The following is a 72,089-nucleotide window of genomic DNA, read 5'->3' on the forward strand; positions in this document are numbered from 1 at the left end:
TGAAAGTAACAGAGTTTGCGGCTTCCAGGGTGTTTTCAGTTTGGAGCCATGATTTCTGTTTGTTCATCTAAAATGTTCATTCACCACAGGCTTATTGCCAGGTTTCCCTTTGCACGTTATCAGGCTGTGCCTGTGAATGGCTGAGGGAAGCCAGAAACAGGAAAACTCAGGAAAAGACTGGACTAAGGCAGGGGCTGGTGTGGTCTGGGAGGGTCATAAGGGCAAGGTCGAGAGGCCTGTGGTTAAGGGTGACCCTCTGAGCACCCTCCTCACGGAGCCTCACTTGGATAGGTGTCTGTGCAGGGCTGGAGGGCTCAGGCCCTCTGTGGTGAGCTGCCCCCTAGGAAGATGGCACCTGGGCTGGTCAGGGCAGGCTCTGAGATGCACAGGCCCCGGGCACCAGAAGCTTAGGGAAGAGCGGCCCCTGGATGGGGGCAGCCAGCATATTAGAAAAAGAGCAAAGAGAGAGAGAAAGCAAGTGGCACTGAGTGAGGTGGGGCCTGAACTGAATTATAAATTTTGGGAGGGGCCCAGGAGGCCGCCAACTTCGATCTCATTTTCTGGAGAGGCCTTTGGGTTACTTCTTACACCCACCACCCAATCACCAGAGAGTTAGCGCCTTCTGATAGAAGAGGCTCTTGGCAGACGCGGGAGACATATGCAGCTGGAATTGGGGGCAACACATGCTGGGTGTGGGCTGGGGAGGGGACGTACATATGCTGGTGGAGGAGAGGAAGCTCTTCCTGGGAGGCAGAGTGGGAGAGCAGAGAGGCAGGGCTCAGGGCAGCCGTGGTGTCTGTCTTGTTCCCACTGTACCCCCGGTGCCCAGCTCAGGGCCAGGAGCACAGAAGGCATGCACTGAATAACTGAAAGGATGAACTCACCGACTGCTATTCTCTTGAACCCTCAAGTCACCTTATATTTTTCTTCTTCGGGATTTAAAGACTAAGGGAGAATATTGGCCTAACTTGTGCCTTCCCTTTCAGGAAGGATCTTCTTAGGGCTGGTGTGAGAGGGCATTGAGGCACTGTTCTGGAAACGGTCTCAGCATAAAGACTCTCCACTTCGGCAGGATGGTGGGGTGGGGGTGGGGGGACTGGAGGAAGGCCAGGATGATCTCTCAGGGCCCACCTGGCTCTGGGATGCAGAGGGTGGATGAAATTCTCCAAGCTCTGCTGGCCATGGCCGAGGTCACAGCAAGATGATGCATTAGCAACCCCCTTATCTCTGACAAGGATTAATCCCTGGAATTGGTTATTCCGAGAGGCCTATAGGCTGCCTTCCTCGGACGATTTCAGAGCCCATCCTCCTGGTTCTGGCACTGAGAGAGATCTTACCTCTCCTCCCAGTTGTCTCCCTCCAAAAGCCCCCCCAGCTTCTCTTGGGCTTGTTTTTGGAAGTGATAGTGAACCCCCTCCCACTGTAAGCACTTCCTGGAAGGGCTTGGTGCCATCTTCCAGAGACAGGGGGATGGCTGAGATGACCTCTTCAAGACTTGCCCACCCAACCGTTTCTGCATCCTCAGGAGGATCTAAACGTTTCCTTTCGTTCAGAAACTGTCAGAGTTAACTCGGCGTGGGCGTGGGCTCCTTGTAGCGACACCACCCTCCCTCTAATATTTAAAAGATCTGTGCTGGTTCTTCGGGGCTCCAAATCTAGTATTAATTTTCCTTGGCTCCGTCTGAAATGGCCACATCGGGTTTCCAACCCCCCCCCCCCCCCCGCCCCCGCAAGCCAGGTCCTCTGGGCTAAACGCAACCGCCTCTCAGTTCCAGAAATGGCTGATTTTCATCCTGCCCTCCCTAACCAGATTATTTCTTAAATGGCTCTCCCCCCTGCTGGGTGTTCCGGGGGGGGGGGGGGGGGCGCACAGGAGAGCGTCTATGGGGGCCCCGGCTTTTCTCCCTCCGCGAGAAGTTGGGGGAGAAGCCTCAGTTTCTCCAGGCACACTCTGGCCCGCGGGCGGCAGGCCGAGGCGGCCCGGGGGAGGGGACGCTCGGGCGGCGGCGGGGGGCCGGGCCGGGGCGCCTCCCGCCCGCCCTGCTGAACGTGACCGGCCGCGCCAGGCCGAACGCCGCCCGGCCCGGGCGTCTGGGGCCCCCGCGCAGCGCCGCGGGAAGGGAAGGGGGCGCCGGGGAGGGAGGCCTCGGGTGCCGGGGCCCGCTCCCTCCCGCCGAGCCCCGCGCCGGGCCCCTCTGGGATGGGCTGGAGGCGACGCGGGGAGGGGGCCGGGGGAGGAGGGAGCGTTCCCGCAAATCACATGATTTTCCCGCTTATATAAATCACAGCTTGTTTTTCTCCGCCGGCTGCAGACTTAAAGGTGCAGTGTCTTCTTTCTCTCCCCGGGGCCGGTGCCCCGGGGGGCTTCTGCCGGCCTCCGAGCTGCCGCTGGAGGTGGTTTCACCCACGAGGGTGCCAGGGCTCAGGGTTTAGGGCCCCCCTCCCCCATCACCACCCGGGGATGTGTCCTTTTAGCTGGAAACCAAGGAAGGACCTGGAAATTCGATCACCGAAGGAGCAGGCAGAGCCGGGTTGGCGATGTCGGTCAGGCACCTCTCTGGAGCCCAGAGGGTCCTGAGAGTGGCTGATGCCCTGGATGCCTGTGAGGGATCCCGAGCCAAGGGGTTAAGGTGAAATTGGCTTGTGGGAGATCTGTGGTGGCCAAAATCAGGCTTCCAAGGCTGACGCTTATTCTCACCAGCCCTGGCTATGTGTTTGAGGCCAGCATATGTGGGAAGAAAAAACACAGGTATTCGGCACCTACTGTCTAAGTACTAGGCATGTAGGGAGAAACCAAGACCTATTAGTCTTCACCTTCAAGTGGCTTGTACAGTTTGGGTGATGAGATACAGACTTGGGGGAGATTAAATAGCACTGGACCATTTCAATGCCTGTTCCAGGCTAAATAGAAGAGTTCCAGGCGGTACATAATTACTACCCTTGCACAGTACAGATAATGAGTCCTGCAGGCTTCCAGGGAGGGCGGGAGAGGGCAGGAGGGAGAAGGGGGGCAGCCTTTGGGGGACCTGGAGGCCTCAGGTGGGGCAGGAAGGAAAGGAGCATGGTGTTGGGGGGGGGGCTGTTGTGCAGTGAGCAATCCTTTTGCTAAACCGAGGAAATGGGGAGTGGGGGAGCGGGGCATGAGGCCGGAAAGCCCCAGGGGCCAGATGCAGGCAGTCTGGAGTGCAGGGCTGTGTAGATTTGATTTGACGAAGGCAGTGTGGGATCTGGCGACAGTGCAGGGCAGGTAGGTGGTTCGATGCTTCTGGCAGCAGTGCACAGCATAAACTGGGAGCATTGACGGCACCGGCTGGAGGCTTCTGTAGAAAGGAGGCAGACACAAGGTTCACAGTGCTAGGATGTTAAGGGGAAAAGTAGAAATGAAAAGTGAGAGGTAGGAGATGTTTGGAAGGAGGAATGGAGGTAATTGAGTGATTGTGTATTTGGGGAGGAGAGAAGTGATCAAAGGTGATGGCGATTTTGAGCTGGGGAGGCAGGGAGAAGAAGGTGGAGAGGGTGTGTAAGCGGGAGGTGAGGAGCTCCTTTCAGAGTTTGTAAGGACAGTGGGATCTTAACTGGGAACTGTCCAGGGGGCTGGAAATCAGGACAGAGGATCAGCACAGAGGAAATAACCCAAAAGATGAAAGAGATACTACAGATCTGAAAGGGAGCTAACAGAAAGGGAGAAAGAGAAACAGGGCCAGGGAACACCCACGTTTGGAAGGAGGAGCCAGTGGTAAGGCTGTGGAGGGAACGTGCGCTGTGGAAGCAGGCTAACCTGCCTGAGTAGTCGTTCTGCTCTGCGAGGACTTGGTTAAGTTGGTTTTTATGCTCTCTGAACCTTAGTTTTCTGATCTGTAAAATGGGGATAACAACACTTGCATCATATTTTGTTTGGATTAAACGAAATACAGGAAGCATCTCACACACTGCACAGTACTGGGCACATTCAATGCAAGTGCCCTTTCTCTCCACACTTGCTTCCCTCCTCACCCCCTCCCTCATTTCCTTGAAGTGGCAGGCACTTTGAACATAGTATAATTCTCCCTTTAAAAATTGTATCTGAGCTGTTGTTGCTGCTGTTGTTTTTCTTCTTTTAACTCCCCTTCAGCTCCTCCTCCTTTCCCACCTTGTCCTTCTCCTTCTACTGCTGCTGCTTCTCCTTTTCCTTCTAGAAGAAACACAGCCTTGCTTGCGTGACTAATTATTTGAACCGGATATACGCTCCATGAATAAAGGAAGGAAATAATAAATTTGTTTCCTAAGGGCCTTTTAGCTGAAGATGGCTATTACCTCATTTGATCTTTCCAGAGACCCTGCAAGGTTCTGGAGGACAGGTATTCTCAGCCCCTCCCCCCACCTACAGAAGAAGAATGGTTGTAGCAAGTTTTGTTATGTTGGAGAACCACCTGTGTATCAGTCTATGTCAAAGACTTCCAAACTTTTATTTTTAGCACTCTTCTTTTTGGAAGTAAATTTTACCTGGTGGTCAAATAGATGCACAAAACAGAGTTCTGCATTCAGTGGAGCAGGGAGGTTCTGAGTCTCAGGTGCTTGGCTCTGCTCCCACTCCTGGCCCCTAGGCCAGCCTAGGAAATAGGACTTTGCTTCTTGGGGAACCCAGAAGCACCCAGAACCGCTGTCTCCACACTCAGCTTCTTTCTCTTCCTTTTTAGCGTCCTGACTTCAGAGGCCAGGCCCGAGCCCTAGAAGGCTTCTCGGACCCTTGGGCGTGCTGGTGGTGAGGCCAGCAGCCCGCTCTGCCCGTGTTTCGGCCTAGGGAGGGGGGTGTGAACAGCTAGGCAGGACCGGTGCCGCTGCTCCAAGGCAGAGGGCCAGGTGTGCCGTCTCTGGTCTGACACCAACAGGAGCACCCGATGTCACCAGGGCTCTGAACCACCTCGGCTGGGGTATGCTGGCCTGCTCTGCTAATGTGCTTTGGGTTCTATTTTCTCTTTTTGGATGTGTTTCTTGGAAAGCAAACTGTTTGAGGTAAAACAAAAGCCAGTTTATGCTTTTTAGAATGTTGATTCGAAATAAAGCAAATATTGGCAACATGCTCTGCAGTCAGTTATGTAGAACTGTGAAAGGGCCGCGGAGTTTACTCTACGTGCATTGGTGATTTTGAGCCGGGAAGGCAGGGAGAAGAAGGTGGAGAGGGTGTGTAAGGGGGAGGTGAGTAGGACAGCACTGGTTATTGTCCTGTGCAAAACAGCCGTCTTTAGGACTCATTTCTTTGCATGATATCAAGTCCCCAAGAGAAAAAGCATTAAAAAAAAATGATTAAAAGAATTTCATTGGATTTTTGCCTTTACAATCTTGGTAAACCAGCATCGTAATCTTATGCTGTTATTTATTTTTTCCGCTGATTTACTTATTTATTCACGTTATAAAGATAATACACACTAATGGTGAGAACAGAAATGCAAATCACCCTGAAGGGTATAAAATGAAAAGTAGAAGTCTCTTCTCATTACCCGTTCTTATTCCCCTTAGATGATTGAAGTTAATGGTTTCTCGTGACCCCCAAATTTTTTGTTATACATATACGTACGTGTGTGTGCATCTAATCTAATATTTTTCCACAAATGGTCTAGTCCTACATTTTTTTCCCACTTAAACATGTATCTTGACATATAGGCCTGTCTCATTCTTTTTAATGATTGTCTAGCTCTGGTTTTTCCTTGAATATTGTATATAATATTCCCATATTATATTGCTTCTGTTTTTTCCCCTTATAAGCTGCCCCAAAAGCATCTTTGTATATATTGTTGCACACTTGTGCATATGCTAATATACATGTAAGGTAAACTCCTAGCAGTGGAATTAGGTGAAAGTATATAGACGTTAACTTAAAAAAAAAAAATCGGGGCGCCTGGGTGGCGCAGTCGGTTAAGCGTCCGACTTCAGCCAGGTCCCGATCTCGCGGTCCGTGAGTTGGAGCCCCGCGTCAGGCTCTGGGCTGATGGCTCGGAGCCTGGAGCCTGTTTCCGATTCTGTGTCTCCCTCTCTCTCTGCCCCTCCCCCATTCATGCTCTGTCTCTCTCTGTCCCAAAAATAAATAAACATTGAAAAAAAATTTTAAAAAAAATTAAGTTTATTTATTTATTTTGGGAGAGACAGAGACAGAGACAGAGGCAGAGAACCAGTGGGGGAGGGGCGGAGGGGGCAGAGGATCTGAAGCAGGCTCTGTGCTGACAGCTGAGAGCCCGATGTGGGGCTCAAACTCACGAACCTTGAGATCATGACCTGAGCTGAAGTCAGATGCTTAACAGACTGAGCCACCCAGGCTCCCTAGACATTATATTTTTAAAATTTTTATTCTGCACTACTTAAAGCACACACAAAGAAAAAGACATAAGGAATAAAAACAGCTTTAAAAACAGTATTATCAACACAGGTAAATACTCCTTTGTCCAACACTGGCCCCCCATTCCACCTGAAGGATGCCAGGATCCTGAATTTGATATTTATCATTCTCATGTGATGATTAGAATGTTTTTGCATTTTACATAAATGGTACTTTGCTGAATGTATTCTTCTGAGACTTGCATTTTCTTCTCAGTATTATATTTCTGACATTCTTTCATGTAGATACCATTTCTGAGTTAATTTCTTTTCAGTACTGAATAACTTCAAATTATATGAATTTAACACAATTTAGGTATCCGTTTTAGGGCTAATGGACATTAAGGTTGTATGAGTTTTTTTTTTTTTTTTCTATTACAATGTTACTATGAATTTTTTTTGAAAGAGTTTATTTTCAAGTAATCTCTACACCCAACAGGGGGCTCGAACTCACAACCCGGAGATCAAGGGTTGCATGCTCTTCTGCCTGAGCCAGCCAGGTGCCCTTGCTATGAACATTCTTGTGTATATCTCTCTGTTGTAAGCATGTGGGGATTTCTCTAGGGTATTTATTTGCCTAAGAGGGAATGACTGATTCTTGGGATAGGAATAGGGGCAGAGAGAGTATCTTCGATGATTTTAAAAGAAGTTGTTCTTCAAAGTGTTTTTACACTCTTAACCTGCCTTAAGTTACTCCACATGCCCACCAACGCTTGGTATTGTCCTGATTGTCTTTTCACCTTTTAAATGGGTGCCTTTTGATTAACAGAAGTTGACTTAATGTGAGTGAATTTTGCATTTAAATTTTCAATAGTTTTTTTTTAATGTTTATTTATTTATTTTGAGAAAGAGAGAGCGTGTGAGCTGCGAGGGGCAGAGAGAGAGGGAGAGAATCCCAAGCAGGCTCAGCACTGTCAGTGCATGGAGCCTGATGTGGGGCTTGAGCTCAGGAACCGTGAGATCATGGTGTGATCTCACACCTCAGTCGGATGCTTAACCGACTGAGCCACCCAGGTGCCCCTAAATTTTCAATATTGTTAATTGCCCAATTTCTACTTCTGTCAATAGTGCATATGACCATGCTTCTGCCGACACTGGATATTACCAGTTTAACTTTTTGTTAATCTGATAGGTGAAAATGGTGTATCTTTTTTGTTTGTTTTGGTTCATTCTCTCTCTCTCCCTTTTTCATTTTTCTTTGGTGCCTCACTGTTTTGATGTCTTAATTACGGGTAAGTCTATTGTTACAGGGTTACTGGCCTTTTGCATTCTTTTTCTGGTTTTATTCTTCATTTTCCTATTGGGTAGTTTGCTTTTTCTTCATTGACTTTCCAAATCAATTTCTAGGAGTTTCTGAATGTTAAAGAAATTTGCCTCTGTTCTGCCAAGTGTGTGACTATATGCCATATGTTTATCCCTTAACTGCAGCCCATTGAAGACAGGATTAGGGAAACCTTGGGCCTGCATAACACATTTATCCTCTTTGGCCCTTGAACCCTTGGCCATATTGAGCAATGAAGTAAAAAGCTGTTATTGGAGACTTTGTGGGGGTTGAGGGGAGTCAGCGCAGTTCTGTTAGGTAGGGAGTACTGGGGTAGAGAGTGTGTTTGTGCACTGTGGGCGTCCATCTGATGTTGAAGTATAATAAAAATGGAGACTGGAGGGGCGCCCAGGTGGCTCAGTCGGTTGGGTGACTGACTTCAGCTCAGGTCATGACCTCACGGTTCGTGGGTTCGAGTCCTGCGTCGGGCTCTGTGCTGACAGCTGAGAGCCTGAATCCTGCTTCGGATTCTGTGTCTTCCCCTCTCTCTGCCCCTCCCGTGCTCGCGCTCTGTCTCTCTCTGTCTCAAAAATAAATAAACATTAAAAACAAAATAAAAGAAAAAAGGAGACTGCAGAGGAAGTCAGGGCAATTGTGGTGTGGCCTGTAGTCTTGTTCCTTTCTTTCCGTTTCTTTCTTTCTTTCTTTCTTTCTTTCTTGTGTGCGAGAGAACGAGTAAGCACAAGTGGGGGAGGGGCAGAGAGAGAGGGAGAGAGAATCCCAAGCAGGGTCCTAGCCCGATGCAGAGCCCAACTCGGGCTCAATCCTGGGCCTGTGAGATCAGGACCTGAGCTGAAGTCAAGAGTCGGATGCTTAACCGACTGAGCCACCCAGGATCCCCTGTAGTCTCATTTCTTAAGCTGAATGTTAGTAATGCCTGGCTGAGTAAGTCTGAGGTGTCTTGGGTAGTGTGGCTCCTCTTGGCTCCTCCTACTTGGGGAAAGTAGGGAAATTGCATAGTTCTGAGGGTCCAGCATATGCCAGGCACAGTCCCGGGGGAAACATTATTAGGTGGGGAAGAGGAAGCTCCAGAAGGCTACCTTGCTCCAGGTCACAAGGCTGTAAGTGGCCAAGTTGGAACTCAGTTCGGCACTGGCTCAGCTCTGCAGATATGAATGGTTTTTCCATGATTAGGCTCAATTAGGGGAGGACTTGGTTTTTTATCAAGACATTTGTCAGAACCTTCTAACAAGAGAGTAAAATTGGGACATATTTTAAATAGATTGCCATCTCAACAGTGAAATGTCACATTTCTATGTTTTAACGTTAGTAATTGGCTTAAGTAGTCTTTCCAGGAGAACACAGGTAAATGAACAGTAATTATAATTGGATTCTGTTGAAAAAGAGCAATAGTCTTAATAGTCCTGTTCACTCCTAAAAGATGTTCAACATAGAAACCAGCCAGGATTCTGTTACCCACACCCCCCCACCTTGTATTTGGTGCAATTTAAATGATGCTAAACTTTCTCTTCACTCATTCGTTCATTCAACAACTATTTACTAAATGCCTACTTTGTGCCATTTTGCTATGAGCTGAGAGAGTGAACAGGATAGACCCAGGTCCTGCCCTCATGGAGCCTAAGGTCTAGTAAAAAACCAAATGACATACTAACTGTCCCAAGTGTTGTGAAGGACACTGTGACCAAGTAATATGGGGGCTGACTTAAGACAGGGGGAGTCGGGGAATGTCACATACATTTTGTGGATGATTGGGCTCTAACATTTATTTTTTGGTTAAAAACACCTTCTATAATCAGCCTCCCTATAAACAGTTTTCTTTTAGCACAGGAGAAACAGCAACAGTCGGTGAAGAAGAAAAGCAGGGCATGGAATCGTTCCTTCCGGGGGCTACAAAATTAAAATAAAGGTGAAGCTCCCTGGACAGTCTCTGGCTCAGCTCTCCTGAGTGAAAGCACCACGTACCCCTAATGCAGTCTTTTCGTACCGTCTAGGTGTGAATCAGGATTTTTACTGGAAATTTCTTACCTGCAGTAAATAACTACCACCCGTCTTTCACGGGAGGGCCTGAAAGCATTTGTGGAGAACATAAATCCCAGAGGTCTGTCCAAAACCAACACGAAGAATCCCTCTCCTCAGTTTGCTGCCCTTCAAGATAAAGCAGCTTCCCCTGAGCAGGTTTGAGGCATTTGCTTTCTGCATGCTGGTCTGCCAGGGGCCAGGTAGCAGGACCTGGGTTCAGTGTTTTTTAGGCCCGGCAAAACTGTCTCCTGCAAGGACTGTCTTCATCCACAGACACTCTTGTTTTGGTTGTTTGCACCATGATGACGATACCAGGCTTTCAAGAATATGATCCGATGATCATGGTTAGGATCCACCCAACTAACCCAACTTAGTTTTCTTTTCTTTTCTTTTCTTTTCTTTTCTTTTCTATTTTCTTTTCTTCTTTTCTTTTCTTTCTTCTTCTTCTTCTTTTGCTTTCAATTATATTTTTTATTTTCTTAACCAAAACCCCATTAACACACCTAAAAAAATTAATGATAATTCTTTGGATCCACCTAAATCCTCAATCCACAGCTAAATCACTGGGCTTGAACCAAATCACTGGTTCTTTTCTTGGGCTTGAAGTGGACCTCTCTTTCTAACCGTTAAAAAAAAATTCTTAGCGGTGCTCCTCTTTTTTCTGTATTACCTCCTTCGAAGCAAAGTTACAAATAGCTCTATACAATTTCCAGGGTTTTGGCTAGTCACCTGTGGGTGTGATTTTACTTTTCAAGAAGAGGGAATAAAAGAAAACTGATCTAAATCAAAGTGCACCTGATCTAAATGAAATCTTTGCTTCCATTAAACTGGTGTTTGGGGTCCCTCTGGTGGCCAAAAGGTTTTAACACAAACTGGGTCTTCTGTTGCCCTCTCGTGGCCAGAGGTGGTGTGACACCCTAGGAATCCTTTCCCTGCCTTGTTTAGGATTACAGAAATAAAGATACAGATCAGGAAGGAAGGAAGTTAACAGTTTACTTAACACCCAGGAGGCAGATGGGGCTCAGAGGTGAACTAGTAGTAGTACCAGCACTGGCATGGGATCTGTGGTTACCGCTTGTTGCCAGCAGAAAATCCAAATTTACAATTCTGTGTGAAATGGGGTGTGAATATATGACATCTTCTCAGTTATTAAATTTTTGATCTTTAGCCTGTGCCTGAATCGCAGAATTTTAAAGCTGGAAAATATTTTATACATCAGCCAACAAATTTTTATTTAATTTTTACCATCAGCCTCTATACTGGTGGTGTTAGGGACTGAAGATGAATAAGCCTTGTCCTTAAGGGTTACAAGTGTAATGGTAAAGGCAGTAAATAAACAAGCAAATGCCATCCAGTGTGCAATAACAGTGGAAGAGCATGCGTGCTCTGAGGACAGAGATGCAAAACGGTCACCTCTACTTGGAGGTCAGTGAGGGCTTGAAAGACAGGAAGTAGCAGCTGATCTTGCAGAATAGGGAGTTTTTCGGGTAGGCTGGGTGACGGTGGAGATAGAAAAGGGAGGCCCAGGCAGTTGGAAAGCCCATGCAGGAAGGTGGGATTGTACTGGGTGTCCAGCTACTGCAAATATGCTTGTAGCATATGGTGTGAGGGGCACCGTAGTTGCTCCATAAATCCTTGAATGAATGAATGAATGAATGAATGAATGATGGTGGTGGGGAGTGGTGAGAGATGAAGGTGAAGAGGTTATGTGGTGGGCAGATATTAACACTAAGGAATGTGAATGTTATGCTGTAAGAGATGAAGGAGGGTAAGGTGGAGGGCCACTGGAAGCAGCAGGGTTATAGGATCAGATTTATGTTTTTAAAATAACTTGAGCAGCAGTGAGAAGGAGGCAGAGAACTAATTAGCAGGCTACTAGAGTAATTCAGTGAACAATGATGAATGCCTAAGACCGTGGAGATGGGAACAGCAAGAAAGGAATGGACTTGAGCACTAGTTATTATTTATATTTTTATTTATTCCAGTTTTATTGCAATATAATTGACACAAACCTTTGTATGAAAGTGTACAACACGATGATTTGGTATATGTATATGCTGTGAAATCGTTACCACAAGAAGTCTAGTTAACATCCATCACCTCCCGTAGTTTCAAAATTTTTTTCTTGTGATGATAACTTTTAAGATCTACCCTTTTAGCCACTTTCAAATATACAATACAGTATTGTTAACTACAATCATGCTGTACATTATACCCCCAGAACTCACTTATCTTATGACTGGAAATTTGTACCTTTTGATCACTTTTACCTAATCCCCCACCCCTCATCTTTCCACCTCTGGCAACCACCAATCTAATCTTTGTTTTTAGGAGTTTGGTTTTCTTTAGATTCCACATATAAGTGCGATTACATGATATTTGTCTTTGTCTTAGTATATAATGCCCTCAAGGTCCATCCGTGTGGTTGCAAATAACAGGATTTTCTTCTTTTTATGGCTACATGATATTCCACAATGTGTGTGTGTGTGTGTGTGTGTGTGTGTGTGTGTGACAATGTCTTTATCCATTCACCCATTCACTTAGGCTGTTTCCATGCCTTGGCTATTGTGAATCATGTTGCAATGATCATGGGGGTGCAGAGATTTCTTTGAGATCATGATTTCGTTTCCTTCAGATATATACCCAGAAGTGCAATTGCTGGATCACATGGTAGTTCTATTTTTAATTTTTTGAGGAACCTCCACCCTGTTTTCCATAGTGGCTGCACCACTTTGTGTTCTCACCAGCAGTGCACATGTGTTCCCTTTACTCCACGTCCACACCAGCACTTGTTAGCGCTTGTCTTTTTGATGATAGCCATTCTAACAAGTGTGAGGTGATACCTCATTGTGGTTTTGATTGGCATTTTCCTGATTAGTGATGTTGAGCATCTTTTCCTGTACCTGTTGGCCATGCATATATCTTCCCTGGAAAAATGTCTATTCAGTTTCTCTGACCTTTAATACAAAAAAAATTTCTTTTTGTTACTCAGTTATATGAACTGTTTATATATTTTGGATATCAATCCCTTATTAGATATATGGTTTGCAGATATTTTCTCTCATTCCATAGGATGCTTTTTTTTTTTATGTCATTGATGGTTTTCTTTGTAGAAGTTTTTTAGTTTGATGTAGTCCCATTTGGATTATTTTTGCTTTTTATGTCGTTGCTTTTGTTGTCGAATCCAAAGAAATCATTGCCAAAACTAATGTCAAGAAGTTTACCCTCTATGCTTTCTTTTAGGATTTTTGTAGTTTCGGGTTTTACATACAAGTTTTTAATCCATTTTGAATTGATTTTTTGTGTATGGTATAAAATAGGGGTCCAGTTTCATTCTTTGGCATGGGGCTGTCTGGTTTTCTCAACACCATTAATTTTTTAAAGTTTATTTATCTGAAAGAGAGAGAGAGAGAGAGAGAGAGAGAGAGAGAGGCAGAGAGAAAGGGAGAGAGAATCCCAAGCTGGCTCTGCGCTGTCAGCACAGAGCCCATCACGGGGCTTGAATTCACAAAGCGTGACATGATGACCTGAGCAGAAATCAAGAGTGGGATGCTTAACGGACTGAGCTGTCCAGGTGCCCCTCAACACCATTTATTAAAGAGACTGTCCTTTCCCCATTGTATAGTCTTGGTTCTTTTATCATAAATTACTTGACCATGTATGCATGAGTTTATTTCTGGATTCTCTATTCTGTTGCATTGATCTATGTGTCTGATCTTATGCCAATACTATACTGTTTTGATCACTATGTACTTTATACTATGTCTTGAAACCAGGAAGCATGGTGCTTCAGCTTTGTTCTTCCTTTTCAGGATTGCTTTGGCTATTCAGGGTCTTTTGTGGGTCCATACAAATTTTAGGATTTTTTTTCTATTTGTGAAAAATGCCGTTGGAATTTTGATAGGGGTTGCATTGAATCTGTAGATCGCTTTGGGTAGTATGGACATTTTAATGATATTCTTCCATTCCATAACACAGAATACCTTTCCATTTATTTGTGTCTTCTTCAATTTCTTTCACTGGTGTCTTATATCTTTCAACATACAGATCTTTTTCTTTTTGATTAAATTTATGTATAGGTATTTTGTTCTTTTTGATGCAATTGCAAATGGGATTTTTTCTTAATTTTCTTTTCTTATGGTTTGTTATTAGTGTATAGAAACACAACTGATTTTTGTATATTGATTTTGTATTCTGCCACTTTACTGAATTTATTAGTTCTAAGAATTTTGTTTTGGGGGCGCCTGGGTGGCGCAGTCGGTTGAGCGTCCGACTTCAGCCAGGTCATGATCTCGCGGTCCGTGAGTTCGAGCCCCGCGTCAGGCTCTGGGCTGATGGCTCGGAGCCTGGAGCCTGTTTCCGATTCTGTGTGTCCCTCTCTCTCTGCCCCTCCCCAGTTCATGCTCTGTCTCTCTCTGTCCCAAAAATAAATAAATGTTGAAAAAAAAATTAAAAAAAAAAAAGAATTTTGTTTTGTTTTTTGTTTTGTTTTTGTTTTTTTTTGGTGGAGTCTTTAGGGCTTTTTATATAGAATATCATGCCAACTTCAAATACAGTTTTACTTCTTCCTTTCTGATTTGAAGGCCTTTTATTTTTATTTTTTTTATTTTTTATTTTTTTAAATTTTTTTTTTCAACGTTTATTTATTTTTGGGACAGAGAGAGACAGAGCATGAACAGGGGAGGGGCAGAGAGAGAGGGAGACACAGAATCGGAAACAGGCTCCAGGCTCCGAGCCATCAGCCCAGAGCCTGACGCGGGGCTCGAACTCACGGACCGCGAGATCGTGACCTGGCTGAAGTCGGACGCCTAACCGACTGCGCCACCCAGGCGCCCCTCTTTTTCTTGCTTAATTGCTCTGGCTAGGACTTCCAGTACTATGCTGAATAAAAGTGGCAAGAGGGACATCTTTGTCTTGTTCCTGATCTTAGAGGAAAAGGTTTCAGCTTTTCACCATTGAGCATAATGTTAGCTGTGGGCTTGTCATAGATAGTCTTTATTATGTTGAAGTTTATTATCTCTATACCCACTTGGTTATGAGTTTTTATCATGAATAAAACTTTTATTTGAATTTTGTCAAATGCCTTTTCTGGATCTATTGAGATGATCGTATGATTTTTATCCTTCATTTTGTTAATGTGGTATATCACATCAATTAATTAACAGATGTTGAACCATTCTTGCCTCCCACTTGATCATGATTATGTGATCCTTTTAATGTGTGAATTTGGTTTGCTAATATTTTGTTGAGGATATTCGTATCTATATTCATAAGGAATATTGACCTATAATTTTCTTTTCTTGTAGTGCCTTTATTGTTTTTGGTATCAAGGTAATGCTGGCCTCATAAAATGAGTTTAGAAGTGTTCCCTTGTCTTCTATTTTTTGGAAGAGTTTGAGAAAGATTGGTGTGAATTCTTTGGTAGAATTCACCAGTGAACTTATCCGGTCTTGGACTTTTTTTTAAAAACTTTTATTTTTGTTTATTTATTTTGAGAGAGAGCGAGAGCACAAGCAGGGGAGGGGCGGGGGGGGTGGGTGGGAGAGAATCCCAAACAGGCTCTGTGCTGTCAGTGCAGGGCCTGATATCATGAACCGTGAGATCATGACCTGAGCCAAACCAAGAGTTAGACGCTTAACCGACCCAGGGCCACCCAGGTGACCCTGGCCTTTGATTTTTGTTTGTTGTAAGGTTTTTTTTCCCCCCTTAATGTTTATTTATTTTTGAGACAGAGACAGACAGAGCATGGATGGGGGAGGGGCAGAGAGAGAGAGGGAGACACAGAATCTGAAACAGGCTCCAGGCTCTGAGCTGTCAGCACAGAGCCTGACATGGGGCTCGAACTCATGGACCGCGAGATGGTGACCTGAGCCGAAGTCGGAGCTTAACTGATTGAGCCACCAGGTGCCCCTGTTTGTTGCAAGGTTTTTGATTACTGATTCAATCTTCCTACTAGCAATTGGTCTGTTTAGGTTTTCTGTTTATGATTTAGTCTTGGAAATTTGTATTTTTTTTTTTTTTTTTTTTTAGTAATCCATCCATTTCTTATAGGTTGTCCAATTTGTTAGCATATAATTGTTCATAGTAGTCTCTTACGAGCGTTTGTTATTTAGGATATAGAATCGGTAGAGGAAGTGACAGAAAGGGAAGAATCTAGGATGGCAACCCAGGGTTTTGGCTTGGAGTCTGGGTGAAGCAGATTGTGAGGGAAGGGTAAAGGACGTAGTGGAGTCTGTGGGACTTCCAGGTGGATGTCAAGCAGGCATGTGGATACATGAGTTTGGGTTTAGGATCACAAGACTGAATGAAAGTAACCCAGAGAGTACTTGGAAGAGTGTGTGATTGAGAGAGCGAAGGACTCTGGTGAGCAGTGGGGTGCTGGGAAGGGGGAGAAGAGAAGCTAGGCAAGAGGTGGGAGGGAAACTAGCAGGGGGACAAGGCATAGAGGACAGGGAAGGGGACAGCAAAGTATGGGCTAGAGTCTCCTCTAACAGCATCAGAAACCTAGGCTGCCTGGATTTTTTTTTTTTTTTTAACGACTCTTGTGTTTTCTTGCTGAGTGTTTATTTATTCAATGCTCTTCTTAGTGTTTAGTGAAGTTTTTTCTTGCAAGAGCTAAATCCCTAGAGTCTCGTTCCGTAAACAGAGGCTGGCTGCGGTTGTAGTGGAAATGGGCCCCCGCTGCCAGGCTCTCGCTTCCAACCTGGCTCACGACTGTGATCTCACTGCCTTGGTTAATGCACCGCTCTGATGGCTTTTTCTCATCACAATCGTTTGTTGTCCCTTTCTTCATCCCCTCCTCCTCGGGCTCCCCACTGCCTACATAATAATTTGCTAGCCTGGTATTCAGGGCCCTAAAATCTGATCCCAACTCCTCTTTCAGCTTTATTTGTCAGAACTTGCCTACATTTCCACTAAGCCAGACTCAGATACATTGAAACACATTCCTGTCCCTCCGTATTGCCACCAGAATTCTTTCTGTCCTTTAGGGTCAAGACTGAACTGTCCTTCATTCAACTTTCCCTAATTCTTCAAGGCCAGACAAATTGCCTTACTTTTCTGAACTTCTATAGCTGCTAATATATTCTCTGTTCTTTTGCAGTGATTTTGAATCAGTTTTATTTCTCTAGGCCTGTTAAGGTAGAAAGGTCTTATTTTCCTTGTTTTCTCCCAAGAGCGCCATAAAATGTCCTGTATATATACAGATGATGCATGAATATTGAGGAATAGTTGCGTATACAAAAACCCTTAGGAAGTGGCTTAAGTGGGGGTATTATGGTCTGAATATGTGTACCTCGAAGTTCGTATGTCAAAATCTTAATGCTTGATGTAATAGTAAGTTGAGTCTTTGGAAGGTGCTTAAGCCATGAGAATGGAGCCCTCATGAACCAGATTAGTACCTTATGAAAGGGGCTCCAGAAAGATCCCTAGCCCCTTCCACTATGTGGGGGCACCATGGAAAGTGCTGGCTGTGAATCAGGAAGAGGGCCCTTGCCCTACCATGCTGGTGCCTTGTTCTTATACTTCCCAGCTTCCAGAACGGTGAGCAATAAGTTTCTATTGTTGATGAGCTTCTCAGTCTATGGTATTTTGTTATAGCAGCCCAACATACTAAGACATGGGGCAGCAGCAAAATGAGTATGTTTTTTCCAAGCTAGACGTAAAGGATTGGAGAGATGCTGGGAGGAGCAGTCCTCTGATGCAGTTTGGGTGCCTGCAGAAAAGAACAAAGAGGTATATCTGGGGACTATCAGAGGATGAGAACCAGGATTGGACCAGCCTGGGGGTCAAACCTAAAGCAACATTGTGCTAAGAGCTTGATGATGTATACGTCATGCCAAGTATGTGTAAGGACTAGTCTTCATGGAATTTGCCTGACTCGAGTACAGTTTGTGTTCCTCATCTTCATAAGCTACAGCAGTTGAAAGTCGTAGGTGCTGTAAATTCAGGGTCCACTGTGGAGCAAGACGATAGGCACTTTTCACTCATTATTGCTGATCCTCAAAAATAACCCTTCAAGATAGGTATTATTATTATCCACCTTTTACAGGTGAGGAATATGAAGTTCATTGAGCTTAAATGTCTCACTCAGGGCCACAAAGGTACTAAGTGGTAGAAATAGTATTTAAATTGGCTTCTCACCCTTGCAGGTCCCTCGGTTGAGGGAGGGTTGGTGGGGGTTGGGAATGAAGAGTGGGTTGAGACCTGGGATGCCATGAGGAGCTGTGATGAGGTGAACAGACACAGAACCAGGTTTTGTGGGGCTGAAGTGTTTACAATTTGGGGGGGCCCTTTAAGAGAAAAGCATGCACAATTATGTACAAAGTTGCCCGTTTAGATACTTATTTAGGGTGACAAAACGAATTGCAATGAACTATCGATGCTTTGGAGATTCAGATACTTTCTTCTGATATATTTTTAGGCAATTTTCCAGAATGTCACACAGAAATCCTTCCCGATTGCCACCTGGCTTCACCTCCCACCAAGATCCCTCTACAACTCCCAGTAACTCCCAGAGCCCTGAAAGTGATGGGTCCTGCAGCTGCAGCTTTGTTAGTCTCCCCGTGAATCACCTTTGGAGGTGACTACAGCGTGGGTTGAGGGATGGGGTGGAGATCAGAGTTGAGATAGAAGGATCAAAAGAAGGATATGGATTCTACACACTACCTGATGAAAAAAAAATGAAGGGAGTAGAGACAGAGTGTGGGGAGACATGATGTTTTATTTTTCAGGTCTTATTGAAAAAAATGCCCCACATCAAAACCACCATGTTAAAATGTGGTGTCCCCCTTTCCACCATGGTGGACTGTAGCTGATGAGTAGGTGTTGTGCTTGAAAAGCCCTCGACATCTTGTCTCCAGAGTCAAGGACATGGTTTAAGGAAAGAGATACCTGGCAACTCTGAGTTTTGAAAATGAAACAGTCTATCAGCAACAGTTTTACTCTTTGAATTTTCTTTTTTTTTTTTTTTCTCAACGTTTATTTATTTTTGGGACAGAGAGAGACAGAGCATGAACGGGGGAGGGGCAGAGAGAAAGGGAGACACAGAATCGGAAACAGGCTCCAGGCTCTGAGCCATCAGCCCAGAGCCTGACGCGGGGCTCGAACTCACGGACCGCGAGATCGAGATCGTGACCTGGCTGAAGTCGGACGCTTAACCGACTGCGCCACCCAGGCGCCCCTCTTTGAATTTTCTTTATTGCAACCACCCATCGAAGAAATGGTTGTGTGCTCGTGAGAAAGAGAGGCAGGGGAGAGGGAGAGAGAGGGAGAAAGAAGGAGCTTGGAATGGAAGAAACCCATGCTTCACTATCTGAATAATTTTTATTTTTCTATGACTTTTTAGATTGGCTGCTAAATCTTGTCTTAAATATGAAAAAATCATTGATATTGATGAGGGCAATTATTCCTAATACCGTTTTACATTTGGTTATTTCTCTAAAGGCCAAGGATGCTATGAGGAAATATCTAGGGCAGATTTCCTTAACAAAGGAGACAGTTGAAGGTGATCTAGGCCAAGAAAGCCGGACCTTTCCCTGTTTAGTGCACCCTCCCTCTGTGGTTGTAAGTTTAATGATAGGCAGACTGATATTCTCTCGAAGACCTGTGAGCTAGCTGGTGTTGAAAGTCTGGAACAAAGGATGAATCTCTTAGAAGGGAGAGGGGTGGATGATAGTCCCCACGATACAACCTAGTGAATGGAGTTGATTGATGACAATAGGAAAACAGAAGATGTGTGTGAGTGGATATAATAAGCCTTGGGTATAGCTGATTTGCAATTCCCAGAAATTTAGTAACAAATTTTCCATAAATTTTAATAAATTTTTCAAATATATATATTTATATATAAATGTTTTATTCTAATATTATTAGAGAAGGGTTATTACTTATCAGTCTTTAACAGTTTTTTTTTTAAATTTTTTTTCAATGTTTATTTATTTTTGGGACAGAGAGAGACAGAGCATGAACGGGGGAGGGGCAGAGAGAGAGGGAGACACAGAATCGGAAACAGGCTCCAGGCTCCGAGCCATCAGCCCAGAGCCATCAGCCCAGAGCCATCAGCCCAGAGCCATCAGCCCAGAGCCCAACGCGGGGCTCAAACTCACGGACCGCGAGATCGTGACCTGGCTGAAGTCGGACGCTTAACCGACTGCGCCACCCAGGCGCCCCAGCAGTTTAGAGTGACTTATTTTATTAGATCCCTTCCAGATGGTAACTGTGGAACTTAATTTTTTTAAAAAAGGAGTAAAGGTAGAGAAATGGAGGTAGAGTCTGGCCTGAGGAGCAGGAGAAGTGGGGTGCTGTTGGGGCCCAAGTATGTTGAGTCTTTAAGTGGGGGTACTGGGTGGCACTTTACTAATGAGTAACTGAAGGAAGACCGAGGAAGCTGTTGAGGACAAATACAGCCTCACACACTTTTTGCGGAGGGACACCTTGCATAGGGGCTGTGATCAGAATGGAGCAAGTAGCAGAAATGCAGGTGGAAAGGTGTGGTGGGTAGAATAGTGGCCCCCTGATCCCTGGCATCTGTGAATATGTTAAAGTATATAGTAAAAAAGACTTTGCAGAGGGAATTAAGATTATGAACTTTAAAATAGGGAGATTGTCCTGGATTATCCAGATGGGCCTAATGTGATCACATCATAATCACATGAGCCTTTAAAAGTGGAAGAGAAAGGCAGGAAAATGAGTCAGAGAGATGTGGCTGAAGAAGAGACAGGGGAGACTTGAAGCTTGAGAAGGCCTCAAACTTGGCTTTGAAGACAGAAGAAGGAGGCCATGAGCCAAGGAAAGTGGGAAGCCTCTAGAGTGAGGAACAGCACTCAGATGACAGCCAGCAAGGAAATGAGGACCTTACTGCTACAACTGCAAGAAACTGAATTCTTCCAACAGCCTGAATGAACAAGGAAACGAGTTGCCCCTAGAGCCTCCAGAAAGGAATGAAGCCCTGTCTTGATTTTAGCCTGGTGAGACCGTGTCAGACTTCTGATCCACAGAGCTAGAAGATCATAGATTCGTTTTAAGTCACTAAGTTGATGGTAATTTGTTACTGCAGCATTGGGAAACGAATACAACAGGTAGGGCGCTACTTAATTTCTTATGTCAGTGGTCCTTCATTTTTTGAACAGTCATACAACTCGCCCTTTGAGAACCTGATGAAGGCTTCAGATCTATCTAAAAGAATTCAAATACACATGCAACTGAATACAATTTCGAGCAGTTCATGAAGGCACCAAAGCACATCTTGTGGGCCCAGGTTCAGAACCTTTGCAGGTGGTAATGTTCAGAGGAGATGAGCAGGGTAAAAGGAGGCTTCCTAGTGATAGCCTGGTCATCTCCCACCAAGGCTGTCACGGTAGCCAGAAAAGCACTCGGCTGGGTTGCACTGAACTAATTCAGTTGTAATGATACGAATTTCCTAGAGCGCGAAGCTGATCTAGCTGTGATCACCCCAGCCCGATCTTTTACTGACTCCTTGGGATGAGGCCACACTGTTGAGTATGACAGTCAGTGTTTACCAGACAGCGGCTGATATCTAGTGATCTCAGGATCACTCCAAAAATTAAAATGCACAAGTCACTAAGAGTGGGTATTGATTTTACTCCCCAGAGACTATGCACAGGAAAAAGCTCCCATATTCCTTAGTAAATTAAATTTACTACAAGTTAGTGATAATCTTGTCTTAGAGATGATTAATGTTATGTAGGCATCTCGTTTGTTTAGAGCAGTCTTGTTCAATGGGAATATAATGTGAGCCATTTAGGAAATTCCAATAACCGTATCAAAAAAGGTAAAAGGAAAAGGTAAAATTAATTTTAATGATATATTTTATATAATCTAATATATTGAAAATATTATTTCAACATGCAATCGATATAAAAATGTCAATGACATTTTTTTTTTTTGTCAAATTAAGTCACAGAAATCTAGAGTGGAGATTATACTTAGAGCACATTCTTAATTCAGACTAGCCACATTTCAAGTTCTTAGTGGCCACACATGACTAGTGGTGACCATATTAGTACCGTTTTAGAGAATAAGGAAGCATTGAAATAGAATTCTTGAGGCATAAATATTATTTAATTACACATATATACACATATATGAAAAAAGCCTCCAAGGCTGTTATGTACAGGAATGATTGTCACTCACTACTCCCTTTGATCATATATACAGTGACACCATTGGCAATAATGTGTGAAGGAAGAAAAAGAATACCTAAAGATTATTTTTTCAGTAGGTTTTAATTTAATCTGGTTGACCTAAAGAAATATGTGACCTTTTCTGTACATAATAGGCCTTTAATATACATCTGTTTATTTTTTCCTATTAAAAACAGAATTTTAGTATTGGAAAAGACTTTTACAATCCTTTATTTCATTTTTTATTTTTTTAATTTTAATTAAAAATTTTTTCATGTTTATTTGAGAGAAAGAGAGACAGAGCCTGAGTAGGGGAGGGGCAGAGAGAGAGGGAGACACAGAATCTGAAGCAGGCTCCAGGCTCTGAGCTGTCAGCACAGAGCACGACACAGGGCTCAAACTCATGAACCACAAGATCATGACCTGAGCTGAAGTTGGACGCTTAGCCAACTGAGCCACGCAGGCGCCCCTAAAATCATTTATTTTTAAAAGTGAGGAAGCACAGATTAGAAGATGGATAGAAAACAAGGAATCTAAGGCCTAGAAGTCTCATGATAATGTGTTCAAGGTCATAAAGCTCATTAATACAGAGCCAAGAGTCAAACCTACCCTTTTATAGTCCAAAGCCCATGCTGTTTCTAATATGCCATGCAGCCTCTGTCAGGCTGGGGAAGGAGAGGACTATGAAGGACTTGTTGAAGTACTCGTGGATGATCAGTGAAGTGGCCACGGGAAGGAGGGGTGAAGGGTAAGAGAATGAGCAAAGGAAAGAGTAGACATGTAGTATAAGTGGGGAAATGTGGTTGGATGAAGTGTTAGAGTTAGTAGGGTGGTTTTTTCCACCCTCCATGGGTTGATGGCTTGGAGGCCCAACCTTGACAGCCAGCCAGGCAAGTGGGCTTTGAGGAGGTGGAAGAGGAACACATTGGTGAGTTGCTTGATTCCTTTAAAGGGAAGCTGTGCCATAGGGCTGGTTACACAATCTTGGCCCATGTGCTCTTTCCTGCCTGGGATTCTGACGATGGTAAGAACAAAGTGAGGGTTAAAGGCATGTGCCCTCTATTCACACGACATCGTTGAGCCTCTGGTATCTGCTGTCTTCTCCTTGCATACATCTCTTCGTGATGTTTAGTTTCACACCCAGAGGTTTAGCTTTTCCTTGTTTCTTTGTGCTAAAGTTAACAAAGGCAGAAAATTTTTTTCTTGTGGGATGAAAATATGTGAATGAAACGAAGATACACTCTGGGGGGAAGATAAACACAACACCAGTCTTTAAGACAATGATAATGACAGAGGTGCATGGATATAAATTTGGTTATCCCCAGGGCATAATATTTCTGCTGCAGCCTGCTCCTGGGTGACAGACCAGCTACAGGTTTTAGGGATGCACCATGCTTTTTTCAAGTTCCCAAACACATTGTTCCAAAGCATTGCTGCCAAAAAAGGGGGGAGGACAGCAAAGTCCAAATAGAAAATCCACATAATGAAAACCATAAACGTGAAGGGTGCTTATAGTTCTATGGACTTCCACCTAAAATTCTTGGAATTGGGAAAGCACCAATTTCAGGAAATATAGATAGGCATGAATGATGGGTAGGACTGTATTTTTTTTTTTTAAATGAGTATTACCAGTGGTTTAAAAAAGCTGTGAACTCTCTTGGTTAGGTTGTGGAAAAACAGGAATTCTCATCTATTGCTGGAATGATTGCCAAATGATATAATCCCTACAGGAGAGAATTTGGCAATATCTGTGAATTTACCCTTTTACCAAATTCTGCAGGAATTTATCCTAAAGAAATATCTCCAAATAGTACCAAACTACACATGTGGATTATACAGGGCAATGTATTTGTAACTGAAAAGTGTTGGAGATTATCTAAATCTGTATACATAGGAGACTGAATACACAATAAAGTCATGTACACATAATAAAGTACTAGGCAGCTTTTATGGAGTGATTTTCAGGATTTACTGCTCAGTGAGAAAAGTAAAGAGCAAAAGAGAATATATATCATATGCTACTTTCTGGGTAAGAAATATGGGGAAATAATATACATATATCTGTTCATTTTTACTAAAATATACATTGGAAGAACAAACTGGAAACTAGTGACATTTGCCTACAGGAGAGAATGACACTTCTCTGGATAAGCATTTGTGTATAGCTTTGACTTTTGGAACCATGTAAATATATAACATATTTATAAAATAAAGTAAAATCAACAAGTTTGGGGAGAAATCCTAAAACTGAATACAAACAGAAATAAAGGAACTGAACTGTACATCAAATGGATAATCATATAGAATAAAAAAGAACTGGGGCGCCTGGGTGGCTCAGTTGGTTAAACGTCCAACTTTGGCTCAGGTCATGATCTCATTTGTGGATTCGAGCCCTGCATCGGGCTCTGTGCTGACAGCTCAGAGCCTGGAGCCTGCTTCGGATTCTGTGTCTCCCTCTCTCTCTGCCCGTCCCCTGCTCACACTCTGTCTCTCTCTCAAAAATAATAAATAAACATTAAAAAAAATAGCTGAGAGACAACCCAATTGATACATGGGTGAAGGATTTTAACAGATTATTTCTCTAAGAAGATATACAAATGGCAAATAAGCACATGAAAAGATGCTCTACGTCATTAGTATTAGGGAAATGCAAATCAAACCCACAATGAGATATCACCTCACTCCCACTAAGATGGCTATTATAAAAAAGATGGACAGTAACAAGTGGTGGCAAGAATGTGGAGAAATTGGAAGTCACATTGCTGGGGGTGGATGTAAAATGGTGCAGCTGCTTTGAAAAACGGTTTGACAGCTCTTCAAAATGTTAAACATGGATGGGGCACCTGAGTGGCTCAGTCGGTTAAGCGTCGGACTTCAGCTCAGGTCACGATCTCGCGGTTCATGGGTTTGAGCCCTGTGTGGGGCTCTGTGCTGACATTTCAGAGCCTGGAGCCTGCTTCGGATTCTGTGTCTCTCTCTCCCCCTCCCCCACCCACACTGTGTGTCTCTCTCTCTCAAAAACAAATAAACATGAAAAAAATTTTTTTAAAAAAGTTAAACATGGAGATACTATATGACCCAGCTACCACTCAAGAGAAATGAAAATGTAAGTCTACCCTACACAATAACCGGTACACAAATGTTCATAGCAGCATTATTCACAATAGCCCAAAAGAGGAAACAACCCAAATGTCTACCAACTGATGAATGGATAAATAATATGTGTTACACCCATATAATGGAATATATTTGGCAATAGAAAGCAATGAAGTACTGCTACATATACAACATGAATGAGTCTTGAAAACATTTTGTAAATAAAAAAAGCCAGACACAAAGACCACGTATCATAGCATTCCATTTATATGAAATATTCAGAATAGGCAAGTCTATAGAGACAGAGAGTAGATTAGTGGTTGCCTAAGGCTTGGGAGGATTGGGGGATTGATAAGGGGTGACTAGGCATAAAGGGTGTCTTGGGGTTATGAAAATGTTCCAAACTTGTGGTGATTTTGTATAACTTTGTGAATATACTAAAAATCATTAAATTGTACACTGTCAATGCATGAACTGAGTGCACAGTATGCTATAATTTATTTTTAAAAAGAGATTATAATTGCTTATGTATCTAAAAACATGGAAGGATAAATAATAAAAATAAATGGTTATTTACATAGCGAGGGAAGGATAAGACAGGAAGGACGGGGTAGAAGCTAGATTTTTCTCTGATCTTGTTTTATAGACTTGACTTTAGAACCACGTAAATATTTTATATGAGTTGTAAAACAAAGCTACATTAAAAATGCAATCTCTAAAAACTAAAATCAAGATTAAACAAATTAACCTAACTGTATTGAGTTGGTGGCATAACCACACATGTGGACCCTCTCTAAGTGACTTTAAAACACAGTAATATACTACACATCCTTATTGAAATATACCCTAATGCCAAAAAGACTTACAGAAAGGCTCCCATACCCCCAAAACAACAACAAAAACCCCAAACTGCTTTCAGTTAATCATATTGTGGTTGGAGTGCCAAGACTGTATTCTGAGAGTTGTTTTTACATGGTGGGATAAAGCAAATGAGTAATTATGTGGATTTTAGGCATGGGGAAAAGGAGATACAGATGTGAGACTGATGAAGGTAGTTCTGATTTTGAATTGGACATATGTGTTATATCTTTAGAACACCACATTCCTTAGCTCCACCCACTAGAAAGGTCTAGAAACCATAAACCAACCACCCAGTAGCAATAAACACCCTTACCAGATTGTGGCCTCTAAAATACCATTTCCCATTGAAAATAACCAGTGTTCCTTGGAGAAGTGGCTGATTCCAGGTCTGCTGCAGGAAATGTTGAAGATGAGTCTGGAACAACTTGTCATTTAGAAAGCAAGAAAGTTAGCAAAGACTTAGAGCATTGTGTCAAAGACCAGGAGCACCTGGGTGGCTCAGTTGGTTAAGTGTCGACTCTCGATTTCTGCTCAGGTCATGATCTCCTGATGTATGTACACACCACTCACCTATAAAATATTCTTGCCAAAGACATTGGACCTGAATCTGATTGTGCTCCTAGATTTAAGTATCAATTCACAGGAAATAGAGGGAACAAAGAAATGTGTGTGTGTGTGTGTGTGTGTGTGTGTGTGTGTGTTTAATGTTTATTTATTTTTGAGAGAGAGAGAGAGACAGGGTACCAGCAGGGGAGGGGCAGAGAGAGAGGGGGACACAGAATCTGAAGCAGACTCCAGGCTCTGAGCTGTCAGCACAGAGACTTGATGTTGAGTTCGAACTCAAGAACCGTGAGATCATGACCTGAGCTGAAGTCGGAAGCTTAACGACTGAGCCACCCAGGCACTCCCAAAGAAATGTGTTTAATAATATCTTGGGGATGTGATCAGCAAATCCAAGACTATGGGAAATTCTACTGCAGTATTGTCCTCGGACCCAGGCAAGGGGCCCCTGCTCTGACCCTCCTCTAGCTGTACCCGTCTAGATGGTGAGAAGTCCATGGACTTCCCAGGGGACACACTCCACCCAGAGTTGATGCCTCCCTTTCCAGACCATATTCTGGCTACTCTTTCTCTCTCTCTCAAAAATAAACAAACATAAAAAAATGAACATGATGCTTTGTAACAAGGTCCTTTCACTCAAAAGTACATTTAGACTCTTATTTATAAAACTTTAAGTTGGTCTCAATTTTTAACCAATGTTGTAATAAACATTCTTGCACATGTATCTTTTCTGGTTTGATTACCACCTTTGGATATATTCTTAGAAGTATCATTGCTGATTCAAAGGTATGCATATTTAACATTTTGATACAGATTGCCAAACTGTAATTCAGAAGGGCTGACCCTCTTTATACTCTGACAGAGCCCTATCTCCTATCTCTGCTAATAGCACCTTTTGTAAACTTGGCTAACCCAATGAAAACATGTTATCTCATTGTTGGGATTATTTATATTTCTTAACTAGCAAGAATAAAAATATTTTCCTATGCTTATTTGGTGTGTGTGTTTGTGTGTGTGTGTGATTTGCTTATTCATGTTCTGTACCAGGTGTGGTTAGGGTGTTAAACCTTTTTATTGACATGTAAGAGATCTTTGTGTATTAATAACATACGCTTGTGTCATGTATTTTGCAAATATTTTCTCTTGGGTTGTTGTTTCAACTTTAACTATAAATGTGCGTGTAGGTGTGTGTATGTGTGTGTGTGTGTGTGTGTGTGTGTGTAGGGGGGTGAGTGGGCAGGGTTTTTACCATGCAATAATTTTCAATTTTGTGTAGTTTAACCTAAAGTTTAATAGTATTGGGCTTTGGAGTCACGTTTAAGAAGCCCTTTCTGACCACAAGACTATCTACAGTTTTTGTTTTTTTAAAACCTCATGCATCTTGGGCATCCTCTTTTGTCAATATACATCTACCTCATTCTTTTTTACAGTTGCATAGTAATGAATTATATAAATGAGTTTTTTTTCAGTCTTCCCCCCCATTATTTTCCCAAGAAGCCTGTTTATACATTTTTTTCTTAATCATTCCCTCCATGAAATTTCAATACCACATATATACTGTATATCTACATATGTCAGGCATATTTGTGCTTTATGCATAAAAAATAGGTTTTTTTTTGTCCCCCACCTCCTGCCAAGAACCAATTTTCATCTCCTTGGTTGTGATATTGCCCCTCTGAGATTGCATGATATAGATACTCCATAACTTAATTATTCCACATGTGGGTAATATTTTTGATATTCCAGTGCTCTATTATCCATACTTATGTTTATATATACATTTTGTTTCTACCGGATAAATTTCTAGAATTGAAAAGTTGTGTCAAAAGGTATTAATATTTAAAAATTTAGCAGATAATGCTAAAGATTGTGCCAGTAATATGCCAACCAATATATATTGAGAATCTGGCTTCAATTTTCACATTTAAGTCATAAATCTATTTGGAATTTATTCTGGAATGATGAATAAGGTAAAGATCTAGTTATTTTTCTCCCCCAAATCTAACTCATTGTCCTTAAATATTAAATACTTTATCAAATTAACCTTTACTTGATTTACCATATATTAAATATGGCAAATACTTCTATTATACTCAGCCTTTGGATTCTGTTACATGGCTGTTTGCTCATACTCTGTTACCACCCTATGTTTATTATTATTGCTTTATGTTTCAGTATCTGATTATATCCCCCTATTTTTTTGGTATTTTAGTGTTTTTTCTCTCAGTGAACTTTGGAGTAATTCTGCCTAGGCAGAACAACAACAGGCAAACAACAACAACAAAAAGCTCTTGAAATACTATTGGGATTAAGATTGGGATTGTACTAAACTTATTAATTTAGTGAGAGCTGTGGAGTATTATTACAAAGTACATTATAGAGTAACAAATTTAAAATAAGGCATAGAGGAAACAGAAATAATGTTGACTTAATGAAATATACCTGTATTAGGATGTTTTCAGTAGTAAATGACAAAAGTCCAGATAAAACCCAAGTTTAAGCATAAAAGAGAGTTTATTGGGGGCGTCTGGGTGGCTCAGTCAGTTAAGCGTCAGACTTCGGCTCAGGTCATGATCTCATGGTCCGTGAGTTCGAGCCCCGCGTCGGGCTCTGTGCTGACAGCTCAGAGCCTGGAGCCTGTTTTAGATTCTGTGTTTCCCTCTCTCTCTGCCCCTCCCCTGTTCCTGCTCTGTCTTTCTCTGTCTCAAAAATAAAAACATTAAAAAAAATTAAAAAAAAAAGAGAGTTTATTGGCTCATTTAACTGAAAAGTCCAGTGGCAAAATAGTCTTTGGGCATGTTTGGATCCCTGGGCTCAAATAATGTCATCAGGATTTGGTTTCTATCTTCCAGGTTGGCTTTTTAAGCTTCAATTTAAAAAAAATTTTTTTTTCAACGTTTATTTATTTTTGGGACAGAGAGAGACAGAGCATGAACAGGGGAGGGGCAGAGAGAGAGGGAGACACAGAATCAGAAACTGGCTCCAGGCTCTGAGCCATCAGCCCAGAGCCTGACGTGGGGCTCGAACTCCCGGACCGCGAGATCGTGACCTGGCTGAAGTCGGACGCTTAACCGACTGCGCCACCCAGGCGCCCCTTAAGCTTCAATTTTAAATAAGCTTCCATGTAGTAGCAAAGGTGGCCTGTCTACTCTATGCTTATATGGTCTTTAGCACCTGCAATATCAGAGGAGGAGAGTCTTTTTCCTTATAGGGTTAGTGAAAGTATCAGTGATGGTTGTCATTGGCCAGATCTGGATCAAGTATAGGAGGAGGGGCAGGGTGGGGAGTTGGGAATCAGTTCCACTTGAACTACACAAGCTACAGCTGGGGAGAAGTGGTTTCTTGAAGGGATGTGGAATAACAACAACAACAAAAAATGCAGGAATAATGTACTATAATACCTACTTACTTATAAAAAGAGGATTTTAAGGAAGCATTAAGAAATAGTACAAAGTTGAGGTGTGATTGGGTGGCTCAGTTGGTTAAGCATCTGACTCTTGGTTTCCACTCAGGTCATGATCTCATGGTTCGTGAGTTCAAGCCCTGCGTCTGGCTCGTCACTGACAGTGCAGAGACTGCTTGGGTCTCTCTCTCTCTCTCTCTGCCTCTCCCCCAACCCCCTCTCTCTAAATAAATATACTTTAAAAATTAAAAAAAGAGAAATGTTACAAAGTTAAAGTTTTAAGACTATTTTCAGCATATCAGAAGTTACTTTGGGGCCATAAGGGTAAAAAGAAACCAAGTAACTACTTAGGAAAATATGTTGAGAGATTAAGGAAAATATTTATCTGTTATTAATATTTGTTAGAATTATAATGCTGATTCTTGACAATGACTCTTCTCTCTTTTCTTGATCTCATTACTGTTTAGATCCTCCAAAGTCTTGGTTCATGAATTTATCCTTTTTTTTTTTTTTTTTGCAACTCAGTCCTCTTCTTTTCTAGATTTTCCCCCTGTTAAGTAACTCCTTTCCCTCCCTCCCTAAGCAAATCAAAAGCCTCTGAATTCTATGGTCTTTCATGCTCCTCTCCCTTCTAATCATTGGTCAACTATAAAGACACTGTTTAGTTGGAAGTCATTGATGATTTCCTTAATCACTACATCCAATGGCCTTTGATCCTCCTCCATGGCTTGCTGTTTCTATAGTATTTGACAAATACTGATTGACCCATCTTGCTTGAAATGTGGATTTTTGGTTCCTATGTAACTCATTCTCCTGATGCCTCTCTTAGTTTTCTGATGACTTCTTCCGTGTTTACTCTGTTGGTTCTTCTTCCTTACCTTCTTTACATTTGGGTGATTCTCAAGGTTTTGGCTTCAAACTGTTTTTCTATTCACTATCTTGGCAGTCGCAAACACTACTTTCAGAAGAAAAATATGCACCTTCAATTTAGATGCTTCTGATTAGTTCTTTCCAACATCTGCATGATCCGATCTTAACTATCCATTATGAGAGCCCAGTGTAACTTCTAAAAATCTTTTTCTCTAGGGGCGCCTGGGTGGCGCAGTCGGTTAAGCGTCCGACTTCAGCCAGGTCATGATCTCGCGGTCCGGGAGTTCAAGCCCCACGTCAGGCTCTGGGCTGATGGCTCAGAGCCTGGAGCCAGTTTCCGATTCTGTGTCTCCCTCTCTCTCTGCCCCTCCCCCGTTCATGCTCTCTCTGTCCCAAAAATAAATAAACGTTGAAAAAAAAATTAAAAAAAAAATCTTTTTCTCTGAATCCCATGGTACCTTTTTTTTTAAATGGTACTACTTTCAAACTTAGATTAATTAATTAAATATAAGACTTGACTTACTTTCTAGCCTATAAGCTTCTTTGAGAACATTTTCGAATTCAACCCTGTGTCTCAGGATGCTAGTGAAACACACGGTGTATTTATCAATCTGTTTGTTCAACATACATTAAGCACCTATTATATATTTTGCTAGGTGCTGGATAAGGGGTGAAAAAAACATATTTGGTTTGTGCCCTCACAGAATTTATAGTCTTAAGAAATAACAAATACATATTGTGCTACATGTTTAATAAAACTTTGAGGGAATGAATCTTACATCTTTAACTCCTGTTTTATCCTCTCTCCCTTACATTTCCTGCACCCTTTGCCCAGATGATCCCACAGATTTCTCAAACTCAACAGCTGAATTAGATTCATGTGCAGTGGACACCCATGACCAAGAAGTTTGTCCTGTGCTAAAAAAAACTCAGAGTCAAGCACCTACTCTCTCCAAACCTTCTGATGATTTTAGCATTTATTAGTATTTAGTATTTAGTTACCACTTCCTCCTTCTTACCTAGGGGAAAAATTGGTATTATTCTCTTTGATTCTTTCCTCTTTCCTCATATTTAGTTCTTTTCATTCAAACACTTACCATTCTTGTTTAGGGCCTTTTATCTGTAGCAGAGGTTGAAAATTAGTGACCCATGGGACTGTATCTAGCCGGCCAGTTTTATTTGTCCTGTATAATATTCTTACAAATATGGTGTTCTTGTATCTCAGAAAAAATTTGAAAACCTGGCAACACGGAGTCTTCACTCATGCAAGAATTGCCTGGAGTTTTAGATGAGACATCTAAACCACCACTAATCTCTACCATTCTTTATTCTTCTTACATCAAATTCATTTACTCATTTATGAAATCCTCTTAATCCTTAGTTTAGGCATGTGAGTTTGCAATCTCTGGCCTATGTGATCACTGGATATTAGTGCTAGAAGAGGTATTAAGAGATCATCTTGTCTAACAGTCTCCTTCCTCCTCCTCTCTCTAAGAGATAAAGAATTGAGGCCCAAAGATCTTATATTACCTGACCAATGTTATACAGCGAATGTGTAACAGGATTCTCTTATTTGCCATTAGACCCCTTCCTCACCTGGGTGGGGTGAGTCCCTAATCTAGACCTAGTGTCCCTTGAATTCCCCATCCAGAGCCCTCACATAGAATTTTCAGGTTCAAGGTCTCTGGGCTTAAAACTCTTGCTTTATCAGGCCCTGAGGCCTGAGTCCTTTATCAGGTAAACTACAGGTAAACTAATTCTCAAAAATTAAAATATCTGTCCCAACCTTCCTAGTCTTTTTCTTCTAGTGCTTACCTATATATCTCTCATTTTCCTGGGGTGTTTGTGTGTTATCCAAACATACCCTAGGCATTCCAACCTTTTTGATTTGTTTAGTGCTGTCCTCTCACCTAGATTATCTTTCCCCAAACTCTGCCTGACATAGCTTTTCTACCCTTTAAAGTCTATTTGAATGCTATCTCTCCCATACAGTGTAGTAGTTAAGGTGGTTTTCAAGGGACAGAATTGGCTTGAAATCCTGGCTCTTGTCTTTACCCGCCATGTGACCCTGGACAATTGATCTGATCTCTGTCAACCTGTTTCCTCTTTTGTAAAAGGGGAGTACCATCCCCTTTTACACAAGGTTAAACGTGATCCCACTGGTTGAACGCCTTTCTGTGTATTGCAGGAATCCCATCTCACTTTTTTGCTTCAAACATTGTCTTGATTTATAGTTCCTCATGTTAGTTATTCTGGTATTCATCATACTAACTATTCATCTTACTAGTTTTTCATTAAATATCATAAATACGCAATTATGTTATAGTTATTCTTTCACAATAAATGAGGGCAGAAACTTTGTCTTACATGTGTTTCTATTTCTCACTATACTTAATAAGAGCTTGTAATTACTGAGTTAATAAATAGGAATATAACCTTTCTGAGATGTTGCTAAATTCTATAAAAATAGAATAAACACAATAGTAATAGAGGAATCTCATATTATTCCCTTACCAGGACCTAGGGAAGAATTTTTCTCAGGTTTCTGTACCAAACTATACTTCTGTCTTTAAAAAAAAATTTTTTTAACGTTTATTTAAAAAAAATTTTTTTTAAACGTTTATTTATTTTTGAGACAGAGAGATAGGGCATGAACGGGGTGGGTCAGAGAGAGAGGGAGACACAGAATCTGAAACAGGCTCCAGGCTCTGAGCTGTCAGCACAGAGCCCGATGTGGGGCTCGAACCCACGAATTGCGAGATCATGACCTGAGCTGAAGTCGGATGCTTAGCCGACTGAGCCACCCAGGCGCCCCTAACGTTTATTTATTTTTGAGACAGAGAGAGACACAGCATGAATGGGGAAGGGTAAGAGAGAGGGAGACACAGAATCCGAAGCAGGCTCCAGGCTCTGAGCTGTCAGCACAGAGCCTGACGTGGGGCTCGAACTCACGGACCGCGAGATCATGACCTGAGCCAAAGTCTGACGCTTAACCAACTGAGCCACCCAGGCGCCCTTACTTCTCTTAAACAACTTAAAAAAAAATCTTACAGACCATGTGAAACTTAGAACTATGTTTTGTTTTAGTTGCTAGGGACCTCAGACTAATTTGTGGTAGCATGCCTCTACCAATTACATAGGACCTTTTGGCATGATTATTTTGGGGGTATTAACATACCCTTGCCTTTATTTTCTTTGTTTTCCAATAACCTTTTACGTTTTCCTATCATTTTCTCCTATTATAGCATATATCTCTTTCTGAGCACACTCAATCTTTTCTGAGACTGGTGGGGGCATTGATAAATTATATGCATCTATAAGATACATTTGAAAAATAGTTCTCTCAGGTTGTTAGAGTATCAAATTTCTTTTGATCTTCTATTTCACAGAGAGCCATCATCTATTTCAAGGTCATCGGGAGAGCACTTCCCCAACTTCCTTCCTCACTTACAAAGTTAGTCACACCTTTAAAAGAGCAACATTATGGGGCGCCTGGGTGGCTCAGTCAGTAAAGCGTCTGACTTCAGCTCGGGTCATGATCTCACAGTTCATGAGTTTGAGCCCCCACATTGGGCGCTGTGCTGACAGCTCAGAGCCTGGGGCCTGCTTCGGATCCTGTGTCTCCCTCTCTCTCTGCCCTTCCCCAGCTCCCACTCTGTCTCTCTCTCTCTCAAAAATAAACATTAGAAAAAATAAAAGAGCAACATTTTATATGTCCTGAAAAATATATATTTGTCATGTGGAATACAGATAAGCAGAAAGCAGAATAGCAAAAAACAAAAAACCCACCATGTGGTAAGAACCTACATATCGCTGGGTTTTTCATAACCCACTTTTCTCTCTTAACAATGTACTTTACATATCTTTTCTTATCATTATATAGTCTTCTAAATAATTTTTAACGGTTCAAGGCATCCCACTGATTATGTATCAGGGTAGTCAATCAGACTGCAACTCTACATTCCCTTCCTATAAAACCTGAAGATGCTCTTTTTTTCTTTCAATGTTTATTCATTTTTGAGAGAGAGAGAGAGAGAGAGAGAGAGAGAGAGAGAGAAAGTGCCAGCAGGAGAGAGAGGGCGACACAGGATTCAAAGCAGGCTCCAGGCTCTGAGCTGTCAGCATAGAGCCAGATGTGGGGCTCAAACCCATGAACTGTGAGATCATGACCTGAGCCGAAGTTGGACGCTTAACTGACTGAGCCACCCAGGCGCCCCATAAAACCTGAAGATGCTTTTAAGGGAACTAATATAAGTGAACTTCTCTTATTTGCAACCCTGTTATCCATGTCTAAGAAGTATGGGTATAATGCATTTCACCTATCTTGCATTGGTGGACAAGCTGAAATGAACTCCATCCAGCTTAGTATGTGTGCAGTTTTGATTACTTCCTTTTGAGAAGTTCCTAGAAGTACACTTCCTTAGTCAAAGTATATATACGTTTTAAGGATACAGAGTCCTAAAATGCCTGGGGGGTGCCTATTTAACTGAGCCCTTGCCCAACACATATATTATTTTCTTTTTAATCTTTGCCAATTTTTTTTCTGCATACTCTTTTTTTAAAAATGTTTATTCATTTTGGAGAGAGTGAGTGTGAGCAGGGGAGGGGCAGAGAGTGAGGGGGACAGAGGATCCGAAGCAGACTGGAAGCCTGATGTGGGCTCAAACTCAGCAACTGTGAGATCATGACCTGAGCCAAAGTTGGATGCTCAAGCAACTGAACCACCCAGGCTCCCCAATCTTTGCCAATGTAATAAGCATTTAATATTCCATTTATAATATTACTAATGTGATTGAGTATACATATTATTTGCCATATATATGTATTTTGATATATCTTCATTACTCTTGCCAACTTATAATAGATTTAATATTATAAACATCCACAACCCCCTTTGACATCTTCCTACCAGGTTCCATTTCCTAAGCTATTTATGTACTTGACGTGTGGATCTTATCTCCTCCTATTTCTTTACAGAATCATTCAATCAGTTATTCTCTTTGTTGGCAGTATCTTTAACCTCTGACTACTAGTTGTTGTTGTTGTTGTTGTTGTTTTTTCTCTTGTACTAATAAACACCACTATGTCTCCTCTTCTTAAAGAAAAATCCTAAACTTTTTCTTTTCCTTGCCATTCTTCTCTGGCTACTGACCTTTATCTTTTCCTTTACAGCCAAACTTCTTGAAAGAATTGTCTTCACGTGCTGCGTCCGCTTCATCTCTGTCTCTTCAATTCACTACAAAACAAGATTTACATTCAGGTCTTCAAAAGCCTTCTCTGTTGCTAAGATTTTAACAACGATTACATCCTATGCATATTTATGAAAAAGCAGGGTACAAGATGATTTTCCCCAAATAAACTCAACTGTGTAAAAAACATTTGGCCTGAGAAAACAGTGATAGGTAATACCTGACAAATTGAAGTCACTGCTAGGTAGTGGGGAGGACGGGTGCCTTTTTTCTTTTTACTCACCTGAAAACAATTTACTTTGATATTAGAACACATTGCAATGTAATATTGTTATTATCAACTTAAATTTTCTACAAGGAAGAAGAAAACTTAGAGAAGTGACACGAGCCACTACTGGGCCACACTTACTTTCTTCTCCAGGAGGGCGTGACCCAGAGCCCCCTCCTCCCCCCCCCCCCCCCCTTCCCCGGGGGCAGGTGTCCCCGGCGCGGGCACGACTGGATGACCTCCTGAGAGGACAGTCTTGTCTTAGAAAGGCCCTCATGCCCCTCATGCTGATCCCAAATGACCTCTGAGCATCCCGGACTCTACTGCCTAACAGCTTCAAACCGCGGATAACCGCCAATCGCTTCCAGTTGCCCTGGCAACAGCCAGCAACCCTCGCCCCGCCTAACCCGGCGTCTGTAGGTCTTCCCAGAATGCTGCGCGCCTTCTCCCATTCTCTTCCGGTTCGGAGGGCTGACTCCTTCCGGAAGTAGATGCCTGTCAGTCTCCTGTGACGGCTGGCGAAGAGGCGTTTTTCTGCGGAGGGCTGGAGGGCTTGGGGGGCTGGGGAGCTGGGGGGCGGGGTGGGGGGGGATGTTTTGTTCTTTCCCAACATTCAAAATGACTGGAGAGCTGAGGAAAGGCTGTAAAGTCATCCCATTTTTGTGGGCCCTAGATAAATGGATTAAACCTTATTAAAAAGCTGGAAGATGGAACACACTTTAAAATGATATGCAACTTCACGTGTTGCTGTGACATACTTAAACAACTTACAAGTAAAAAGCAACAATTTTTGCTTTAGAAAACGAAGAGAAGCCCCCAAACAAAACAAAACACCCACGTCTCAGCCACAGAGAAATAAACACTGGGGTAGCCTTCCAGACTCTTGCCACAGATACAGTAAATGAAATTTCAAAATGGGATCGCGTGTATGCTGTTTTGTAACTAACTTTTCTGAATATGTTTAAAAGGACACTACAACAATATGGTTTCACGCATTCCATTGTATCTCTTGGACACTGAAACAGTTTCTGTCCTTTTTGCTCTTGTTTGGTGCTGCAATGGAGAAATGAAAATCCTTGTAGCTAACTCTTTGCTCATGTTCTCATTTCTTTGTGATAATTTTCTCTTTCTAAATTAGTCCTTTGTGTTTGCACTTCCTTATCTCTCCCACAACACCTTCCCATTCCACTCTGTCTTTATACTGTAAAGGGATGAAGGTACACACACGGCATCCAAAGCCTACTCAGTTCTTTAAAGTTTACTTTTCTGATTGTAAAGGTAATACGTGCTTATTGTGGGACACTAGGAAAATTCAGAATATAATAAAAATATCCCAATATCTAGGCATCTACTGATCATGTTTTGGTGTAATTTTTTTCTAGTTTTCCTTCTTTGTTGCCTTCAGTGATGAATATTGAAAAAAATATTTGCTAATTTGGTAGGGGAAAGTTACAGCTTTTAATCTGCATTTTTTTCCTTATTCATGTAGCTGGATAGGATTTCCCATAGTATTTCACATGCTTACAGGCTATGGTCCATGTCAGGCCCCATCGTCTCTCGTCTTTCCTTAGTATTGCAGACTCATTACAATAACTTGTAATGGCGTAGTTTTCTATATGTTTATGTGGTAGCTCCCTAACTAGATTGAAAGTTGGTTGTGTGGTCCTGGATAAATTATTCGATATTGCTGAGCCCACTTTCTTTATCAGCAAAATAGTGATAATAACACTTATTTTGCAGGGTTGTAGTCAAGATTAGAAATAATGAATTTAAGGTGAGCTCAATAAAGTGGCTTAAAAAACTATTATAGCTTTAGCAATCTGTATTTAGGAGGTGTTCATGTTTTCGTATTTCAGATGAATGAATAATCCTAGCAACCCATCCAATTTGTGTTTTTCATTTCCCCCCTCTATTAGCCCATTCGTTTTGCCCTTTTATGCTATTTCTTCATGGTTTTCCTTGTAATTACAACATGTATCCTTGACTAAATAAATCTACAAATTAGTACTTTTACCACTTCCCAATCAATACAAAGCCAGTAGAACACTGTTTAACCCACGTGACTTTTGCTGTCACTTATTCTACATACATTTTATTTTTATCTTTCTATGTTGTTTTTTTTTTTTTTTTCTTTTTACCTTTTGACCTCTTTCACCTGGTTCTCCCATTCTCTACTCCCACCTCTGGCAACTACCAAGCTGTTCTCTGTATCCTTGAACTTGTGGGCTTTTGTTTTTGTTTTTTTTAGTTTGCATATCTGAGAGAAATCATGGTATTTGTCTCTCTGTGTCTGACTTATTTCCCTTAGCATAATGCCCTCGCAGTCCATCCATGTTGTTGCAAATGGCAAGATTTCGTTCTTTTTATTTTTTGACTGGACAATATTCCATTGTGTATTTATACCGCTATTTCTTCATTCATTCTTCAACGGACACTTAGGTTGCTTCCATATTTTGGCTATTGTAAACCATGCTGCAGTGAACATGGGGCGCATATATCATTTCAAGTTAGTGTTCTTGTTTTCTTCGGCTAAATACCCAGAAGTGGAATTGCGGGATCATATATGTTGGTTCTATTTTTAATTTTTTGAGGGTTCTCCAGGCTGTTTTTCACAGCGGCTTCACCAATTTACATTCCCATTAACAGTGCACAAGGGTTCCCAATTTACCACATATTCATCAACACTTGTTATTTCTTGTCTTTTAGATAATAGACATTCTGAGAGGTGTGAGGTGATATCTCATTGTGGTTTCGATTTGCACTCAATCTAGATATTTATGAAGCACTCATGACACATAAAGTACTCTTTATAATCTTCAAGGTCTCTTGAACACGAATAATTTCAATGTGTTTCTCACATAAACCATATGCTCCTCTTCAACCTCATCAATTCTCTTATTATTGCCTTCTCAGTCTCTGCCATTATGCTTGGTCCATCATAGTAGGTGCTGAAGAAATATGTGAGTTGAACTGGGTAATTTAGTGCAAAAAGAGAAACACAGATTAGTTAAAACCCGACAAGTTGTGATGAAAATGATAACAGATGCAAAGTACTTGGTACGCTGGGAGACCAGGAGAGAATAATTTTGATTAAGATATCTGGGAATACCTTGCAGAGTGGGTAGATTTGATCACGACCTGGATCATAAGGACTGAGGAAAAGGGCTTAATAGATGGAAGTGAGTTAAGGCTTGGAGATGGGAGGAAACTGGTTGTGTTATGTTATCAGAAAGTTATTTGGGGTGGCAAGAGAGTGGGGTGGATGAATGGGCCCAGGTGAGACAGAAAAAAAGTAGTTGTGCCCCACATTTTGAGGATTTTGAGATGACCAGTCATTATAATTGCAGCTTTTAAACGTTTCTGAGAAGTACTGCTTTCAATATGGCTTGGAATGTCAGGAGACAGGTGGGCCAGACTGCAATTGGTCTGCTGGTTGGAAAAGGCAAGGGACTAGGACGGTGCCTGAGACCTTCGGAGCTTGAAGGGACTTAGTGGCTAGTACCGAGGAAGGCGTGTCCACAAGGAGGCGGGCTGCATAACCACGCTTACGAGGACGGGCCAACCAAGCCTAGGGGGAGCAGCGAAGCCCACAGCAGTGTCCGAGACGCCTGCAAGGGCACTTGCCAGGCCCGAGTCTTTCGGCCTGTAGGCGATCCAGAGCCCCGCACCCTCTCGGCCCCCGCTCCTCCCTGGGCATCTAGCCCCGCCCCTTCCTGCCTCTTCCCGCCCCTTCTCGTCCCTCCCGCGCCTCTGGCCCCGCCCCTCGCCTGGTCTCTAGCCCCGCCCCTCCCCGCGCCTCTCGCCCCGCCCAGCGTCCCTTGCTGGGCTCGGAGGCCCAGCAGCCGCAAAGTCCTCAGACACTGTGTGTGGCGGTCACCCTGCCTGGGGCCGGTTCGGCCCGGCACAAGGAGGATCTGGGCGGCCCGGTTGGCGGGAAGGAGGTTGCCTTCCCCGGGTCTCATACCCGGCCGCCCGAGGCAGGAGGAAGCAGCGGCGAAGTCTGCGGGCGGCATGGCTGGAGCTCCGGACGAGAGCGGGCCCGGTTCTGCTGCGGGGGAACAGCTGCAGCAGCAACACGTCGCGTGCCAGGTCTTCCCCGAGCGGCTGGCTCAGGGGAATCCCCAGCAAGGGTTCCTTTCCAGCTTCTTCACCAACAACCAGAAGTGCCAGCTTATGCTCCTGAAGACGCTGCAGACAAGTAGGAACCGTGTCCCGGAGGCCGGGGGTCGGCGGGGTGGTGTCTGCGACCCAGAGGGCAGGGGTCTCTGGGTTCGCCCCCGGGTGTGGCATGAGCAGGGTTCAGGCTCCTCTGCGCAGAGTCCGGACAGATTCGGCCTCGTGGGGGCGGGGTGGTGGTGGTGGTGGGGTTTGGGCCTCAGTTTCCCTATCAGAGGTGGTGTTGGGGCCTTTCAGCCCCACTCTTGCTTGTGGATTGAGGGAGGAGTCGGATAGGAGTTTGCCCTTTTCAGTCACACTCACGGGTCTGATAGACCCTCTGATTTCTCATGTAAATTATGCAGCGGTATGGGGACTTCAGCGTGTGGGCGAAGCAGAGTTTTAAAGAGACTCGTTAATTAAGGCATTACTGCCGGCAGCGCAAAAACAGTTTTGCAAACTACCTTCGTTGGAAGGGGTTCTTAACCTTCATGCATGGATGGGCTTCCCAGCGTAGAAACCTCTGAAATGAACTACGAAATCGTGTGCATGCATCTGAGTGCATTTTTCTGGGGAGAGAGTTCTAACTTCATCATATTCTGGAAGAGGCCACGGACCCCCAAAGAGTCAAGAATCACTGCTGTGGGTTAAATAGGGACACAACTACCTACTGACCAATTTCTCCAGCCCAGGGACATTATACTAGAGATTTCTTAACTCCTTTACATTGACATGGACTTCCTAAGTTTACTTCAGATACATTTAGAAAATCGAAGTCTTAAACCTACTTGTCCAAAAGCAAGGTTACTATTTCATAGCTGGCCAATCACAGTTCAAAAGCCAACCACCTAGAGATTTTCCAGCCTTCTTGAGTTTATCCGCATGTTAGGGAATCCAGGGAGGGGGGAGGGGAAAGGGGCTAATGGGAATGATGAGGTTGTATTCACTTGGAAATATGTATCCAATGCCTCCTAAGTTCTGGTGTGGGGAAATACAAAGATGAGTAAGGGTCTGGACGGTGCATTTTAGAGGTTGAAAGTGGAACGCAGTGGAAAGAGCCGGTCTGCAGAGTTGGATATAGGTTCAGATCTGGTCCCTCTCCTTATCAGGTGTGGAAGACTGACTTAACTCTCTGATCTCCTTTATCCTTATCTGCACACATAAAAAGGGAAGGGTAGGGATAAAAATACCTCTTTTAGGGTTGTTGTGAGGAATGGATTTTATGAACGTAGATTGCGACCATATCAGGAGCTGAGTAATGGCTAACTGTGCTTACAGTGGAAGAGACAAACAGTGGAGGAGATGTAGAGAAGGAATGTGAGGAGGGTGGCGAGCTAAGCATGAACCCCAGTAGGAATTAGCAAGTCTCAATTAGCAAGAACCCCTGGAGGGATGCTGGGAGAAGTGTCAGTGGTATTAAAGCATCGATTTACAGCTTTATAATCCTAAACCTGGGACCCGGCCTCAAGGGAGATCTTTGTTCTCTCTCTCTCTCTCTCTCTCTCTCTCTCTCTCTCTTTTAAATTTAAATCCAAGTTAGTTAACATATAGTGTAATGATGATTTCAGGAGTAGAATTTAGTGATTCATCACTTACATCTAAACCGAGTGCTCTTTTTTTTTTTTTTTTTTTAAAGCAAATCCATTCTAAATACTTCAGGTCCTGTCTGAACCACTGTGCTCCGTGCAATAATAATAATAATAATAATAATAATAATAAACTATTATTATTTTAGTCAGAGTACTATAGACTTTGGAACCCACTTCAACTTTGTAAAACTCTTAGTTGCTTGAATAATAAAACACTTAATATGGTTCTGGACGCCTGATATACACTAAAAACACTTATTACTGTTAATTGTTTTACTGTTCATGCTTTTAAGAGGGGGCAGTTAAAGTAGTAGCCTATATCTGTCTTTTTCATCTCCCTACTTTTCTTTGACTCACTTGTTTTTCCTTTCAGCACTTAAAAAAAAAAAACCCTTGGTTTCGTTTTCTAATTTTTTGCCTATGTCGTATGGTATGCTGTGCATTTGTGTGCTGAGATAAGACCCCTATGTGGAAAGTTGATATTAGAGGCATTTGGGTTTGTTTTACTTTCCCGTAATTATTACAGGCTAATAGATGCTTAGAGGTGGAAGGTTCTGGGGCCCCTGGGTGGCTCAGTTGGTTGAGCATCTGACTGCAGCCCAGGTCATGATCTCGTGGTCCGTGAGTTCAAACCCCACGTTGGGCTCTGTGCTGACAGCTCAGAGCCTGGAGCCTGCTTGGGATTCTGTGTCTCCCTCTCTCTCTCTGCCCCTCCCCCACTTACGCTGTGTCTCTCTCTGTCTCTCAAAAGAAGGAAAAATGTTAAAAAAATAATTAAAATAAAAAGCAGTGGGAGGTCCCACAGGAGTTATCTAGGCCTTCGCACACTACACTGGAAAACCACTGTGCCATCACTGACTAGAGAGTTTATACACCTCTGCTGGAACAGGTTACCAGTTCTTCGAGGCTCCTTGTGGCTACCTGTATATTGTAGTCACAGCTTTAATTGTTGGGAAATCCTTTCTCATACTGTAACTTCTACTCTTTGGTCCTTGTTCTGCTCTCTGAACAAATATTATCTGCATCTATTCCCACACGGCAGCCCTTCAGATACTTGAGGCCATTGTGGTCCGAGTTAAGATTTTTATTCTCCCTTCCACCTCCACACCCACAACTCCTTTCTTGCTTCTTACTGAGCATAGTCCTGTACTGATCTAGTTGCCTTTCCCCCGGGGAAGAGCTGAAGTTGGCAGGTCCTGTTTAGAGTGTGGTACTTAGAATGGGACACTGTTACCCTGCGGTCTGATCAGGAAAGACGCCAACGAGCCACTTACTTCCTTCCTCTCATCTGGATGCTGTGCCGCAGTTCATTTCTATGGAGAGGCCCCCAATTCCCTCATTCTTTTGGTATATGCTTTAATACAATGTTTTCGATCATGTAACTAAACATGGGCTTTACAAGCATGTTTGATATCATTTGAGATGTTTAGTAGTATCCATCTTGGTATTTGTGTCACAGTTTTATTATTAAGGACTTATTTTTATGTTAATTTAAGCTTGTCTTTTCATATCCATCTTTTACCAGTTTTAAGATAGTATTACTTCATTAAGATTTGTGGCTTACTTTTTTTTTTTTTTTAATGTTTTTTACTTATTTTTGAGAGACAGCAAGACAATGTGAGCAGGGGAGGGACAGAGAGAGGAAGACACGGAATCCGAAGCAGGCTCCGGGCTCCGAGCTGTCAGCACAGAGCCCGATGCGGGGCTCGAACCCACCAACCATGAGATCATGACCTGAGCCAAAGTCAGATGCTTAACCGACTGAGCCACCCAGGCGGCCCATGACTTACTCTTTCATAATATCCTATACTGCTTTTTGGAGAATTTAATTGGTGCTCTTTTTTCCTGATTAGCATACCTAATTGAATCAAATATCTTTCTAGATCCCTACGTCAAACTTCTACTTGATGCCATGAAGCACTCAGGTTGGTAAGTAAATCTATTTAAAGTGGTCGTCTGTCTTCCGGCTGCTAAAAACAAACAAACAAAAAACACCCCAATCTGCAACTTCTGACAGTTTTTCACTTCTGGCCACAAAGCCTTTTCCATATGGTAGGTGTTGGTGATTCTGCATTCTTTCCAGACAGGTCTGGCTCTCTTCAGACATCTTCCGCCCTAACTCTAAATCTCTGGCTCTACCGTTCACCTCCGGTATTTAGTAAAGACCACACTTAAAGTCTTGTAAGTAATTACCAAACCTGGCTTTCCCGCTCTACCAGCCTCAGCATCGTCCTTCATGGAGAAGCAATCCCGGCTTGTTATGTAGGAGCCTTCCGGGTGTTGTTGAACCTTGAGGAAATTAGAGAAAGTGACGTCTGAGGTCCACTTCTTCACAGTCTGGCCCAGGGATAGCAACTCCAGCATACTTCCAATGTGGCCTCAATCAGTTGACCAGATGCTTGATGGAACCTCGTCATGGGAGTTGAACTAGGATAGATTTTGCAGGGATGATTTCCTTATTTTACAGATGAGACGACTGAGTCTTTCTTGAAGGTGTTAGTTTTGAAAGGGCTTGATGATATGGGGCTCCCGACTCCTTGCCCAGGGCTGTTTCCCTCGCACCACTTGCACACTGCTTTTGCACATTGTTTCTTTAATCCATTCTTGCCTTTTAGTGCTGTTAACAAAGAAAGACACTTTTCTTGCGAAGACTGTGATGGAAATGTCAGTGGAGGTTTTGATGCTTCAACATCTCAGGTAGGTATTTTTGCCAAGTTGTTCTCTTTCCTGATGTTTGCTAAGCACCTTCCACATGCTGCGCGTTCTGTTTGGTAGACTTTGTGTACGATTCAAAAAATGAATCTTATGGTTCTTACTCTTAAGGAGCTTATGCCTTCCTAAGGGAGATGAGCCACGAACACAGAGAATGATAAAAATTTGAGGGAGGTTATTTTACATGGGTGTAAACTATTTTACGTGGGTGTAATTACCACAATGGGACTGTGATATGAATGAAAAATACCAACAGATTCAGCTAGAGCATATAAAGCTTCTTCAGGGACAAAGAAGACAAAGACTTGCCCACGGAAGGGGTATCGTGAGCAAAGGTGGTGTATTGGGAAAGGACAAAGTATATTTAGGGAATGGCATGTTGTCTAGTGTAGCAACTGTCTCCTTTGCACAGGTTGCTCCGTCTGGCAGGCTCCCTTCCCCACCCTCAAATTTAACTCCTAGTCATCCCTGAGATCCTCATTTAAACACTCCTTCTGCAGAGAAGCCTTTCCCAATCCTCCAGACCAAGTCAGGCATTCTCATTGTATGCATTCATGACATCTTGGATTTTTCTTCATGACACCTGTCACTGCACGTATTTAAACATTTTGGCAACTGTTTGATTAATTTCTAGGGCAAGACTGTGTGGGGAATATGGGGAAATAGGGTTGGAAAGAAAGGTAAGCTGTATGGTGGGAGGCTTTGAATGCTTAGTTAAAGAGTTTCACCTGTACCTGGTGAGAAGTGATATACCTTTGAACATTTTTGATTAGGGGAATAAGGTTTCTCATTTGGAAAATATGGCTAATGATTATATCTGTCTCATAGAACAGTTATTAGAATTAAGTGCAATACCTCATGTAAGGTGCTTAGCATAGTAAGCGCAGTAAGCGTTCAATAAATATTATTAGTTTTAAGTAATTGGAGAGTTTTGACAGTATCTTGGAGTTGGTAGAAGAATTATATTACCCTCATGTGATGAGGGTAGATGAAAGTTTTATAAGTAACACCTCCCATCTTGAACATATCACCCTGTTTAACAATACTTACTTGTTTTCTCCTGGGGAATTTTATATATATTTTGGTTATTTATAGCTATTTCACAGTAATCATGAGGGAAAAAAAAAAAAAAACAGCATAGGAGTGAGAGGTCTGGGTCTTGGAGTCTGGTAGAATTGAGTTCAAATCCAGTTCCCCTGCTTATTGGCTGTGGGCTTGGGCAAGCTGTTTGCCTTATGCTCAGTTTCCTCATTTGTAAACTGATAATAACAATCCCTAATAGCTCTCAAAGTGGGTCTTGGTAAATTCATCCCCCTCCCCCCCCCCCCCCCCCCCGCCCCGCCTTGGGATTAAATAGAGTGGACATTTTGAACTTGTATCTTACTTCTCAGTAGTGTTGAGCATAGTTGGGCACTCCTTTTATTTTTTTTTAAAATTATAATTTGTATTGTGAAGTGTCTCATTCACACAGAAGAGCAAGAAACCTATACGTATGCTTTTGGTCACAGTCATAAAATGAGCACCCGTGTAACTGCCACCAGATTTGAGAAATAGCACATTGCCAGGATTTCAGAAGATTGTGTGCCCCTCTTGGATCACATTTCGTCTCCCTTTCTTACTCTGACTTTTGTGATAATCATTCCCTGCTGTTCTGAATAGTTTTACCATCTCTGTGTACAAACAGCGTGTTATTTAGTTGCCTGGCTTTTAAGTTTTATACAGGGAATATTTTGAGCTCTGTGTGATACTTTGTAGTTTTATGAAATCACGCAGTAGTTAGTTTCCCGGAACAGTTCTTTTGTTGAGCGTCCTGAGATTCTTCCATGTTGTTGTACACACCTCTGGTTTGTGTAGTTTGGCTGTTGTATAGTATTCCTCTGTATGTCCATACTGCAGTTTACCGTATTTATTGTTTCCAACTTTGTTATTAAGAACAATACTGCTGTGAATATTTTTCACATCCTCTCCTGGTGCACATGTGCAAAAGTCACTCCTGTGTCTATGCCTAGGAACAGAATTACTGGGTCATATAATATGCATACACTTGGCTTTAGCAGGTAATGTCAGACACTTTCTTCCCCCTGGTTTCCAGTATATGACCCTCTTTGCTAGCTGACCTCCATCTACCAGCTGTTACACGTGGAAGTCTCTTAATCCTCGGTGTTAGATTCCCTTCTTTTCTTCCTCTGTACTCTGCCAAGGGGATCTCATTTCTTTTCCTAGGCCAGAGCTCTCTTTTGAACTTTACATCTGTATATCCAGATGCCCACTTAGTACCCGCCCTTGGATGTCTTAAAGGCACCCGAGACCTCACAAATTTGTTCGAGTCCAAACTGATGATTTATACCATCCCCTATCCCCACCCAACCTGGTGTTATAGTTTTGCATATCTCAGTGAATGGTACCACCATCTATCCTGTTACCCAAGCTAGAAATGTAGAGATCATCCTTGTACCTCTGATTCCCTTCCCATATTCTATCACTAACTTTTGTCCAATTTGCCTCCTAAATATTTTATTTTGGGGGGGGGTGTCTTACTGTCCCTGCTCAGGTACCATTATCTCTTGCCTAGAATACCTCATTAGCCTTCAGCCAGTCTCTCGGCACCCAGTTTGGTCATCTGCTTATTTTTACAACTGGAGTCAAAGGATAAAAACAAACAAAAGCACCTCCCTGTCTCACTACTCCCTTTCCCACTGTTCTCAGGATACAGAGTGATTTGGCTCTAGTGGACCTCACCAGCCTTATCTCATGCCTGTCGCCTGCAGCTCTGTGCTTCAGCAATACGGGCCTGCTTCCAGCCTCTCGTTCTGTTCCTTAAGTGCTCCTCTCCTTTGCACAGGTTGCTCCGTCTGGCAGGCTCCCTTCCCCACCCTCAAATTTAACTCCTAGTCATCCCTGAGATCCTCATTTAAACATTCCTTCTGCAGAGAAGCCTTTCCCAATCCTCCAGACCAAGTCAGGCATTCTCATTGTATGCATTCATGACATCTTGGATTTTTCTTCATGACACCTGTCACTGCACGTATTTAAACATTTTGGCAACTGTTTGATTAATTTCTAGGGCCATTAGTATATATTATAAATTTTAGTTACAAATTATAAGTAGTAGATCTCAATAAATATTCGTTGAAGGATGAATGTTGGATGAATGTATATATCATTCATGTTGGATGAATGGCACATATCTCAGTGTCTGGAACATAGTAAGTACACAATAAATGGTAACTATTATTACTAGGATCCCTCATGTCTTTATTATTCTTATAGGGTCCTGCTCAGTGTGCTGTTGGCTTTTTGCACTTCTTTCTGAAGGTCTTTCTGAGGATTTTTCCTGGCAATTCTAGTAGACTGAGACAGTGGTGGTCATTCATTGTTGATTCATTGCTCATTCAGAAACTTGATAAGAAGCAGTTTACATATATTCTCATTTAATTCTCACAATTCTCTGAGGTAGGTACTCTCATGATCTCCTTTTTATAGTTGAGGAAACTGAGGCACAGAGAGAGGTTAAGAAACGTGCCCAAGGTCACCGAGTTAGTAAGGAGTGGGGCTGGAGTTTGAACCTGTCTGCTGCATTCCAAAGCCCGCTCCTAATATGGTGCTGTGGAGTCCACCAGCTCACCGAGGATGGCATTTAAGTGCTGCTGTAGTTGAGAGAGAAGAGGGAGAAGTTGGTCACTGGGAAGGCTTAATGGAACGGGTACATTAGAGCCAGACCGTGATCAGTAGGTAGGTGTAGGGCTGAGGGAGTAGGGTGGGTGAAGGCTCTGCCCAGCTGGTGAGAAGATGGGACTTACAAAAAGAGAGTGGATATTATAAATATGGCACTTCCCTTATTTTGTTGCCTCCTAGATTGTTTTATGCCAGAACAACATCGGTAGTCAGGCCCATATGAACAGAGTGGTCACCCATGAGCTCATTCATGCGTTTGATCACTGTCGTGCTCACGTCCACTGGTTCACCGATGTCAGACATTTGGCCTGCTCGGAGGTGAGTCTTATCGTAAAAGATCTTCTTCCCCCTGGAGCACTCTGAGTTGGGATATTTTATTGAAGCATAATTTACTTAAACATATTCCTTTTCTTACTGTCGTGGCTCCATGCCATTCTTAGGTTTCCGTTTTTAACGACTGAACACAATTTTGAGACACGAGACATTTTAAGCATCTTTTTAGAATTGTCTGAATTATAACCTTTAAATTCTAACACTAGTGGTGACTTGATAATTCTAAACTATTTTTCCTTCTGTGGATTCTTACTTTGTTCACCACAGTCCATTGAGGTAGATGCTACCAATCCCATTTTATATATGTCGAAAGCGAGGCATTTTTTAGATCCATGGGTTCGGAAGTGGCAGAGGCAGAATTACAACCCGAGTTCTTAACTGGTTTGTTGTGCTCCCTCCTCGAGGTAAAGCTCTTTGCTTGCCTGAGAGTAAAGCATTTAGTCTCAAAAATACAACGTAAGAAGTTTTTTTTAGTATTAAGCACATTGGATTGTTCTCAGAAGCGCGATATATTTATGCTCTTAGATGTATGTATTTAATACTTGCATTTCATTAATTGAAGAGTGCAATGTGCTGAGAAGTTAAAAAAACGAATATACATTTCAAGCTGATGCTTTATAACTCAGATTATTTTCTCTTTCCCTTGAAATGAATAAGCAGCCCCATTGCATCTAATTACAACTCATATTATTTGGAGAGTACACTGAAACCTGAGTTTTTAAGTAAGTCTCTCTCTTGGGTGTTATGAGAATGAATGCCTGTGAGCCAGTTCAAGTGTGTTAGGTGCCTCGAACTCCTCAGAAGAACGAGGCCATGGTATTGTAGAAGTAACAAGAAGTGGGTCATTTCTGGCTGCAGTGCTTTGGCAAAAATGTGGCCAGGTTGGCTGTAGCATCTATGTCGGTAGTTAGAAGACTGTTTCATCTATTGAAGCTGCATTTTACCTTAAAAATATAGTAAATTAGAAAATATGCCCTAACTTCAGGTTGTCATGCTCATAGCATGACAGGTGTAGAATGTTCTTGATTCTTTGAAAAATTAAGAACTTAAGTTTTAAGAACTTAATTTTTCATAGGACAGTTGATGCCCTGGAGGAAGGCATGAATTTACACAGGCTTAAGGGAGGTTCCAAGAGAGTTGCGGTGTTTTGGGCTAGCGGTAGGAGGTTCATATTCTCAAAGAGTCTTAGATACTGATGTATTCAATTTTAAGCTCACATTGAAATTCGCTTTGTAGATCTTTGAAAGCATGCTTTCTTGAAGTCCTTTTGGTAATATATAGAAATATATCTTGTAGAAAGCGTGGACTTTAACTCTGACGTCCAACTTTCTGACTTTTGGTTCCAAAAGAAATTAGTTCTTTCAATAAGGTTATTGTATAAAGTTTTGAAAATTCCCTTTGCTAAATGATTGACCTCCCCCCGCCAGCCCATTTATTCTGCATTGTCTAGCATAGCTCATAGATATCTGCTCTTTAAAAGTCTATTCTCAGAAAAACATGCTAATGTTAGATTCTCTTACAATTTTTATAGAGCATGAGCACTTATTTTCCTTTTGTTCACCTGTCTTTGTGATAGGTTCGAGCTGCTAACCTTAGTGGAGACTGCTCACTTGTGAATGAAATATTCAGGTTGCATTTTGGATTAAAACAACACCATCAGGTAAAACTAACATATGAAATCGCTTACCCTCCAGAGTGCTATGAATGGAAATGATGAATAAAGAAATGAGAAGTACATTTAGCATTTGAAATTTGAAAGAACTACTTATATGGAAAGAATACAAAATACATACTGTGTAAGGCAAACAGATGGAATTTAGTTCTACTTTTTATTTTATTATTATTATTTTTTTGTTTAAAAATTTTTTTAAGTGTTTATTTTTGAGAGAGAGAGACAGAGAGACAGAGAGAGACAGGGTGCAAGAGGGGGAGGGGCAGAGAGGGAGGGAGGACACAGAATCTGAAGTGAACTCCAGGCTCTGAGCCATCAGCACAGAACCCGATGCAGGGCTCAAACCCATGAATTGGGAGATCGTGACCGGAGCCGAAGCTGGATGCTTAACCGACTGACCCATCCAGGCACCCCTAGTTCTACTTTTTAATTATGGGTGAGCTGTGTGACTAAGTGAGAGGTTTTAATAGTGAAAAGAACTACAATCTTGTTCTTGGGGTATTTTTAGAAGGGGGGAGATAAAGAATGGACGTGAAATCACAGCCTGTCTTACTTCTATCCAAGCAGTACTGGACTTAAATTTTGAAATGACCACAGTATTCTTGAGTCAAAAAGTAATACCTTTTGACAGAGACTGCCCTGCCGCACAGATTACGGCTGGTAGCGCCCCTTTCCAGGCCCGACGATGTGATAGCAGAGCTTTGAACTGGCACAGACTTGATTATGATAAGTCTCTCTTTTTCCCTTGGGTAGCAGCAGCAGAAAATGAATAGAACTAGCAATAGGATGGAAAATATATGGAGGTAGCAGGACCCTGCTACCCTCCCTGAGAGAGAGAGAGAGAGAGAGAGCACGTGTGTGTGTGTGCAGGAGTGAGCAGGGGAGGGGCAGATCGAGAGGGAGAAGAGAATCCCAAGTAGGTTCTGTGCTGTCAGTGAAGAGTCCAACATGGGGCTCGATCTTACTGTGACATCATGACCTGAGCCGAAATCAAGAGTCAGACACTTAACCGACTGAGCCACCCAGGCGCCCCTGAAATCGTAGTTTTAATAGAAATATATTTTGAGAAGAATTAAACCTGACCTGTGGTCTATACATGTGTCTTCCAAAACTGTAGCTCCAGGAGATAAGTTTTTACCGTCCTTTTTCTTCCTGGAAGGGAGAAATTTCCTCTTTCTGGCAATTGTTGTCATAGCTCCAGGTGGTTCTTCCTCTCTTTCTTCTTCCTTTCTACCTGGAGTGTATTTTTAAGATCGTTGGTTAGTGTAATTTAGGTCAAAAGCACTGATTTATATTTTCATACTAGTGAGCATCTCTGGCTCAGGCAAGCTAACCAGGGTGAAATAAAATAGGGAACACACATAGAAAATGAATGATTGACAGGATGCACAGCCATAAGAACCAGTATTTGGTTATTTTTCATGAAAAGGTTAAATGCTATTCTTTTGAGCTTTAGTTTGGGCCTAGTGGAGAAATAAATTGATTTAAAAGTCTCCAAGAATTGGAATGGCAGGACCTAACATATTTAGGATACTGAGAAATTCTAGCCTATTACTGTGTAACATTAGATAAATTATTTTCTTAGGTACCCATTGCAAAGAACGCTCAGGAAAAAAAAAAAAGTTGTTTGATTTTTTTTTTTTTTCCCCCTGAAAAATTAAGACGCCTTTAAATTTTGTGTGTGCATGTGTGGTTTCCTCTTGCCTCCATGGGAGAGTGCCCCTCTCGAAGGAAGAGTTATCTAGTATGGGCCATCTGAAAAGTAGAGGAGAGAGACATAGAAGTAAAGTATGTTTTAAATCTATTTAAATTTTATTAAAAATCCAACCAGAACCTTATTTATAGAGTTTTGTTTTGTTTTGATATTTGCAAATTGGGACTGTTTGTTGGACTGGCTGAAACTTCAGAGAATGACGTCTGGTTATATTACTGGAAATGATGAAAAAAATGGAGGAGGTCTTACTTATACCTAAATAATTTTAGACTGAGTTTAACATATTCCATAATTTAAGCATTATGTTTCTACTTTCTTTTTTTATATTTTATTTTATTTTATTATTTTAGAGAGAGAGTGAGAGTACAAGCAAGGGTGAGGGTCAGAGGGAGAGAGAGAGAGAGAGAGAATCTTAATCAGGCTCCACTCTTAGCACGGAGCCCAATGCAGGACTCGATCCCACAGCCCTGGGATCATGACCTGAGCTGAAATCAAGAGTTGGACATTCAACAGACTGAGCCACCCAAGCACTCCAATGTTTCTTCTTTAGAATGACATAAATTTGTAAAATAATATGAAAGGGAATTAATTCTGATGTGGTTAGACATTATATAAAATATTATTTTATGATTAAATTTTCATATAAAATTAAAGCCACATACTTTTCTTTCTCCTTAGACTTGTGTGCGAGACAGAGCCATTCTTTCTATCCTGGCTGTTAGGAATATCAGCAAAGAAGTAGCTCAAAAGGCTGTTGATGAAGTTTTTGAGTCTTGTTTCAATGACCATGAACCTTTTGGAAGGATCCCACATAACAAGACTTATGCAAGATATGCTCATAGAGACTTTCAAAACCGTGATCGGTATTACTCAAATATATGAAGACAATGACATTTTATGTTATGGAGCTTCTGTGATCATGAAGAAAATATTGTTCTCAAGTGGACAAATATATGAAATGTAAATGATCAATGAAATACGTTTAAAACACAGAAGATGCTGATTCTAGCGTATGTTCAGAAAAAGTGGCTGTGGTAAAAGTGAAACTGCCTTAACCTCCAAGGCAAAAACTGTAACTTTACAGTTAGCCATTTGGTAAATAAGGCAAATAAATTACGTTCTTGTATTTTCTATGTTGTACTTGTGTTTTTTTATTATTTGCATTAAAAAAAATTGTGATTTGTTTTTATTACATGTGGTTATTTTAAAATTTGATTATGGGGGCACCTGGGTAGCTCAGTTGGTTAAGCAACTGACTTTGGCTCAGGTCATGATCTCATGGTTCATGAGTTTGAGCCCCGCATCAGACTCTCTGCTGTCAGTGCAGAGCCTATATTTGGATCCTCTGTCCTCCTCTCTCTGCCCCTCCACTGCTCATGCTGTCTCTCTCTCAAAAATAAATAAACATTAAAAAAATAAAATTTGATTATGAAACCTGTGAAGTGTGCTCTTGTATGAAGTTGATAGGTGACTACTGTTGGTATTTACATTAAATGTAAAGAAAAATATACTGATTTCATTACAGGACATTTACTGAGATATTGCGTGATCAAAGTATGTAAGGAATGAAAGTTGGGAATGATTTCATTCAATGATCAATGCTTCCCTTCTCCCTGTTCTTTCAACATGTATGTTGGGACCCTATGTCTTAATTTTCTGGGGACAGCCCTGATTAGACTCTTCTTTTGTAAAGGCAATCCATTAAATTTATAATTTAATTGAATTTAATTTTTATGTATTTATAAGATTTTTCATATAATCATTCTCAAATGTTTTGTCAAGTCCTATGTTTGAGTTTTATTATTTTTGTTTTTTAACTAAAAAATTTTTAAAGTTTATTTTGAGAGGGAGAAATCATGAGCAGGGGTGGGACAGAGAGAGTGGGGAGAGGGAATCCCAAGCAGGCTCTGCTCTGTGTCAGCACGGAGCCTGATGTGGGGCTCAACCCCACAAACTGTGATATCATGACCTGAACCGAAACCAAGACGCTTAAATGACTGAACCACCCAGGCGCCCCTTTATCTCTGAGTTTTAGATTCAGAAAACTGGTCATCTTATCTATCGAAGCTGCATCTTCCACATGTCCCTGGCAAACATCTCTTGGCCTGTGTCCAGGCTGAAAGAGTGATGCCTGTGTGTAGATATGGCTAACCAAGGATTTAAAGACAATGAAGTAAGCATTACTTCTTTAGAGTTAAAATTTAATTAAAGTTATAAAGTGATACTCAAGCTTAAGAACTTATTAAACATTAGAACAAGGTTTGAGGATTCTGGGAAGATAACAGAGTAGGAAACAACAGAAATCTGTCTTCCCACCTAGACAAAGTTGCACTGGCAGAATCTTATATAAATATTTTGGATCTCAAATCCAAAGGCTCCTAACTTTCAAGAAAAGGCTTTGGTGGTAAATTGCAGTTAATTTCGATAAATTTCAGCTCTTAGCCTAGTAGTAGCTACCCATTTCCCACCATTCTATATATACTCCCGTCAGCTATGTATGTGTTCCTGGAGTAGCTTGTACACAGATTGTGGAGTTAGGGTGGGCAAAAAGCACCCTGTCTTCTGTATATTTGGGACCTGCTCTGATCGCTGCTTCTGAACACAGAGGTTCAAAGAGGTGGTGGCATTGTTGCATCCCCTCCCATTTTTGCCAATGCCAACTGCTTCCCATTTGGCTGAACTGACTTCTAGCGTCATTAAAGGAGCTGGTGCCTTTCTTTTTTGCCCCTCACTTTCCCTGTTTGGGAACCAGACGGTGAAACTAAGACCATTCAAAAATAATGTCATATACAGGGGGAATTAGAAAGTCACCAGGCATGCCCAGGAAATGGTGCTGGCTCAGAAAAACCCAAGAAGACCCAAGGCTGATCCTTGGCACAGAGACAGCCTACAGTTAAGAGCAAAACCAAAAACTGGGACTCAAAACAATAGCTAACTCTGGGGAAGGAGGAGAATGTGATTTTCAGAGTTACCACATTATTAGAGGCAAATGTCCAGTTTTCAAACCCTCCAAATCACAAGGCATACAAGTGATACATAAGGTATACATAGGAAAGTGTGGCCCATTCAAAGGGAAAAATAAATGAGTAAAGTTTCTACTTTCCCTGAAAAACACCTGATGGTGGATTTACTAGACAAAGATTTGATTTAAAAAAAAATTTTTTTTTAACGTTTATTTTTGAGACAGAGAGAGACAGAGCATGAACGGGGGAGGGTCAGAGAGAGGGAGACACAGAATCTGAAACAGGCTCCAGGCTCTGAGCTGTCAGCACAGAGCCCGACGCGGGGCTCAAACTCATGGACCGTGAGATCATGACCTGAGCCGAAGTTGTTCGCTCAACCGACTGAGCCACCCAGGCGCCCCTTACTAAACAAAGATTTTATTTATTTTTATTTTTTATTTTTATTTTTTTCAATATATGAAGTTTATTGTCAAATTGGTTTCCATACAACACCCAGTGCTCATCCCAAAAGGTGCCCTCCTCAATACCCATCACCCACCCTCCCCTCCCTCCTACCCCCCATCAACCCTCAGTTTGTTCTCAGTTTGAGTCTCTTATGCTTTGGCTGTCTTCCAATCTAACCTTTTTTTTTTTTTTTCCTTCCCCTCCCCCATGGGTTTCTGTTAAGTTTCTCAGGATCCACATAAGAGTGAAACCATATGGTATCTGTCTTTCTCTGTATGGCTTATTTCACTTAGCATCACACTCTCCAGTTCCATCCATGTTGCTACAAAGGGCCATATTTCATTCTTTCTCATTGCCACGTAGTACTCCATTGTGTATATAAACCACAATTTCTTTATCCATTCATCAGTTGATGGACATTTAGGTTCTTTCCATAATTTGGCTATTAGACAAAGATTTTAAAACAACTGTCTTAAAGATGCTCAGAGAGGGGCGCCTGGGTGGCGCAGTCAGTTAAGCGTCCGACTTCAGCCAGGTCACGATCTCGCGGTCCGTGAGTTCGAGCCCCGCGTCAGGCTCTGGGCTGATGGCTCGGAGCCTGGAGCCTGTTTCCGATTCTGTGTCTCCCTCTCTCTCTGCCCCTCCCCCGTTCATGCTCTGTCTCTCTCTGTCCCAAAAATAAAATAAAAAACGTTGAAAAAAAAAATTTAAATTAAAAAAAAAAAAAAAAAGATGCTCAGAGACCTAAAGACAAATGTGCAGAAAATCAAGAAATGATATATGAACAAAATGGAAATATCAATAAAGAGAGAGAAAACTTAAAGGAAACCAAAGAGACCTGGAAATTACGATAACAAATGACAAAAATCCACTCGAGGGGTTCAGAGGCAGATTTGAGCAGGCAGAAGAAAGAATTAGGAAACTCGAAGAAAATGAAAATTATTGAGTCTAAGGAACAGAAAGAAAAAAGATTGCAGAAAATGGAACAGAGCCTAAGGGACCTGAGGGATGCCATCAAGTTGGCCAACATATGCATTGTGGGAGTCCCAAAAGGAGAAGAGAGAGAAGGGGACAGAGAGAATATTTGAAGAAATAATGGTTTGTAACTCCACATTTTCTTTTTTATATAATTTTAGAGACCAATACATTAAAAAATTAGTAGTTTATGTTTTGGGGCATACAATGTATAAATATGTAATTCTGGGGGCACCTGGCTGGTTCAGTTGGTTAGGCATCCGACTTTGGCTTGGGTCACGATCTTGTGGTTTGTGGGTTTGACCTCCATGTTGGGCTTTGTGCTGACAGCTAGGAGCCTGGAACCTGCTTTGGATTCTGTGTCTCCCTCTCTCTCTTGACCCCTTCCCCATTTATGCTCTGTCTGTCTCTCTCAAAAAAACAAACAAACAAACAAAAACCACACATTAAAAAATATATAATTCTGTGACAGCAACAAATGAAAGGGATAAAGACAGAGTTTTTTTTTTTATTTTAAAGTTTATTTATTTTGAGAGAGAGAGTATGACAGAGCACATGAGTGAGGGAGGGACAGAGAAAGAGAGAATCCCAAGCAGGCTTCACACTGTTAGTGAAGAGTCTGATGTGGGGCTTGATCCTATGAACAATGAGATCATGACCTGAGCCAAAAATCAAGATTTGGACGCTTAACTGACTGAGCCATCCAGGTGCTTCAGACAAAATAGACTTTAAATCAAAAAAGTGTACAAGAGACATAGAAGGATATTATATATTAATACAAGCTTCAATAGAGCAAGAAGATATAACATTTACACACCTAATAACAGCCCATCAAAATATGTGAAGTGAAAGGGACAGAATTGAATGGAGAAATAGACAGTTCTACAATAATAACTAGGAAAGTTGATTACCCCACTTTCAATAATGGATAGAACAATCAGACCAAAGATAAACAAGTAAATAGATCTCTTGAACAACAAAATAAACCAGCTGGATCTAACAGATATATACAGAACACCCGAACCAACAACAGCATACACATTCTTCTCAAGTGCACATGGGACATTTTCCAAGATAGACTATATGTTAAGCCACAAACTAATATATCAATATATTTAAAAAGATATCATACAAAGTATCTTCTTTGACCACAAAGGGATGAAAGTTAGTAATCAATAACAAGGACAATTGAAAATTTACAAGTTTGTGGAAATTAAAGAGCACACACAATTGATCAAAGAAATCCCAGGGAAATTAGAAAATACCTAAGACGAAAACAAAACCACAAGGTACCAAAAATTATAGGATATGGCAAAAGCAGTGCTAAAGGGAAAATTTATAGCTATAAATGCTTGTGTTGAAAAACAAGAAACTGGGGTGCCTGGGTGGCTCAGCTGGTTAAGCATCCAACTTCTGCTCAGGTCATGATCTTGCAGTTCATGAGTTCAAGCCCCATGCCAGGCTCTGTGCTGACAGCTCAAAATCTGGATCCTGCTTTGGATTCTGTGTCTCCCTTTCTCTCTGTTCTTCACCCACTTACACTCTGTCTTGCTGTCTCTCTCTCTCTCAAAAATAAATAAAGAATAAGAAAAATTAAAAAAAAAAAACAAGAAAAATCTCAAATCAGCAACCTAACTTCACAACTTAAGGGACTAGAAAAAGAACAAACTAGTCCCAAAGCTAGCAGATGGAAGGAAATAATAAACATAAGAGCAGAGACCAGTGAAGTAGAGAATAGAAAACCAGTAGAGAAAATTAATAAAACCAAAAGATCAACAAAATTGACAAACCTAGATGGACTAAGAAAAAAAGGGAGACTTCAAGTCATGAAAATCAGAAAATGGGAACATTGCTACCAAACTACAGAAATAAAAAAGATTATAAGAGAGTACTGTGGACAAATGTACACACACAAATTGGATCACCTAGATGAAATGGACAAATTCCTAGAAATACAACACTAACCCATGGAAAATAGAACATCTGATTAGACCTAAAACTAGTAAGGATTGAATTGAAAATTCGATTCAATTCAAGGTATTTTCTAATTTCTATTATTCAAGGTATTTTCTAATTTCCCTGGGATTGAATCAAAAATCTTCAAAGAAAAGCTCTGGACATGATGAATTCTACCAAATGAATTCTACCAAACACCATTGAATTGTTCTACCAAACACCAGTGAATTCTACCAAACATTTAAAGAAGAACTACTGCCAATCCTTCTCAGACTTTTCCAAAAAACTTAAGAGGAGGGTGTGCTCCCCAGCTTACTCTGAGGCCAGAATTACCCTGCTACCAAAGTCAGACAAAAGCACAACAAGAAAAGAGAAATACAGCCCCAAATCCCTTATGAATATTGATGAAAAGAAAACTGAATATTGAATTCAGCAAACTGAATTCAGCAGCATATTAAAAGGAATACATACCATGACCAAGTGAGATTTATTTCTGGAGTGCCAGGATAGTTCAACATGTGAAAATTCATCGATGTAATAAAGGGAAAAAATCCACGTGGTCATCTCAATTGATGAAGAAAGAGCATTTGACAAAATTCAACACTCTTTCAGGATAAAAACATTCAACAAAGTAGGAGTAGAAAATAAAAACTTCAACATAATAAAAAGCCTTATATGGAAAGCCCACAGTGAACATCACACTCAGACAAAACACTTTTCGCTTATGGTCAGGGACAAGGCAAGGATGCTTGCTTTTCTCACTTCTATTCAACATATTGTTGGAAATCTTCACCAGAGCAATAGGCAAGAAAAAGAAATAAAAGGCATCCAAACTGAAAAGGGAGAAGTAAAATTATTTTTTGTCTTTGTTTGCAGATGATATGATCTTGAATATTCAAAACCCTCAAGATTACACACACACACACACACACACACACACACACACAATTAGAGGTTATAAATTCCTCAAAGTAGCAGGATATAAAGTTAACACACAAAAATCAGGTGCATTTCTATACACTGAGAGTGAGCAATCTGAAAAGGAAATTAAAGATATAATTCCATTTACAATAGTATAAAAAAGAATAAAATACTCAGGAACTGACTTCATCAGGTAAAAGACTTGTACAATGAACACAACAGATCATAAAGACCCTAAAGAAGACATAACTAAATGGAAATGCATCCCATGTTCATGGATTGGAAAAACTTAATACTGTTAAGATATCAATACTACCCAAAGTACCCAAATACTACAGCTTCAGAGTAATGTCTAAAAACATTCCAATGACTTTTTTTTTTTTGCAAGAAGTAGAAAAACTTATCTTAAAATTCATATGGAATCTGAAGGGAACCTGAATACCCAAAACAATCTTCTAAAAAACAAACAAGACTGAGGTCTTATAGATCAACGGGATAAGATAAGGATAGGGACCCCAGAAATAAACCCTTGCATATATGCTCAAATGATTTTTGATAAGAGTGCCAAAACCATTTAATGGGGGAAAAGATGACCTTTTGGTCTTGAGAAACCTAGATATCTACATGCAAACTAACGACTGGAACTTTACCTACCACTGTATACAAAAATTAACTCAAATTGGATCAAACTGGGCTAAAGACATAGGAAGTAAAAATGATAAAATGTTTCTGGTTGCGAAATTAGACTTCATTCAAAATTAAAGACTTCTGCCCATTGAAAAATATTAAGAAAATGAATAGGCAAACACCAGACTGGAAAAAAACCATTCACTTGTCTGACAAGGGACCCTTGTGTGAAAATATAAAGACTTTCTCTAACTCAGTGATAAAAAGACAAACAACCAGGTAAAAAGATAGACAAAACACTTGAACATTTTCCAAAAGAAGATACATAATTGGCCAAAAAATTTGTGAAAAATGTCTAATAGCATTAGTCATCAAAAAAAAAAAAAAAAAAAAAAAAAAAAGGAAATTGAAACCACAATGAGAAACCACAACATACCCCCTAGAAAAGCAAAACTTTAATTGGCTGCTGACACTATTTGTTAGGATATGAAGCAAACAGAACTCTCATATACTACTGATAGGAATGTAAAATAACACTGTCACTTTGGAAAGAGGTTTGGCAGTTTCATATAAAGCTAAACATTTACCTATCTTTTGACTCTCCTATTCTATGCTAAGTATTTTACTTAAGGGAAATGAAAACAAATCCACCAAAAGACTTGCACAAGAATGTTAGCAACCTTATTTATAATACTTAAAAACTGGAAACAACCAACCGTCCCTCAATAAGGGAATGAATAAGTAAATTGTGATATATTCATATCATGGAACAACAATAAAAAGGAATAAATTATTGATACATGTAATAAGGTGAATGGTGCTCATAGACATTTTGCTAATTAAAAGAAGCATAAGATACAGAATAATACATATATGGTGATTCTATATGAAATTATTGAACAGGCAAAAACTAATATGTTTTTGAAAACAAAATCAGAATGGTGGTTGCCTGGACGGTTGGGGAAAGGACAAAGAATTGACTGGGAAAACACAAGTAATTTTCTGGGGTGATAGGAATGTTCTATATTTTCATTTTGATGTGAGCTACATAGATATATCCAATGTCAAATGTGTACAGTTAATATTTGGGCAGGTGGAGGGTAGGTGGAGGTATAGATTAAACAAAAGGGCAGAATGTTGATAATTGTTAAACCTGAGTGATGGATCCAAGGATATTCATTATAGTATTTTGTGTACTTAGTAACTGTTTAAAATTTTCAATGATAAAATCTTTCTTTCTTTTTATAGATGGGATTTTTAAAAAAATTTAAATTCAAGTTAACATACAGTGTAGTCTTGGTTTCAGGAGTAGAACCCAGTGACTCATCTCTTACATATGACAGCCAGTGCTCATCCCTAAATGTGCCCTTCTTAATGCTCATCACCCATTTAACTCCCCACCCCACCTCCCCTCCAGGAACTCTCTGTTCTCTGTATTTGAGTCTTTTTAAAGGAGGAAATGAATTAGAACGATTAGTAGGCACTGAATTCTAAATACAATATCTTTCTTTTTTACAAAAAGCTATGTGAGAACAGGTATAATCACACAGTCTTTGCTAAACAATTAGGAAACCATTGTTCTTTTTCATTTCTGCCCTTGGGAGAGAGAAGGAAGGGTGGACCGAAGAATGAATCAGGACAATCTTAGTCTGCAGCAGTCAGGCCATGCTATTTCAACTATTCAACCTCCCCTTCTCAAGGGGATAGAGATATCCAGCCAACATATTACCAAACCTAGTTATTTGCGAATTAAACTCACTTCAGAGAAATACCCTGAGTGTATAATTAATTAAATGTTAATTTATGTTGATGATAATGTTGCACTTGAATTTTTAAATTTTTTCTGAATTTAAAGTATTTGAGAAGCAAGAGCCAATCATTCTGCTAATAACCTGTATTTTTCTCTTTCTTCTTTCTCTTCCCTGCCGATTTCTACTTCTAACTTTTATAATGTGAGAGTTAGAATCCCCAAGAGCAGAATCTGGTTGTGTAGAAATCACCAAGTAGAATATCTGGGATTTTATAAGGACAATAGTGTTCATTCAACAGGTACCAAAGCTAAATTAAAAGGAAAAAAAAAATAATCATGCAACCTCCCTAAGTGGTTAGTGGCAACTTCTCTGAGTGCTAACTGCATTCATATTGCCTCATATCCAAGGTGGTTAAAAAAAGAGGGAAGAAAAAAATCAAACTAAGTCAAGAAAAGTCTCCTGCCATGTGCTTCTCTTTCTGAAAATTAGTAAGTCACAGAGCCCCAGTGCAAAGGCCAAAGCTATATGCACCTTCCATATCTGGATCTGTAAGGTCAAAGCCAGACATGTCTGGAGGGGGTCAGGCAGGCTGCTGGAGTGATTGTTTATCAGTAGGAGGCCCCGAGGAGCCTCAGAAAAGCCAAGTGGCTGGACTCAGGGTTCACCGAGGGAATCACAGCTGCCCCTCATTCTGCAACCACTGAATGCGGAAGAGAATGAATCTGAGGGGAAAAAATAAACATTGCATTCATTCAGTAAATATTTATCAAGCATTCACTGTTTATTATGTACTGTTGTGGACAGTAGGGACACTGACGTAACCAACACAGTTTGGACTTTTATCATTGTGGGGAACAGCTGCACCAAAGAGGAAAAAACATGGGGTGATTTGGGGCACCCAAATGGCACCCAGCTTAGAGAAAGTGCCGTATAACTGATATCTGGAGTGTGAAGAGGGTGGGGAGAGGAAATTTCCAGACAAGGAGAGACCCTTTGTGTGAAGGCCTTAGAATGGAGCAGGGGTGATGGGAGAAGGCCTATGGAATGGGATAATGTTGAACAAAGTACCTGGTTCCCAAGGAAACTCACACCCAGTTCCCAGAAAGAGGAGACACTATGTGACTTCAGTGTCAAATCAAAAAGGTAAACAGTGGGGAAGAATGACATATTCTGTAAATGGTTTTGGGGAAATGGAGACATCTGGAAAAAATTGAGTTAAATCCCTATATCATTCCTATACCAAAATAAATCCCAGAGATATCAAAGATGTTAATAGGAAAGAAAGCCATAAAAATACCAGAACATGGGAGAACTTTTTATCATCTTAGAATGGGAAAGGCTAAAGCAACATAAAAATCATGAAACCATAAAAGATGATATTGCATACTTAATGGAATTTTTTAAATCTTCAAAAAAAAAGCTAAATAAAAGACTATTTTCAACAATATGTTGTCAAAGATTTGATATCATTCACAATAAAATGATGACTATACAGTTTTTACATCTACATAAAGAACAACTCAACAGAAAAATGAACAAATGACATGAATACAAAATACATATGGGTGCCTCTCAAAGCATAAGACTTATGTGACCTTTCTCATAATGAGAAATGTGTAAACCATGACATACTGTTTTTCACTTAGGAGATTGACAAATACGATGTATATCAAACAAAAAAGAAGCCATCAACAAAACGAAAAGGCAACCTGAGTGAGAGAAAATATTGGTAAATCGTATATCTGGTAAGGAGTTAACATTCAAAATATGTAAAGACCTCATACAACTCAACAGCAAAAAGCCACAATCAGATTAAAAAATGGGCAGAAGACATGAATAGACACTTTTCCAAAGAAGACATGCTGATGGCCATCAGACACATGAAAAGTTGCTCAACATCACTCACAATCAGGGAAAAACAAATCAAAACCACAATGAGCTATCACCTCACACCTGTCAGAAAGGCTATTGTCGAAAAGGCAAGAAATAGCAAGTACTAGTTAGGATGTGGGGAACAGGGAAGTCTTGTGCACTGTTGGTGGGAAGGTAAACTGGTCTACATTGGGACTGTATTGGTATACACATACACACACATATGCATATTATTCAGCCATAAAGGATGAAATCTTGCAATTTGCAACAACATAGATGCGCCTTGAGGGCATTATGCTAAGTGATATAAATCAGAGATAGACACATACTGTATGATCTCACGTATATGTGGAATCTAAAAAAAAAAAAAAAAAACCACACATTTGTTGTTATTCTTCCTAATTTTTTCAAAATTGTTATGTCAAATAACCAATGAGTCTTTGTTAGAAGTTTGAACAAATAATATTAGCCTGGATGTTGTGAAATATATGATAAATTTATTTCCATCAAATCAGTTTCACTTTTCAAGCCATCGCTCCAAACCCACTTTTTTTTTCTTAAACTGTCTACCTTAAAGTTCCCATTTTAACCGGATTCTCTTTCAGTAGTCTTAGTGCTGGCACACGTTATCTGTGATAATGAGGAGTCCCAAATACTTATTTCCAAAGCTAAAGTGCGTGCTGTATTTGTGCTGTTCATTCGTTCTTATTGTGCTACCATACACAGAAAATTCACCATCTTGGGGCACCTGGGTGGCTCAGTACGTTAAGCATCCAACTCTTGACTTTGGCTCAGATCATGATCTCACTGTTGTGAGATTGAGCCCTGTGTCAGGCTCTGTGTTATTCATGGAACCTACTTGGGATTCTCTCTCTCCCTCTCTCTCTCTGCCCCTCCCTTGCTCATGGTGTCTCTCTCTATCTCTCTGTGTCTCTATAAACAAACATTTTAAAAAATTGCATCTTAATCATTTTTAAGTATATGGTTCAGTGGCATTCAGTACATTTGTATTGTTGTGCCAACATCACCACCCTCCATCTCCAGAACTATTTTCATCTTGCAGAACTGAAACTCTATGCTCATTAAACAATAACTCCCCAATCTCCACCTCCTGACCACCCCCAGCAACCGACATTCTGCTTCCTGTCTGTATAATTTTGACTACTGTAAGTACCTCAGAAGTTTGATGTGAGGATTAAATTAGTTGATATACAAAAGACTTGGAAGAGTGTCCGCACATGTATGACTAGCTGTTGTTATCTAGGTGTCGCTGTCCAGTCGAACTTTCTGTGCCGATGGCAATGTTCTTTATCTGAACTACCTCATGTGGTACATGCTAGACATATGCGGCTGAGTATTGAAATGTGGCCAGTGGGGCTGAGGAATGGAATTTCAAATTTTGTTTAATTTTATTTTTATTTTTATAAATTTGTATTCATTTTTTTTTTTTAATTTTTTTTTTCAACGTTTATTTATTTTTGGGACAGAGAGAAACAGAGCATGAACGGGGGAGGGGCAGAGAGAGAGGGAGACACAGAATCGGAAACAGGCTCCAGGCTCTGAGCCATCAGCCCAGAGCCCGATGCGGGGCTCGAACTCACGGACCGCGAGATTGTGACCTGGCTGAAGTCAGACGCTTAACCGACTGCGCCACCCAGGCGCCCCTGTATTCATTTTTGAGAGAGAGAACTAATGAGGTTGTGAGCCTGTGCGGGGCATGAGGGGTGAGGGGCAGCAAGGGGGACAGAGGATTCAAGCGGGCTCTGCACTGACAGCAGTGAGCCTGATGTGGGGCTCAAACTCATGAACCATGAGATCATGACCTGAGCTGAAGTTGGACACTCAACCGACTGAGACGCCCAGGCATCTCAAATTTTGTTTAATTTTAATTAAGCTTGTTAGCCACCTGTACCTAGTACCTCCCCTATTGAACAGCATGGATCTAGACCTTGGAGGAGAGGCCAGGCCTGGAATTACAGAGGGAGTAATCACCTTATGGGTGACGGTTGAAGCCATAAAGAGAGAGGGAATAAGTAAATGGGAAGGGAAGATAGCAGAAGATTAGAAACTGGATATATCAGCATTTAAGGTTTTGTCAGAGAAGGAAGAGATAGAGAAAATGTGGTCAGAGAGACCAGAAAGAGTGGTGTCCTATAAGAAAAATAGAAGATTATTCCAAGAGGAGGAGTGATCACCTGTGCTATATCCCCTTGACTGAATCATTAAAATGAGAACTGGGGGCACCTAGATGGCTTAGTTGGTTAAGCTCCCAACTTCGGCTCTGGTCATGATTTCACTGTTCGTGAGTTCAAGCTCCATGTCGGGCTCTGTGCTGACAGCTCAGAGCCCGGAGCCTGCTTCGGATTCTGTGTCTCCCTGCTTGTGCTCTGTCTCTCTCTCTCTCTCTCTCTAAAATAAATAAACATTAAAAAAAATTAAAATGAGAACTGAAAATATCATTGACCATTCATGTGTGTTCTGAGTAGGTCTTGCACCTTTGTTGGTAGTGGGATGGGGAGAGTGGCCATCTAGTGGAAACTGAGGCACCATTTGTGGCTCCTCTGCCTTCTCTGATGAGCACATGCAAAAAGGCATTAGACAGGGATTAGCTTTGATTGCTTTATGAGTACTTGAGGAATAATATTTTAAAACCGATTCTCACGACTAATTCTGGAGAGATTTATTTATTTATTTATTTTTTGGAGAGATTTTTAAAGACAACACTATGTGTACTATTTTCTACAACATATCTCTATAGAACATTATTAGAAGGCATTGGGAGATTATGGTGGCTGTTTCCATATTAAAATATTAATGTAGGAGTCAAACTGATGGTTTTTGAACCTGAAGGATCAAATAGTTTCATTTAATTGTATTAACCAAATTGATTTTAAACCAGCAGAATTATTTGCAGTGCTTAAGAAGTCATTACGCTCCATCCAAGCGAGATATATGGGTCACCTTGGGATTTGCAGCTGGAATTTTCCTTTACGACAATACATTGGAAGCCAAGTCATTTGTCCTAAAGAGACTCTTTCAGCAAAGGTTCACCAAACCTGTCTTGATTAATTTTTCAAAAGCACATGAGGAGATTTACCAATTACGCTTTCAAGGGTTGATTTGATCAGTTTCACATGGTTGAACAATCTGCATATTGCCGCTTTAAGCTCCAACAGACTAAAATGGTTAAAAAAGGTCTGATGGAAATGAACTATGAGCTAAATGCTAATATGATCTAAGTGTGTATGCTTTAAATTACTGCATATTTGAGATGCTGCATATAAAATGATCTAATGCGAATCTCATACCGTTTCTGAAGAAGTAGCTGGGGAGCAAATATTAGCTCCATTTGGCCTGTGAGGGATATTGTGACAGAAACAGTAAGATAATGAAGATGATACAGTAACCCATTGCAGAACGATTAGGGTAAGATTTCCTTTCACTGTCCCTCCCTCTGTCATTTCTATGGCAGTTATCATCACAGCAATGTGGTTGTAAGTAATCTGCATTTTCTTTCTCTTTTAATTTTTCTTTCTTTTTAAAAATTTTTGTAATCTGCATCTTCAATTCACACAGACATACAATTCCATCTTGAAACAAACTGCCTTTTCTTTTTTGGCCTCTCCTAAACTCTTGCTGCTTAAAGTGTTGTCCTTTGCCTAGCAGTGACCGCATCAGTAGGAAGCTAGTTAGAAATGCCCAGATTTTACTAAATTAATCTCTATTGATTCACAGGCACAACAAAAGCAAGAAGCATTCCCCGAAGGGACCTGATGGCCCCAGGACAGTGGGTGGCCACCCTGGCTGCATATTAAAATTGCGTGGGCTGCTTTTAAGCCATTAGATTCTTTGGGATTCCAACCTCAGGGAATCTGATTTAATTGGCCTGGAGGTAGAGCCCAAGTATCCTTGAGTTTTAAAACTTCCACAGGCGGGGCACCTGGGTGGTGCAGTCGGTTAAGCGTCCGACTTCAGTTCAGGTCACAATCTCGCGGTCCATGAGTTTGAGCCCCGCGTCGGGCTCTGGGCTGATGGCTTGGAACCTGGAACCTGGAGCCTGCTTCTGGTTCTGTGTCTCCCTCTCTCTCTGACCCTTCCCTGTTCATGCTCTGTCTCTCTCTGTCTCAAAAATAAACTAAAAAAAAACAAAACTTCCACAGGCAACTCTACTCCGGAGGCTTGAGATTCATTGCCTTAGGATCGTGAGGCAGCTAGGCGCCCTTATTTTCAAATTTACCATTCTGAAAACAAAACATTTTACATATTTTGTATAGTAACTTTGTTGCTGCATAAAAGAAGCCTAGGAATTCAAGATTTCTCTCATTCAATCCATTCGTTAATTCAATAACATTTTTAAAAGAAAAAAATGCTTTTAATCTCATGCCTAGATGACCCTAATTCAATCTTTTGCTTTAAGCTTTTTTTTTTTTTTTTTTTTTTTTTTTTTTTTAAAGAGCAGAGCGAGAAAGAGAGACAGAATCCCAAGCAGGCCCCAGGGCAGAGTGTGGAGCCCAACAGGGGGCCCCATCCCAAGGCAGAGAGATCACAACTTGAGCCAATATCCAGTCAGATGCTCAACTGACTGAGCCACCTGAGCATCCCTTTTGCTTTAAGCTTTAATCTATTAAAACTAATCGGCGTCTCACAAAATGTGAGGGAATAGAAAACAGAGAAAGAGATGTTTTGCTTTTGTTCATTATTTTGGTAGGGCAAACGCTGAATGTCACAAGAGAAAAGAATTTCAATCATGAAATTCGGAGTACATGTGAAAATAGGTAAGTTTGCCAGAAAAAATACAGGAAACCCAGTTAAATTTGAATTTCAAATTAACAATGGATGCCTTTTTGCTCAATAATTTAGTATTTTTTTAGTATAAGAGTTTGGCATGAGTATGCCCCGTGCAAGTACATGGAACATACTTGTATTTGCTAGATCCGGCAACCCTCAGAAATAGGCCATGTAAAATGGGGAGTACGTTAAATCTATAACGAGTAAAAATCGGAACCTATATTCTGTGCTAGCAGAATCCCTGTGCAAATGCCTTTTATGGAATATTTTATGATTGAAACACGCTCCCTGATCACAGCTCAATAGGAAATTTCTTCTTTTGACCAAAACACTTCTTTGAGGTGAGGAATGAAACACAAGAGAGTAGCGCTGGGTGTTGTATGAAGTGATGTATCATGGGAACGTACTCCTGAAGTCAAGAACACACTGTATACACTGTATGTTAGCTAACTTGGTAATACATTTTATATATATATATATATATATATATATGAAACACAAGATAATAATTCAAAATGATTCCATGCATTCTGATTGCCATTCTACTGATATCTGTTTTTAACCAATTTATGTGTAAAAAAAAAAAAGGAATCAGAGTGAAACACTGCATGTTCTTAGAAGAAAACAAAAACAAAAAAACAAGAGAAAGAAAAAGAAAAGCAGTATTGAACAACCTGAGCTGTTGGAAAATCTAGCCAGCAGAGGGTGCTAACGTATCACTGATGGATTTTGAGTCACAAAAGTCTCCTTTTTGCAAAGCGTTTCGCAACTTAGATTTTATTGAAATATTTATTATAGTCAACCTCACCATGCAGTGTTGCTAAAACAGATTAGAAACTAAACACAGTTCTGGGGTGCTGTTCAGCTCTTGCGTTGCCCTAAATGATATATTTCTTCTGCCCAAGATGCTGGGCTAAGACATGTACTTAGCCCATCTTGGAAACTGGAACACTATACTTCTGGTTTAGGTCAGAATGCTGGGGTCTTTGCAAGTATATGTGATTGTGGGAGAGATCACAGGTCTAATTTAGCAAAGGCACTGGTGGGTGGACTTTTACTAAGTGAAGGAAGTAAAAATCCCATTTGGGTGGGAGATGGCCATGGCTGGCCTGACTTGATTCTTGAACCAAAGACTGGAGCGTCATGTGCTATAGTTCTGTCCTCAAGAGTGTGTATGGGTCTAGTGAAATTCAGGACACTTTTATTTTTCCCACAGTACTGCCCTACAGGCAGAGAACGAATATTCATTGCAGGCCTGCTTTGTGCTAGGCGTGGCAGTTTATGTGTTTGATTTCATTTCAATCTCATGACAACCCTATGAGGTAGGTATTCTTTTCATCTGTTTACAAATAAAAACAAAAACAAAAACAAAACCCACTGAAGTTGTGGGAAAGGGCACGGACACGCTTCTTGCAAACAGCGTATTCTTGTAACATTTGTCTAAGGCAGCATTTCCCAAACTTTTTTCTGAAAGACACTGGTGCCCTTTAAGGTTTCTGTCGTTTTCCTTATTAAACAATTTTTGCAAAATGTTGCAAACCTTAATTATTTTTTAGAGTTTCACAATGCAGAAAAATGTTCTAAAATTTCTTAAGAAATTATGTGGCAGTGAAACATTTAACCTTGTACAACTCAGGTTTCTTAATCTTAATTGGCTAATGAGCCTTCTCTCCCTCCATTTTTAATAGAACGCCCCCAATATTGCAAGACATGCTGTACCTTCTGTGGCACACATTTTGGGAAACACGGGTCTGATGACTACATAGAAAGACTATGTTTCATAGTAGGAATTATGGAAATTGGTTCATTATTATTATCATGATCCCCAAACATGTATTCAGCTCCTTCTGTTTGTAGGGCATTGGGTTAGGACCCAGAGTTATGACACAGACCCTGTTGTAAAAGACTTTACTGTTCAGATGAGGAGGTGACAATGGTGTTAATTTGAATGGGAATGTAACTTTAGTTCCTGTGACCTTATTTCTCCCATTTTTAGAGGAGGATGGCCCTAGTGGCTACCAGAGTTTCCAACGATTTCTTAATGTGGCATTCTGTTTTGTTCCCCTAGTGAACAAGTACCTTTTTCTTCCATTAATTTAGTATGACTCAGATGCTCAGAAGATGAGAAATTTAAACATTTGATCACAAGTAAATCCTAGATAGAAGTCGTTAAGAATCGTACATCTTTGACACAGCCTGGGAAAACAGATGTTCTCCTTTTCACACGCAAGTGCACACACACTCAATTTCATCTCATCGGTGCATCGTATCTTCATGTCATTTGTTAGATGAACAGGAGCAAATGAAGGATGTAGATTATCTATATCAGGGGATTGGCTGAAGGATTTGGAGTTTGAAGAACAAAGAATTGCAGGTGTTTATCAGTAATTTTGATGGCTGGGAAGTCCTCACTAAGCCAGAGTAACCTGTAGCCTTTCTTCTCTAGAGATGTGATATTTCACCTGATTCTGGCACCCTTTCTTTAAGAACCTTTTAAAGCCTTATCAAGCAATGTGGCATACTACCAACAGGGAAAATGAAATCTGTTCATAGTTGCACCACTAATAGAGGAATTGGAAATGAAATATTCAGTTGTGATTAGATATGCAAAAGGAAACGTGAAAATGATGAAACATAATCTAGATAATTCCATCTTGAAATATATTTTCCTGAGGCATTCAGGTGCCAACACAAAAAGTAGATTTTTCCTTTTGAGTCACCTGATGTAAGCCAGTCCCATGACTTCACCCTACGTGCCCCTTTGAAGCAGGGCTCGGCATGGAAAGACCCTGGGCACACAGCCCTGCTTTGCGAAGTATCATGACCTATGACCTATGACTATCATGACCTTCATCTAACGGAGCTCATCTTCTTGGAGAGAAGAGACAGGGGGTTTTATATTAGCTTCTACATATCTTAGCAGCCTTCTCATCCTATTAGACCAGTGGGCCTTATTTATTCAGGTCACAAATAACTGAGCAGTGTAGAAATAATAGGATACTGGTGGCAAATTGTGTTTTTCTACATCATGACTGTAAATAAGTTACCTGAGACAACTTTTCAGGAGCCAATTTCAGTAGAACGGTTTAAACCAAAAATCCAATGAAAGGAAATCATTTTTTTCACATAATGCAGTCATGATTAAGACTGATTATTTTCTCTTTATATTGATAACACCTAATCCTTATCCTCCTTATGAGATTTACTTTACTATTGAAAACTGGTGGACGCTTTTGGAAACGTGCTTACAATGGAACTATGAACTCACTAGGAATTGCAGAGAATGTCCACGTGGGTGTTTTCCATATGAAATTGGAAGTGGCTCACGACATTACTCTGGATAGTTTCCTAGGGGAACAAGACACTTATCTGACAATATAAATAGCATAATTCATGTCTTGGTCCAAATTGGTACCATTTTCAGGCTTTCTGCCTTGATGTCTCTGTGTTTCACAGAAGTACACTGTGCCAGAAAGAAACAGGTCAATTCATCGTTTAAGCTCTTTTTCCTACATTAAGAAATTGAAGATGCAAAACAAAAGGAATTGAGCCTCAGGGTTACTGGCTGCAATTTCTCCCAGCACCACTAGTAAGTCTGTTGTAAACGTGTTGGGTCAACTTGAGCAGTGCAGGATTTTGTAATCACTTGTCTATGACAAGTTTTTAACACCTGTAACTCCAATTATGGGATAAAATCTTCACTAGATTCAATGAACCAAAAACCTCTTTCCAATACTAATATTTGTTTCTTCAACATGTATTTATTGAGTACATATTTTGTGCTAGACATCATTCTGGGCACTGGGAATGATGAACAGGATGGACGAAATTCTGGCTCTCTTAGAGCTTACTGTCCAGTGGGACTAAGACAATAAATAAGTTTACATAGAGTCTATGAAGAA

The 72,089-nt window shown here is 41.1% G+C and overlaps 1 protein-coding gene and 1 long non-coding RNA gene across 8 annotated transcripts; one reads left to right on the forward strand and one right to left on the reverse strand.

The window, feature by feature from the left end:
* Nucleotides 1-22,261: 22,261 nt before the first annotated feature.
* On the reverse strand, nucleotides 22,262-36,435 carry LOC125169450 (uncharacterized). Its single transcript, XR_007153682.1, has 4 exons — nucleotides 36,343-36,435; nucleotides 35,993-36,055; nucleotides 35,736-35,819; nucleotides 22,262-22,964 (listed from the first exon to the last, which is right to left on the reverse strand). It is a non-coding gene; the product is annotated as an uncharacterized LOC125169450 (long non-coding RNA).
* A 3,420-nt stretch (nucleotides 36,436-39,855) lies between these two features.
* Nucleotides 39,856-53,021, forward strand: ATP23 (ATP23 metallopeptidase and ATP synthase assembly factor homolog). 7 transcript variants are annotated; one of them, XM_047867742.1, is made up of 7 exons: nucleotides 43,470-43,713; nucleotides 43,868-43,965; nucleotides 44,400-44,481; nucleotides 47,767-48,228; nucleotides 48,352-48,489; nucleotides 50,081-50,164; nucleotides 52,569-53,021. In XM_047867742.1, the coding sequence occupies exons 5-7, from the start codon at nucleotides 48,391-48,393 to the stop codon at nucleotides 52,770-52,772; spliced, it is 387 nt and encodes a 128-aa protein (XP_047723698.1). In that variant the 5' UTR covers nucleotides 43,470-43,713; nucleotides 43,868-43,965; nucleotides 44,400-44,481; nucleotides 47,767-48,228; nucleotides 48,352-48,390; the 3' UTR covers nucleotides 52,773-53,021. The 7 variants fall into 7 exon arrangements, with proteins under 7 accessions (XP_047723693.1, XP_047723694.1, XP_047723698.1 ...); XM_047867737.1 differs by lacking the exons at nucleotides 43,868-43,965; nucleotides 47,767-48,228 and adding an exon at nucleotides 39,856-40,238 and having other exon boundaries at nucleotides 43,668-43,713; XM_047867738.1 differs by lacking the exon at nucleotides 47,767-48,228 and adding an exon at nucleotides 40,159-40,238 and having other exon boundaries at nucleotides 43,668-43,713; nucleotides 43,868-44,481.
* Nucleotides 53,022-72,089: the final 19,068 nt, after the last annotated feature.

Source organism: Prionailurus viverrinus, chromosome B4 (genome assembly GCF_022837055.1).
Source record: "Prionailurus viverrinus isolate Anna chromosome B4, UM_Priviv_1.0, whole genome shotgun sequence".
Taxonomy (NCBI): Eukaryota; Metazoa; Chordata; class Mammalia; order Carnivora; family Felidae; genus Prionailurus; species Prionailurus viverrinus.

What these genes read in the sequence shown, in the direction of transcription:
- ATP23 (XM_047867737.1), top strand. Translation starts at nt 40,052, where the DNA reads ATGGCTGGAGCTCCGGACGAGAGCGGGCCCGGTTCTGCTGCGGGGGAA. An exon ending in GCCATGAAGCACTCAGGTTG is followed by an intron (nt 43,714 to 44,399) that starts GTAAGTAAATCT and finishes CTTGCCTTTTAG; the next exon opens with TGCTGTTAACAAAGAAAGAC. An exon ending in GATTAAAACAACACCATCAG is followed by an intron (nt 50,165 to 52,568) that starts GTAAAACTAACA and finishes CTTTCTCCTTAG; the next exon opens with ACTTGTGTGCGAGACAGAGC.